Source organism: Ambystoma mexicanum, chromosome 6q, assembly GCF_040938575.1.
Source record: "Ambystoma mexicanum isolate Mex_15411 chromosome 6q, UKY_AmexF1_1, whole genome shotgun sequence".
Lineage (NCBI taxonomy): Eukaryota > Metazoa > Chordata > Amphibia > Caudata > Ambystomatidae > Ambystoma > Ambystoma mexicanum.
Genome location: NC_090937.1, coordinates 1479684124 through 1479756212, shown reverse-complemented (window position 1 = coordinate 1479756212; position 72089 = coordinate 1479684124). Strand labels below are relative to the sequence as shown.

Sequence of the window (72089 nt, the reverse complement as noted above, 5' to 3'; positions counted from 1 at the left end):
AACATGCTATTTTGAAACCTATTTTGCTGTGTCATAGTGCTTGGGGAGGTTCACACAGTAAGAGATGGTTGAAAAACTGTATTTGTTCAGGCGGTAGGTGTTAATGATGTATTCTGTATGCACGCCTTGTTCGGAATGTTTGTGTGTACAGAAAATGAGGGTTTTAATAGGGGTAGTATTTCAGTCTGTGCTGCGCATAGGCACCTTGAAACAGTTCTAAGGACATGCCTGGTGTTCGTGAACATCGAAATTGAGTACATGTTGTTATTACATAATTTTTTCCTATGGTTGAGCTATTGATTAGTACGCCGCCATGGGTGTGACATGCTGCGGTGGTTGTGGCCAGAGCCTAGAGTCTTGGATGCATGGCCGTAGGCCATAGGCCGAAAGGCCATACTTCCAAGACTGTAGGCCCTGGCCACAACCACTGCAGCATGTCACACCCATGGATACACCTGTAGTATTGGTTATCGATTACATGTTGTGGGGAGTGTGTACAGTCTTGGGAGCATGGCCGAAGGCCATGCACCCAAGAACAAAGTTATAAGCACTGGAGGTATAACCCACTGCACACCCATACATGTAATATCTATGGACATACAGGTAGAAGTCTAGCTTCTGGCCAGAACCACTGAAGCATACCACAACTATCGATACACCCCTACTACCGCACATCACTCAGGTGGTTATGGGGAGGATCTGCAGTCTTCGGTGCATGGCGAAGGCCATGCGCCCCAGAACAAACTTGTCAACTCTAAAGTTATAAGCCAACATGGATTTTACATAGTGCGGTGATTGTGGGCAGGAAGTACAGTTTTTGTTGCATGGCTGCAGGCTGTAGGCCATACACCGAAGAGTGTAGACCCTGCCCACAAGCATTGCAGGATATCACATTCATACATCACACCCATACTTTCGATTATGTATCTGGTAGGTGTGGGCAGGGCCTAGAGTCCTCGGTAAAAATTGAGTGCATGCTACAGTTATAATGTTTCATTGTATGGGTGTGTCACTCATGTATAAGCGACCATGGGTGTAATATGCTGCGGTGGTTGTGGCCAGGGCCTAGAGTCTTGGGTGCATGGCCATACTTCCAAGACTGTAGGCCCTGGCCACAAGCACCGCAGCATCTTACAGGAATGGATACACCTGTAGTATTGCTTATGGGTAAAATGGTTGTGGAGAGTGTGTAGAGACTTGGCTGCATGGCCAAAGTCCATGCACCCAGGAACAAAGTAATAAGCACTGGAGCTATAAGCCACTTCACACCCATATTTTGAAATATGTATGGACATACATCTAAGACTTTAGGCCCAGGCCACAATCACTGCAGCATATCACAGCTATAGATACACCTGTACTATTGCACATTACTCAGGTGGGGAGGCTCTGCAGTCATGGGTGCACATTTATATGTAGTGTTGTTACAAGCCACAATGGGTGTGATATGGTGTGGTAGTTGTGGTCAGGACGTACAGTCTTTGGTGCATTGCCTTTGGCCAAGCACCCAACAGCAAACTTATAAGCACTGCAGTTGTAAGCCACTATGGAATTTATATACTGCATACCCATACATTGAGACATGTACGGCCTTACACCCAAGTCTGTAGCCTGTGGCCACAACTACTGCAGCATATCACAGGTATAGGTGCACTCGTACTATGAAACATCATTCAGGCGGTTGTGGGGAGGCCAACTTTATAAGTAGTGAAATTAGAAGCCACAATGGTTGGATATGCTTTGCTGGTTTGGGCCAGGACCCAGAGTCTTGGTTGCATGGCCAAAGGCCATGCGCCCAAGACTGAAGTCGTAAGCAGTGAGGTTATAAGTAAACATGGGCGTGGTGTGGTGCCATGGTTGTGTGCACGTTCCAGTATCATGCCTGCATGGCTGCAGACCATGCACCCAAAACTAAACTTAGAAGTAGTCAAATTAGAAGCACCATGGTTTTGAAATGTAGCGATGGTTGTGGGTAGGACCTATAGTCTGGGTTGCTTGGCCGTAGGGTGTAGATGGTAGGTTATACATCAAAGATGCTAGGCCCAGCCTACAGCCACTGCACCATATTACTGCCATAGATTGGCCCTGTAGATTCACATATGTATGAAATGACTGTAATTATATTTACTGTTTCATTTGTTCAGAATCCATATATGTTTTACATGACTGTAGTACTTGGCGGAACTAGCCTTTTTCAATTTCTCTGATACAAGAAAAAAGTATGTTAGTGTTTGCATTTTATGAAGACTTATTACATTGTATAATAGACAGTTTAGCTTTTTTCTACCCTCATATTTCGTTTACAAACCAGTGTACTTAGCATTTTGCTCAGTTTCTGTGTTTGTTTTTCAAATCCTTGGGTCTGGGGGAAAAAAAGCCTTGTCGTATTAAAAAAAAAACTTTATTTGCTATGATACAAAGTATTTCTTTGCTTTCTTTGAGTGTTTCCTTGTTCTTTCTGATAAATTTTATGTTTCTTGCCTTGTTGCCAATTTTTTACAGCAGTTAGATACCTGTTGGCGTATTCTAACTGTGCATTTGTTGTTATGGTTCTGTGGTATTCGTTTATCTGTGTCGTTGTTATACACTCTTGAGAAGTTAGATACCTGTTGGCGTATTCTAACTGTAGACTTTCACTTCATTATTTGGTAATGTTGAAGTACACATTAGTCATTAGATTTTGGCTTTAAGAAGATACACATTTGTATGATTAGCTGGCAATCTCTGCTTTAGAGAAATGGTGCTATCATTACATTCCATCCATCCACATTTCTTTTTAATGTATGCAGTGTAGTGACCTGCATTGGTTGTAGCTCCTGCATGGTAGATTATACCTACTGTTGTTAAGGTTTTCTTTCCAAGTGACACTTGACCGTGTGTGAATCCAGTCAGCTTGCAGTTGTTTTTCGTACCATCTGCATTGTAACGTAGCAGCATAAGTATTATGTACTTACTATGAATTTGTATCAGTAAGATGGAGCGATTGTCTGAATTGCATATAGTACATAATCTGCATTGGTTTGCATTTTGTACAAGTTGCTGAAATGGAATGGATTCAAAATTAGGTATGGATACATACACAAATCGCTCATTTGGGATTTCTTCCTGTATCACATTGCTACAGAGAGTGTATGTATGTTTCCACATGTTTGAAATCTGGAAGATTTCATTTATAGGTATGCTTTTGTTTTCTTGTACTTGTAGTAAGTACATTAGACATTCTTGTAGATCTTCTTGTGAGTTTATAGTGAATCTCACCATTCCTGCACAGTTTTTTTCCTGCAATTTTTGTCTTATTCCGTAAACACTGTACGTGTTGTCAGGATTGTTTGTTGCATTTCTATGAAGGACTAACATTTACAAACACAATTGGTCTGTACTGTGTAAGTAAATATTGTTCACATTGGTGGCAATTGAAATAGAATATTCATTGCTACATTTGCATAGCAACTTACACCAGTTTCATTGGAAAATTCAAATGGACCAGCTAGTTCCGTATCTGAGTGCCTTTTTCAGAGTTTCTCTTCCTTCTTTGGAGAAGTACCTGGTTTACTTTCCCTAATAGGTTCTTTTTTGCTTGTGGTAATTGATGAACCTTTACCATCTTATGTTTTCTTTGAAGGATTTGCTGTCAGGTTCTGTTGCATTTTTGTTTGAATTAGTTTTCTTTTACCACGTTTTACTTTTTCTGGAACAGGATATTGTTTAAGATGGGGGTGTACAGTGAACGCAGTCTATTGTATTCCAAAATGCAAGGAATATCAGCATTCACTTTACTTGCATCAAAGTTGATTAGAAATAGACCGTCAAGGGTACGTAAGCGTGATAGTGCTACGTAGCTCATGCCTTCTTTAAAGATTGTGTTTCCTATATCTATCAATGCTTTGTCTAGGGTAAGACCTTGGGATTTATGAAAGGTGACTGCATATGCAAGAGTTAGAGAAAATTGTTCTCAACGTACATACATGCCTTTGAACAGAAGGAATCGAGCAGTTGAGCGCCCTATCATTTTCACTTCTGAAAGTTTGTCAAATCGAATATTGACAAACTGAATGTTGCTGTCACGTGGGTATGATTGAAAGCCAACAACTGTACTCAGTGCCCCATTAACTAGGACTTGCTCCACATCAAGGTTACGTTAAGCATTACTCTACAATTTGAGGATAATTTTAATATTTTTTCCAACCCAGCTTTGTTGGAGATTGAATTTTCTAAGCTACTAAGACTTGTGGCTTGCTCACACATGGGTAGTGTAATACCATGTATGTCTAGTTTGTCTGTGGGGCAAATTTCCATTATTGGTTGCATTTCTCTATTTAACATTGTTTCATTAAATGTGACGCCAGCTTGCAAGAGTTGGCATTAAGGCCATACAATTGACATTTTTGTGAGCTAATTGTTCCATAACATCAGTAGCAGATGCATTATCGCCATAAAGTGCACGAATGTGCCAGTTTTTCAATATTGCTTGTTCTTCTTGAGATAGTACACCAACTCTGATACTTTTTAGGATGTTGGCATAAGTGAGATCTGCAGATTGCTGCATGTTTTCTGTTAAATCTCTATGCTGGAAATGTTGCCAAAGGTTGACATTTCCTATGCTGCCAACAATTTTACGGCAGAGTTTGAGTCCTACGGTTTTAAAAATAGGTTCACCTTTCACTGGTGTCAATTGTAGAAAATCTCCAATAACGATAATGTTTTTCCCTGCAAAGAGTTCTTCGTAGTTTGTTTTAAGTACTTCTTGCAATCTGAGGTGAATCAAAGCCAACATTAGGTTGGAGACCATGCTCACTTCATCTATTAGTAGCATTTTCATTTGCTTTAATACTCTGCGTAGTTCCATTGCAGCTTCTGCAGAAAGTTTGTAATAGTCTAGTTTGTTTCGGTGTTCTACTGGAAGAAGTAGTAATCGGTGTAAAGTGACACCACTTATGTTGTAGGCAGCTAAACCTGTGGGGGCAGTTACAACAGCTGACAGTTTGTTGTTTGTAAATTGCTGAAGGAACTTGCTGATGATTTGGATTAAGAATGTTTTTCCTGACCCAGCTTCACCACTGACGTACAGCAGTATTGGTTTGTAATTTTGGCAGGTACCATCTTTATTTTCGTGTTGTATACCATGTGCTATTTGTTTTGTTACGTCTGCAAAAATGGTGTGCTGATCATTGTTAAGTTTTGCTTGTTGTACAGTTAAGTCTTCTATATTTTCTTGATAGTGGCACATGGTATTTTCCACTTCTGTCATAGCTAATTCTGCGTCATTTGCTATTAGTGGCTGTCCTAGTGGTTCTTGACTTCCTGTTACAGAAGGTTGACTATAGTCGGAAGAGTCCTTATCTAGTTGGGCCTGAAGTTCTTCTTCGTGTTGCTGTTCATTGTACAACATTGTTTTGTACTGCATAAAGTTTACATCAGTGATATCGCTTTCATTTGCTTTGAAAGCATCTTCATAGCAGTCATAATTATTTAGTATCTCTTCCTCGTTTTTCAATGGTTTAAAAAATTGTAGCAGAGACATGTAATATAGTTCTTTCTGTTGAGGAGTTTTTAATGACAATTTAACATGATTAATTAAGCTTCGTTTGGTAAGTTTCACTAAACTGCCTTCACAATCTGTGACTTTATATCTGCATTTGCTTTCATCGGGTTTTATATTATTTTTGTATGAAAAGTTTTGAGCTATGTGGTATAGACACATGCTTTCCAAAGAGCTACTCCTGTTCGGATAGTATGTGTCCAGTAAATTGTTTTTTAAAATGTCTTGGCTGTTGGGATAATTTCTGGCAATTGTTTCTATGTCCTCATATGATTTCAGAACTCTTTTTCTAGATTTAGCAGGACCAAGACTTAGCCATACTATGTTTTCTGATTTTCCGTACAAAGCACTACCGGTTAAACGATCTGCCGCTTCATAGGCGCCACATTCTCTATGAGAGAGCATTTTTATGCCTAGGCTGCCTGAGATAGTGTTTTGTCTGATGATAAGTCATCCCAGAGGTCTTGAAGCTCTGTTTTTTCTGCAACAGCAGTGGAATTGTCTGCAATGTACTGCACATCTATGTTTGCATTTCATAAGAGGGCAATGATTGCATAATCATTAATATATTTAGATTCTTGGGTTCTGTTTATGTAATATGTGTTCTTAGGTGATTTACCATTCACACTATGTCGAACTGAAGACATGAAGTTGTTCACTTCACCTGTTTCTGTAACTCGCCTAGGGAAACCAAACCGGCATTTGGTGTAGTATTTCCCTTTGTTTTTTATTTGCGCCGACAATATTTGCCGCTTTTGTGTCTTTGAAATAGTAAAATATGCCCGTGTGCAGGTCACTATGTGTCAGTTGTGAAGGGATTTCACAAGTGACATATTTTTGAATGAACTGCAAAACAGTGGCATCAGTGTCGTGACCAAATTTAGGTGCACTTTTGATCCATAAAAGCATGTGAATATGTGGTGCTCCTCTCGCTTGGCATTCTTTTCTCCAAAAGAAGTGTTGCACTTCTCCGAGGGGAGGAACAGTTTTATTGCAAATAAAGTGTAGCATAGCAATGAAATGATGATGTAAATATCTTGACACATTAACTGGATCTAGAGAGCAAAGTTCTCCAGGTGTTAATATACCTATGTTGGTTTTGGTGTTGTTTGATATGCGTAGGAACTCATGTAAATCTTCCCATGCATATTCTCCACAACTTGATTGTAAAACCTCATCTTTTTCTTGTACTTTTTGTATTAATTGCGTAGCTGACATATTTTGAAAGTGAGTTACAGATTTCAAAATGTGTGAAACTCCATAACATAGGGTTGCTAGTTCACTTTCAAAGAGTAGGTGGAATATGTATTCCATATTTTGTCTAAACCTGGGATCTTGCGAATACATTTGTAATGAGCGGAATTCTGATGCTGTAATCTGAGTGGGACTATCATCGTATGTTCCACCTTTGCCAGTAGGAAATAGCAGTGGAAAAGCACATGCTTCTATATTTTTTTCCCATATGCTCATTGGTGAACCTTTGGTTTGTTGCATTTGGTAAGTTTCTAGTGCATCATCTATGCTTTCATTGGAATGCAATGGATGAATTGTGTACTGGTCCAATAGAGTGGATACTGCACCAGGATCTAGAAGTTCGAATTGTCCAGTTTCTGATCACTCTTCAATTATTTCACTTGTTTCCCTTAAGCTTTCTTCAGTATGTATTTCCTTGTAGTATTCATTATTGTCTTTTAGATATTGCAAGGCTTGTCTAACTTTATGTAAATCCACCAGTTGTTGCCAAAGGTTTTTGTCTTTTGTTGGTTCACCATTTACCAAGACAATTAAAGAATGCTGTAATGAACGTTGCACTCCTAGAGTGTGTACATTTTCCGTTAGATCTAATGGCAAATAAACTACTTTGCCACAAATGCCTTTCACCAATTCAGAAGGAGGTAATTTTGCTGTTTTTGGGTGAAGGCGTATAATTGCTTGAAATGGGTGAACTGTTTGAATTATGATGCTTTCATACAAATTCAGTTGTTGCCGGGTTTTTGGTAGTGGGAACAATTCCAAATTATTTGTGATAGCATGTGAAGGAGTTTGGTTGTTGTCTAATTTTGTAGTGCAGTAACTACAACATATTAGGGGTTCAATTATTTGATATTTGTTTTCGGCCTAAAGGTAGAGAGCTAATTCAAACCATTTGGATCTTCATTGTCTTCTATTTTGTATGCTATGTCTACATTTTTTGTGTTCCTTTTGTAAAACGTTCTGCAGCAACACACACACACATGGTTTGGTATTTCAGCCGATGCACTTTTAAATTGTAGTATTTATTTTTTGTATGTGTGTAATAGAAGGTTGCAGAAATGTTGCTAGTCTGTTCTAAAACTATTGCATTTCACTTCCAAAATATTTTCTCTGGATACGGTCATTTTCTTCTTGTAGATATTTGGTTGTACCATGCAGAAGAGTGTTATTTAAGTTGGCTAATTCTGAAGCTGGACGTTTAGCATAGTATATTTTATACACTAGGGGCCTGATTCATGGAATTGTTTGCGTGGAAAATGCAGATTTGCACACCTTTCTGCCCGGAAATCCATGTTTTAAGTATGGGGATTTTTGGGCAGAGAGGCGTGCAAATCTGCGTTTTCCACACAAATAATTCCATGAATCAGGCAGTAGATTTCTTACATTTGAATGATGTATTGATATCCTTTTGATATCGTGGAAGGTGCTTTTGCAAATAGGTCCACAAATGCAGGCTAATGAATGTCCTTGTAGTCATGTGTATTTGCGCACTGGACAGATATCCATATTTTGCAGCACTTTCATTTTAATTTTGTCTTTACCTTTCACATACTAATTGAGGAACTTACGTAAAGATTTGAAAGATTTGTTAGGAATGGCACACATTGACGTGCATTGCCATTTTTATACTGGACGGTCTGGTTCAGTCGAATCAAGAGGTAATTCTGAGTTTTCAGGGGATCCAGCTATGGATGGCAATTGTATTTGTTTGATTTTGTTTGTATGCGTCTTCATTAAAATATGGTTCCGTGGTTGTTGTGTGACTCCATTCACCTCCACAAATATGTAAGAAGTTATTTTTGTTCACATTCCGTTTATTGATAAATTTCTTTTGTAGTTTGGTACTTACTTTTGTAATTGATTCCAACTGCCATGGGTTTTCTCCCCCAGTGCCAAGGCCTTTTTTGGTGATTTCAGTATTTCACCATGCAAAGCCTTCTAACATTTTATCCTTCATTAACCCCTTAAGTGCCAAGGACGAGCTCTCTCGTCCTTGGCACTGGGGAGGTAATCCCAAGGACGATATACCTCGTCCTTGGCACTTAAAGGGTTAACACTAATATAAACAACTTCCTTTTTAGAATGATTGCACTGTCCACGAGAGCTTGTAGGATTAATTTTCTACGGTAGGTTTTAAGGGTTGGGGATGATTTCTGTCCTCTTCTTATTAGATTCTGAAGGACTCTGTGGCGAAACATTTTTGCTAAAATACTTTTTTTACTATAGGTTCTTGTTACTATATCAGGATTAATAGGAGCATTGTTGGCAGTACTAGTAGCCAATTTTTTGTGAAGATTTTTTGTTTCGTGCCACATTTTGTTGGAGGAGGTAAAGTTTCGGTAGTTGAAGCTTCCTTTATTTTGCTAAACAACTGTATTAGCTGTATTGTTCCAGGGTTCTCTACAAACTGTGCTACAGATGGATGCTTAGGTTGGACACTTGTGTGTTTATTTGCTCTACTTCTGCGTTCCTTTCTATGGACTTGCTTTTTGGTAGGCATTCTTTGGGGTCTGTTGAAAAAAAGAAGGCATGGTTTGGTCTGTTGTACAATTTATGTGTGCTGCATGCATGCGTGCATGAGTTTAATGGGGAAGCTCTTTGTGGTGGTGTGTGAATGTGCTTTGGCCTCTTACAATGATTTGGGAAGGGTATTTCTCTGTTTGTATACTACTACAATATGCTTCAGATGAGAGTACAAAGTGGGCTAGTGGTGAGGAGAAGCATTAATACTGAACGTAATGGCATAACATTGAAACAGCTATTTGTTTTTTTAGTAGTAACATGTATGTTATTTGAGTTCGAAATATATGGGGATTTATGAGTCACTCTGCCTGTTATTCTTTGTTTAATAAATGGGGATGTGTGGGTAGAATGGTTCAGAAATTACTCTTTGCTTTGGTGTGCAAATTAAATACATAACCCACACAGTCTGTTTGAGGAATATTTTGAATATAAAGGTCGTACTGTACTTACTTTTTTTGCCGAATGACCAGGTTTCTTTGGATATGTTGTTTGCAGTGTAGATGCTGTTGATTTTCAGGAGAGTAGTCTTCATTGCGATTGTAAAGAGAAGATTTCAACACAGTGCATGTGTGCATTTCATACTTGCAGTATGTCAGTTGCACGTGCTTCAGAAATGAGTAACATTTTTAGGTTATGAAAATGCCTTGTTTCTTTTAAGCTGTGTTATCTATAGCAGAGAGGTTTGTAAGCGATAGGTAATTAAAGTAAATGGAAAAATGTCTGTACTTTCATATTATAAGTACGTTTTTGAAAAATCGGGAGACCCTCAGAGGGAGATGTCACCACAGCAATCGGGAGCGTTTACTTTTTCTCATACGATCGCGTTGGAAGTAGCATTTATGTAGGGGTACACAGTAAAATATGGTGCCATTTTGTAATGGAAAATCGAGTTTCGTACTAAATAGGGAGGGTTGTAATGTATGTATAGATTATGCGGGAGACAGTAAGAAGTAGTGCAGTTTGTCAATGAAAAATCAGACATCTTGCGCTTAAAGGGGGAACGTTGGTATGTATTGGCTATGCAGATTTAGTGGCATTAATTTGTTTAAATGACATCATAAGGGTTGCACATGTTCTCTGCTTAAAATATGCATACCTGTACTTTGTACAAATGCATGTGTGCATGCATGGAGCTGTACGTAGAAATCCGCGACACGTGCACAGTAGTTTTTAAAGTAGGTGCCTTGCAATGATATGCGACTTGCATTCAGAGTGATCAATAGTACATTTGAAGTGCAAACTTTTGATGACAGAGTTAGATGTAGGGATGTTTAATGTGATTGGTGGATGGTTGTGTGACTGCTTAGCTGTGTCCAATGAGGAAATGGATTTGCGAGTGACATGGAAAGGGTAGAAGGATTGGAAAAGAGTTACGTGCTGCACATAGACAACGCTTGTCCGCGGGTAGGGCATGTCACATACGGGTTTCTACAGCAAATCCAGCATGGAAAGGGGACTGTGGGCATCAGCCAATCAGATGTTCACATTGTTCTTTTCGGTTGAAGGACGGTCCGTATACTTAAGATGGCAGAGGTGCAGAGGGTCAGGGTTTTGGTCCTTGGAGATATTTTGTCCATGGTTTACAGCACTATGCTGTAAAGTAGGCATGTGGCACATCATTTTGATGTGAGAGGAGTGGAGGTGGTGTGGAGTGCTGAGAGTGATCGCAATGTTGCGGCAATTCTCCAAGTTTGCACCGAGAAGCGCACGATGACCACTCCTCATGTGGTACTTTTGTACTACGGTGCTTGCCATTTGGGCTACGTGAGTTCACGTACTTTGTTGAAAGATTTGGAACAGTTGGTTCAAGCAGTCATGAACATCTTTCCAACTGTGAAATTAATTTTTTCTGGGTTACTCCCTAGAGGAAAATGGGACAACAGTTCTGTTTTCTGTCCTGATCAAAGTATTGGGAGGTGTAACATCATTCGTGGCATGCGTGCTTTTATGTTACGCGCTGGTATGTTTTTCTGCAGCCACGAGAACATTGTTCCCAGTAATGCAGCTTATTTTGAAGCAGATGGTGTTGCGTTATCTTCTTTGGGAAATACCATGTTCTTTTGGAATGTGAGGCTTGCTTTGGAGAAGGTTCTGTAATGGTTGTAGGAGTAAAGTAAGAACAACAAATATTTAAAAAAACAAAATAACTGGTGTCTGTAAGGCATCTGCCCAAAAAGAAACGTCTCTTTTCAGAGCCCACCTTAAAAAGGAAAAGGGGAATAATATTTAAATGTACATTCGTCACGCTCTGATCCTGTACATGGCAGTATTTTGCAGGCGGCGCATATTACCAGCGGGGATTCTAGGTCAGAGACGCATGCAAATGAGAGTGTGCAAAGGTAGGGATTGGTCAGTAAAGGTCAGTGGGTGTGTTCTCTACAGAGAAAGTTAGTGAGAACGTCTTTTCCCTGACAGGAGATCAGACAGCCATGGCTCTGTGTGATCGAAAACAGATTATCTGGATTTTGGGAGACTCATGGATACATTGGTTGAAGGTGCATGCGGAAAGTTGCGGTCTATCTGCAGATCTTGTATTTCCTCATGTGGAAGTGCACTGGCATGGCGTGCGTGGAATGAGGTGGCTGGACTTGGTACCTCTCTGTGCTACTTTACAGATGGAGCGTCATCCTGATATACTTATCATTCATTGCGGAGGAAACAGTTTAGGCTATGTGTCGGAATTCCTTTGCAATTTGCAATGAAGGAAGGACTTGCGAAGGTCATGGACATGTTTCCAAATTGCCAATTAGTTTTTTCCCGTATTGCACAAAGACAAAACTGGCTGCGTTCTTCTGCATTTGGTCCACAAATGGAGAATGTGAGGTGCAATGTGAATAAGGCTGTTTGTGCCTTTCTGAGAGATGTTGGCATGTCCTCATTCCACAATGAAAACATTTTGTTTCGCAACTCTTTCATTTTTCGCAGAGATGTAGTCCATCTCAAATATGCTGGCAATCAGATTTTTCTTCGCAATGTACAACATGCATTGCAACTTTTTTTGGAATCATAGTCACCTATTTGGCTATCCATTTTTTCAAACCTACAATTTTTGAAGCACACACAACACCACTGAAAGGCTCTTTTCAAAGCCACAACTTACTCCCAGCGAAAATTCTATTGGTTTTGCTTTGCTTGCACCCTCCATTTTTGTGTCATACGACTGTCCGCAAACTTTTCAAAAATGCCATGGGCCTATGACGTTTACTTGAAAGTTCTATTGTTAAACTGAGAAAGGCGGCTCTGAAAAGAGCCTTTTTTGTAATTTTTTTTATTTTCCAGTTTACTGCTTTTAAGGACACGACACACTAGGAGAGGAGGGCAAAGGAGGGCAAGGAAGGGACACCAACGATGGGGATAAGAAGGGCCAGATGGAGAGAGAAAGATATAAGGTGGCCTTTACTTAGATAGGGAGCAGTTCTTCTGATGCTCAGTGACCGTAGCCTCAAAAGCACTTCAAAGACTCTCACCCCTGAAGAGTACTGCGTCACAGTACACACACAATATTGTGACTGTAGAAAGGTATGGGTCAACAGCATCGCAAATGGCTTGTGAGGCAGCTGGAGGGATGCGTTCCCCCACAGGAGTGTCTCTTGTGGTGAGAGGATCGGACACGGAGGATGCTGTGGAGGAACTCAATCTACTACGTTCTTCGCATGGCACCAACTTGCGAATGTCCACACTGTGGAACGAAGTTAGGTGTCGCTTCATGGTTGTTGTACCAAAGTTGTACGCACCAGGTCTCCCACGACTCAGCACCAACTGGCACTGGTTACACTTGACCAGGTTTGCACGTGCTTTTGGTACGTTCTCGAAAACGGAAAACAACCGCCACACCCACGACGCCCGACAAGTGTTTGTAGTGCAGAGTTCCTCCACCTCATTCTCGTCTTCCTCTTCTTCCTGATCTCTACATCCTCACCCGTATACCCCTCTGCAGGCCCTTGGGGAGGTGGTGGTGGTGGAGGGTTTGGGGGTGGTGCTGAGGCTAACGAAGCAACAGTAGCCATGGATGCCATAAGGATTAGTTGCCTAATGGTCGTTACAGCAGTAAAGAAAGCACCACTTTAACTGCTATAGCCAGTAGCACAATGAAGATGAGCTCGGAGGTGTGGCCATTTATAGGGGTCGAGGGGTGTGGCTCGTGACCATATTGATCATTCAAAAGCGCTGAAAAAATTATAAACGACACGTTCACAAGTAGAGATATTGTATGGGACATGTCAAATGGTGATTTTATGCTGAAAAATAATTTCTCATGTATGTATAAGTTATTGTGCAATGTTGCGGAAGCAGACAAGTGAACAAATTAGTCCACACGCTCAGCGTGGGTGCGGTCACATGATGACGTCCTGAACACATCCACCAGGGAAATGCGTGTCCGCTGGACAGCAAATGCAGACTAACCAACGTGCGCATGCGCGCCTGTGTTCTACGGACAGTGTTTGGGTCCTGCAAATAATTAAAAGTGCGACACAAGTGAGACGGACAGTTAGGGACAGGTGCAATGTTCACAGTACTTATGGGTGCACTGCGCATGTGTATTCCTGATGTGATGACTGTGCAGACAGGTCCAGTGTCCTTAGGACACCTCCATTTTGTTTAACTACGAACATGCCGACCACTGCGCCTGTTCTACGAATGGTTCCATCTTGGCTGCGGACGACACGGACAGGTACAGTGTCCTTAGGACACTCCCATTTTGCTCATTTACAGACATCCCAGACACCTGGTGTGTTCTAGGAACATGTTTCTTCTCGTTTGTGAGCGGTACGGAGAGGTATAATGTTCTTAGCACGCCTCCTTCTGTTCATTTATGCACACCTTCCACAGATGGTGCATTCTAAGATCAGTTCCATCTTCATTGGCATTGGTACGGATGCGTGTATTGCCGTTAGAACATCCATATTCTATTGCTTACGGCTAGCTCGAACAGGCGTGCTGTATGTGAACATTTTAAGTCTTTTTAAAAAATATATTTTCCCTCAAACCCTTCATCTACAACAAATGTACAAAAACGTTCTAAAAACACACACACACTTCAATCAACAGAAATACAGGGGGATGCAGATACTGACACAAATATAGGGGATTGTGAGGAGATGATTTGTATGGGAAAGAAGGGATGGATGTTTCATTAAAACGTCTATTTTCTTCTTGAAGGTTTGGGGATGGTTCAATAGGAAATGGAAATGGAGAAGGTGGCAGGTACAGGTGGGACAGTGATAACGTATTTTCGCTCTAACAAATTGCTCCACAAATTCCCTTAAACTGTTAAAATTGTCATTTAGTGTGTCCATTTTCAGTTCTATCCTTTTCAGCCTGTCTTCCTCTGTGTCGTTTGTTGGCCTTTCCTCTTTTTTTCCTGGTCTGTTAAAAATAAAAATATATATATATATATGTTAAATGCCCATAAAATACTGATCATTATTTTGCTTATGCAGAGCACTGTGTACCATTACTATCGCTATCTTCGGACATTTCCCCATGCAGAAAATTCTCCTTCAGCCACTCCAAAGTACTGCACATTTCTGTGTCAAAACAACAGAAAGAAATTATTTTTTCTGCCCCTCATACCAAAAAAAGTACTCACACATAAGAAAAATGAAGTTCACTTACTATTTTGTTGTAATTTGTCTTTGTTGTAGTGTGTGTGTCTACTGTTGGTCCTGGCTGCAGAGTTTCTGTGAGGTAATTACTTTGGAGTCATACTTTCTTTTTTTATGGTATAATGCATTTAATTCTACATGGTCATTAAATGCACGGTTTTTGTTTCAGATGTTTAGGTTTCCCTATTTATTTACTTGTACTTAAAATGTCTTTATGTGTCCTTTTTCAAAGTTGAGCATTTTTTGTGTAACAAAATAGTACAAATTCAGATACCCCCTGACTGTTTGGGTAGTGTTGATCTCGTCCGCGCCCGTACACACACAGGAGCTCAGTCCATGCCTTTCAAATATCAATAGCGAGGGGGTTCTGTATTGTCTATGTTACATGTATATAAAGTAAGCAAAATATACTACATATCTCCCAGGATCACATGATGATAGTGCATATTCAGCAAAAAAACTTTATTAACGCGATGTTATGATTAGGTTCGCCTTCAGAAAGCCTGTGAAATTCAGTAAAAAAAAAACTTTGTTAAAGGGACGTTATGGTTAAGTTGCCCTACTAAAAACCCGTAAAATTCAGTAAAAAAAAACTTTGTTAAGGGGATGTTACGGTTAAGTTGCCCTACCAAAAACCTGTGCACTTCACTAAAAAATCTTTTCAAATGTGCCATTGTGGTTCAAAGTAAAACTGAAAAACCCCTGAAATTCGCCAGTTATGGTAGTCTAAGCGACCATAACTGCCCGCACCACTGTCCTCTGGTAACACTAACACCCAGGACATGAAAGATGGCATTCAGAAATGTCATTAAGGGTCAAAATAAAACATGAACACTGTATGTGTTTGTTAGGGATAATTCTCTGTTTAGGCTGAAATTCCTAACCTAGTGAGTCCCCCAGCAGCTTTGCTGGATTTCTGGAGTTTGTTGTTTTTTTCCATCCTGCCAAGAGTGAGACTCTTTTCCTCCCACTCTTGGACATGAATGTGTGTAATTCCTTTTAATGTCAATGTGTTCTATGGGCTATGGGGTCTTTTACTCCATAGGGTCTCATGTTTTTCTATGTGTGTTACACCGCACCCTACGTGCCGTAACACTGGGGCGTCCTAGCGGACCTCCATCATAGACTCCATACCCAGGGACTGACTACTGTCTCCCCGGGCATATAAAGTCACCATTGGCTTTACTAGACCTAAATTTACTAACAGAACTAGTACAAACCATCCTATTGTGGATGTACTAGTAGGGGTAATTCGATTACGCCTGGATCTGTTATTCGAGGGGGCACTGTCCCGTCCCCCCTCGTCGAGTTTTGGCTGGTGGCAGTGGAAAATACGTGTTATGTTCGACCCCGAACATAACCCTATGGGATTCTTCCCATTGTTGGAGATTGATACTTTTCCTCGTTAATCTCTGGCATACCACCGGTCTACTTATCTTAAATAAGTTTATCGGATGGTATTTTCTGCCAGAACTCGGTTTTTAAAATGGCATCTGTGTTCGTCTCTGTGACTCCTAAACCAAAGGTTGAGCCCTTTGTTCCACTTTTGGCGGGCCTCTGTACAGAAACCCTCCAAAGTGGTGCCATTCTGTCTGGGTTACCACAGGGGTGTGGGAGGGGGTTTAGGCACCCTGGACCGAGTTGCCTTGCCAACTCCGGTCGCACTCTGGTGTGATTGGCCCAAGTGGTGAGCCCCCCCGTTCACCACTTAGCGTGTGTTGATTGACAGCTAGGCTGAATGAATGGGGGTTTTCTGCATAAAAGCAGGGCTTTCGGGACTGGATCTTCAGAAGTCGCCACAGGACCTAAGAATCCAACGAGGGTAACGCTGAGCCGGCCTGCACGACGACACTCCCGGTGGAGCCCTGCGGAACCGACTCACCACTTCCCGACGACAGAGGAGATCTCCCTGCCGGAGAGTCTCTTCCCCTGACTGGTGGGAACAACCAGTCCCCTTTGCTTTTTCTTCGCCTCAGGACGCAGTGGTCGAATTGCCCGTGCAGAGCACCCCGGCAACCGGATAGCCACTACCCCTGTACCGCGACCAAAAGGTGGTGCCTTTTGACGGAGCACTCCACGGCTGGTCTCTTCCCTGGTGGTGCACCGGACCTCACTTTTCTTCGACGACGAGAGCATCTCTACTCTTGGCAAAGACTCGACGTGCATCCACCACCAGAAACAACTGCTCCCGCCGGAGCTGTCTCTCCACAAACAAGGTACCGTGTCCGCCTGGCTTCCCTTTCGATCGGTTCGAGTGAGGTGTCTTAATCCTCTCCTTTCCGTTGGGTCGCCTACAAGCCTTTCTCACGTATTGTTCTGAACTGGTTCAATCTGCCGATAACAATTTGCTACAAAGACTCAAACGCATTTCCACTAAGAGACTTTTTGGGACATATCGCCTTGCCTCTCTCCGTGTGGGCCTGGCCTCTGAACTTTATGAGCTATTGTGGTTCTTGCCTTCTTGCCTTGCATTTTTCCCGTGAAGTATTGAACTGTGTTGATTTCGTAACCTGCTTATTTTTCTCTCCCGACCTAACTAATATTAGAGTGCCATCTAGGTTGAGGCATACACCTTTGTCTGTAAATAAGTGATGCTGGTAGAACCTAGACTTGTCGAAATATTGTTAGGGGGATTGATCATTTCTTCTTCGTAGAGTAATTGTGATTGAAGTGTTTGCCGTGATAGTGCCATAGTGTTTTCCATAGATGTTCCGTTATAAATAAATACCTTAATATCTTTACACTGAGCCTCGTTGCGTGTTTGCTTGTCTTACTGTGAGAAAATTGCCCTATATTGTATACTCCACATACTGCTTAACTCTTCTTGAGGGAAGTCTGGTTGCTCAGCCACAGCTACCAAGTGAATCTGTGTGGTACAGACTGCTGCCAAGTGGGTTTACTGCCAAACACCTGTAGTCCTAAATCTTTTGCAGTGGTCCCAGAGGGAACTGCACAGGTTTCCTCCTAACACTGGTGTACAGCGGTGGGATTTGTATCGAGTATACAGTTTAGAGTGCTTTTCGACACTTTAGGATAACTAACCACAAAGCTTAGCACTAAAAAGCAACTTTCAAAAACATGTCTACGATGGAAACTTACAGTCAAGAATCCTTGTCAGGTGGAAACACTGAGAGTTTGCGAGCTCTCTGGAGGCAAGAGAATCTTTCTGTAAGAGGCAAGAAGTTAGAACTAATAGAGAAATTGCTGGCGAACCAAAGTCTGGGTACTGGTTCAGAGGAACCAAGTTCTCCAGCAACTGTAGATAACAGTGATGGTGTTGATCTAAATCGTAATTCTGATGATAGCGATGAAGAGGCTGACGAGGACGGAGAGGCTAACGAAACTGTCTCCCCTGCTCCTTTACCTGCCTTACCAGCTGTGCCTACGGGGCCCATACCAGGTCCCACAAGTAACCCTGCTTATTTTGAACTTGAAAAAATGAAGCTCGAATTAGAATACAAACGGTTCTTGGCTCAATCTGAACGAAACCAAGAGCTCGAGTTCAGACGGATGAATGCCCAGGCTGAGCAGAAGCAAGCTGAGTTAAGACTCAGAGAAATAGAACTTAATCACGAGTCAGAGATGAAAAAGTTGTCTATAGAAAATGCTTCTCTCTTCTCTGGTTCCTCTAGGAGCTCCAGTCCCAAAAGACCCCGGATGCCGAAGGAATTAGTGGGTATGTATGAACCGAGATTGGATGTGTTGGATTGGTTAAAACTGTTTGAGTACAATCATGGGCTCCAGGACATCACCGGGAATTATTTGCTTCCCTGGTTGTTCTCTAGGCTCCCTCCTGTTGCGACTGATGTGGTAATGGAATTGGGGGAGGCGGATAAGACGGATTACGAAAGTGTTAAACTAGCTTTGATAGCTAGATTTGGGATGACCCCTTCCCAGTATTTTAAGAGGTTTAGAACCCTCAAAAAGCATGATGGTACCCCTTGGGCTACCTGGGTGAGTGAAGGGTTGAAAAACATAGAGGGATGGATTAAGGGTTCCAAGTAAACACTTATGAGGGTGTGAAGAATCTTTTTATGTTGCAGTCTATTTATGATGCCTGTTCTCCTGAGCTAAGACAGCACTTGGCTGATTGGAAGGAATTGGATTCCCGGAAGCTAGCTAAGGCTGCTGACTTGTGGGTTGCCAGCAGGGCTACTCACAAGGATTCTGGGGCAACTCAGAAAAAGGATGAGGGAAAACAACCTAAAAAAGACTCAAAAGAGAATTTGAATAGCTCAAATTCCAAAGAGGGCCCCAAACAAAACCAGAAGGGTAAGCCACCGGGAAAACCACAGCAGCATAGTGTGTCTTCTGGTGCCAAACCGGAAGGAGGTCAGAACAAGCCACCATTCCAAAAAGCATTCGGTAAATGCTTTGTTTGGGGCTCGACTGACCACGTGAAAGGAGATCCCAGATGTAAGGGTAAACCTTCAGGGGTCCAGCTTGTCTCCTTAGCCTTTGCTCCAGAGGAGGAAGTCCAAATGGCAAGTGGAAACTTTCTACTGCTAGCTGATGAACCCATTGGAGTCTCAGCCAGCGTTTCTTTAGTATCTCTGCGGTTGTGGGAACAACAGAATTTAGATGTCTATAATTCTATCCCCGATAATACTAAAGAGTATTATAAGGACAGTGTCCAGGTGAATGGTCAGGAGACTCCTGCCATTAGGGACAGTGGAGCCAGCATAACTGTGGTGGATAAATAGTTTTTTCAGGCTGAGGATGTTGCTAAGGCACCCAAACGCCTCACCAAGTTAGCTGGAGGGCCTGTGCAGATGCTTCCCCAATTACCAGTTCTCATCCAGTGTAACGACATGACTGTGAAGATACTTGTCAGCATACAGAGTGAGGTACCATGACGCGTACTGTTGGGTAACGATTTGAAAACTCTCGGAGTTGTATCGCATACTCCCAGACCGCCTAGTAAACGGTTACAGGAGCTAACCAGACCCGCAAGAGAGAGGACCATGCGCGGTACTCTCCAGGAGATGATGAAGAAAGAGATTACTCCGGCTCCACTGGAATTGTCGGCAGCTGTCTCCAAGAAATCAGAAGCGAAAGGGAAACCTAAGACTTCTATCCCGAAACCAGCAGCCAACATTTCAGTGCAGCCAACACGGACTTCCCCGCGGTTGTCCAAAGTTACACCGGTAACTCCACCTCCAGCTGAGGCTGAGAGGGAAGTACAACCCTGTGTGGTAGAATTAGACTTTGAGGAAGAGCTAATGGAAGGCCAGGAACTCATTGGAGATCTGGATCCTGTTGACCATCCTGAGCTGCAGTCTTTACTGGCAGAAGGTGGACCCAGCAGGGCAGACTTCAGTAAGGGACAGAGAGAATGTCCAACTCTGGAAGGTCTTCGCCACCAGGCAGAAGCTCAGGCTGAAGGGCAAGAGCCTGGAAAATACAGGTTGCACTGGGAAGATAGCCTCTTCTACAGTGAACCGACCGAGTCTGCACCTGGAGACTACAAACAACTTGTAGTACCCCAAGAGAACAGACCACAGTTCTTGCAGTTAGCCCACAAGATTCCTTTGGCTGGTCACTTGAGTTTCAAGAAGACTAAGGAAAGGCTCTCTCTCTATTTCTATTGGCCGAAGATGGGGGCCGAAGATGGGGGCCGAAGTAGAAAAACACTGCAGGAGCTGCCACACCTGCCAGACCTCTGGTAAGGTTGGCTCCAAGAATGTGGCACCTTTAGTGCCTCTCCCAGTTGTGGGAGTCCCGTTTGAGAGAGTAGGGATTGACATTGTTGGTCCCCTTGATCCTCCCACCTCCTCAGGCAACAGGTTTATACTTGTTGTAGTAGACCATGCTACTAGGTATCCTGAGGCAATTCCTATGAGGACTGTTACAGCTCCGGCTGTGGCTAAGGTACTCCTTGGTATTTTTACTAGGGTCAGGTTTCCTAAGGAAGTAATCTCTGACAGGGGGTCAAACTTTATGTTCCACTACATGAAAGCCATGTGAAAAACCTGTGTAGTTACTTACAAGTTCTCAACAGCTTACCACCCACAAACCAATGGGTTGGTAGAACGGTTCAACCGAACCATGAAGAGCATGATAGGTGCTTTAGAAGAACCCCTTAAGCGTAAGTGGGACCTTCTACTGCCATGCCTTCTCTTTGCTTATAGAGAAGTCCCTCAGGAGGGAGTAGGTTACTCTCCCTTCGAACTACTCTGTGGTCATCCCGTCAGAGGTCCATTGGCCCTGATTAAGGAGGGGTTGGAGAGTGCTCCTTCCCCCAAGCCAGTCAGAGTGACTGAGTATGTGATAGGTCTCCGGAGGAGAATGTCACACATGATGACGGAAGCAAGCGATAACTTGAAAGCTGGACAAGCATTGGTCAAGCACTGGCACGATCAAAAGGCTAACATGGTTGAGTTCGCTCAAGACCAGCTCGTTCTCGTTATGATCCCAACAAGGCAGAGGGCCTTGCAAGATAAGTGGATGGGACCCTTCAGAGTTGTGGGTAAACTCGGAGAGGTCAACTATCTGGTGGACTTGGGCAATCCCAAGGAGGCTCCGACAGTCTTTCACACCAACCGACTCAAAGCGTATGTCTCAAGACCCGATGTAGGAGCGTTGCTTCTAGCATCATCTGAGGAAGAAGAAGAGAGTGAAGCTCTTCCGGATCTCCTCAGAGGCTTACCTTTAGACAAAAAAATTGAAGGAGTAAATCTCTCCTCCAATCTGACACCCGAGCAACAAGAAGAGTGCAAATCCATGTTGAATCAGTTTGCCTCTCTGTTCTCGCTTTTGCCAGGCTTGACCCCTTGGGGCCAGTATGACATACTCACTGGTGACTGTCTGCCAGTCAAAAGCAGAGGATACAGAATGTCAGAAAACGTACGAACCCACATCAAAGGTGAGGTCAGCAAGATGCTTGATCTCGGGGTAATAGAGCCCTCTACTAGTCCATGGTCTAGCCCAGTTGTGTTAGTACCAAAGCCCGGATCTTAAGAGCTTAGATTCTGCGTGGATTATAGAGCTCTTAACGCAGTCACCAAGACTGATGCCCTCCCTTTGCCAAGAAGAGATGAGTTAATGGATAAACTTGGCGCCGCCAAGTTCCTCAGCACATTTGACTTGACGTCAGGCTATTGGCAAATAGCCCTGACAAACCATGCCAAGGAGAAAACTGAATTTTCTACCCCCGTTGCCTTATACCAGTTTAAGGTAATGCCTTTCGGATTGAAGAATGCACCTGCTACGTTTCAACGGATGGTAAACCAGGTTCTGAATGGGATGGAGGACTTCTGCATGGCATACTTGGATGACATCGCAGTGTTCAGCAATTCCTGGGGCGAACATGTAACCCACCTGAGAGATGTTTTGCAGGCTCTTGGACGAGCCAATCTGACCATAAAGGTGAGTAAATGCCAATTTGGACAGAGTAAGGTAGTCTATCTTGGACATGAGGTAGGAGGTGGAGAAATAAGGCCTTTGCTCAGTAAGATTGAAGCTGTGCAAAATTGGACAACACCTACTACTCAAACCCAAGTGAGAGCCTTCCTAGGCCTCACTGGGTATTACAGGAATTTCATAGAGAACTATGGGACCATAGCTTCTCCACTGAATGTCATCTCCTCGCCCAAATTTCCTAAAAAGGTTAAATGGAACGAGGAGTGCAATCAGGCTTTTGAAAACCTGAAAAAGGCTCTTTGCCAAGCCCCAGTACTCAGAGCTCCTGATTACCGCCAACACTTCATTGTGCAGACAGATGCTTCAAATGTAGGAATAGGTGCCGTACTCAGTCAACTGGATGGGAAAGGTAGGGAGCACCCTGTTTGCTTCATCAGCCGCAAGCTGAAGGATCCTGAAACAAGGTGGGCAACAATCGAAAGAGAGTGCTTTGCTATCGTGTGGTCTCTGAAGAAGTTTAGGCCGTACTTGTATGGTTCTACTTTTGTCATTCAGACTGACCACCAACCCTTGAGATGGTTAATGCAAATGAAAGGGGAAAACCCAAAACTATTGAGATGGTCGATCTGCCTGCAAGGGTTTGATTTCACCATTGAGCACAGGTCAGGATGTCACCACCAAAATGCTGATGGTCTCTCTAGGATGTATGTCATCGACTAGAGGTATGAGATTCATCCAGGAGTGGATTAAATCCTCCTGTCCCTTAGTCTGGGGGGGGGCGAGTGTTAGGGAGAATTCTCTGTTTAGGCTGAATTTCCTAACCTAGTGAGTCCCCCAGCAGCTTTGCTGAATTTCTGGAGTTTGTTTTTTTCCATCCTGCTAAGAGTGAGACTCTTTTCCTCCCACTCTTGGACATGAATGTGTGTAATTCCTTTGAATGTCAATGTGTTCTATGGGCTATGGGGTCTTTTACTCCATAGGGTCTCATATGTTTTTCTATGTGTGTTACAAAGCACCCTACGTGCCGTAACACTGGGGCGTCCTAGCGGACCTCCATCATAGACTCCATACCCAGGGACTGACTACTGTCTCCCCGGGCATGTTAAGTCATCATTGGCTTTACTAGACCTAAATTTACTAACAGAACTAGTACAAACCATCCTATTGTGGACATACTAGTAGGGGTAATTCAATTACGCCTGGATCTGTTATTCGAGGGGGCACTGTCCCGTCCCCCCTCGTCGAGTTTTGGCTGGTGGCAGTGGAAACTACTTGTTATGTTCGACCCCGAACATAACCCTATGGGATTCTTCCCATTGTTGGAGATTGATACTTTTCCTCGTTAATCTCTAATATACCACCGGTCTACTTATCTTAAATAAGTTTATCGGATGGTATTTTCTGCCAGAACTCGGTTTTTAAAATGGCGTCTGTGTCCGTCTCTGTGACTCCTAAACCAAAGGTTGAGCCCTTTGTTCCACTTTTGGCGGGCCTCTGTACAGAGACCCTCCAAAGTGGTGCCATTCTGTCTGGGTTACCACAGGGGTGTGGGAGGGGGTTTAGGCACCCTGGACAGAGTTGCCTTGCCAACTCCGGTCGCACTCTGGTGTGATTGCCCCAAGTGGTGAGCCTCCCCGCTCACCATTTAGCGTGTGTTCATTGACAGCTAGGCTGAATGAATGGGGGTTTTCTGCATAAAAGCAGGGCTTTTGGGACTGGATCTTCAGAAGTCGCCACAGGACCTAAGAATCCGACGAGGGTAACGCTGAGCCGGCCTGCACGATGACACTCCCGGTTGAGCCCTGCGGAACCGACTCACCACTTCCCGACGACAGAGGAGATCTCCCTGCCGGAGTGTCTCTTCCCCTGACTGGTGGGAACAACCAGTCCCCTTTGCTTTTTCTTCGCCTCAGGACGCAGTGGTCGAATTGCCCGTGCAGAGCACCCCGGCAACCGGATAGCCACTACCCCTGTACCGCGACCAAAAGATGGTGCCTTGTGACGGAGCACACCGCGGCTGGTCTCTTCCCTGGTGGTGCACCGGACCTCACTTTTCTTCGGCGACGAGAGCATCTCTTCTCTTGGCAAAGACCCGACGTGCATCCACCACCAGGAACAACTGCCCCCGCCGGAGCTGTCTCTCCACAAACAAGGTACCGTGTCCGCCTGGCTTCCCTTTCGATCGGTTCGAGTGAGGTGTCTTAATCCTCTCCTTTCCGTTGGGTCGCCTACAAGCCTTTCTCATGTATTGTTCTGAACTGGTTCAATCTGCCGATAACAATTTGCTACAAAGACTCAAACGCATTTCCACTAAGAGACTTTTTGGGACATATCGCCTTGCCTCTCTCCGAGTGGGCCTGGCCTCTGAACTTTATGATCTATTGTGGTTCTTGCCTTCTTGCCTTGCATTTTTCCCGTGAAGTATTGAACTGTGTTGATTTCATAACCTGCTTATTTTTCTCTCCCGTCCTAACTAATATTAGTGTGCCATCTAGGTTGAGGCATACACCTCTGGCTGTAAATAAGTGATGCTGGTAGAACCTAGACTTGTCGAAATATTGTTAGGGGGATTGATCGTTTCTTCTTCGTAGAGTAATTGTGATTGAAGTGTTTGCCGTGATAGTGCCATAGTGTTTTCCATAGATGTTCTGTTATAAATAAATACCTTAATATCTTTACACTGAGCCTCGTTGCGTGTTTGCTTGTTTTACTGTGAAGAATTGCCCTATATTATACTACACATACTGCTTAACTCTTCTTGAGGGAAGTCTGGCTGCTCAGCCACAGCTACCAAGTGAATCTGTGTGGTACAGACTGCTACCAAGTGGGTTTACTGCCAAACACCGGTAGTCCTAAATCTTTTGCAGTGGTCCCAGAGGGAACTGCACAGGTGTCCGCCTAACAGTGTTGTCAGGATTGTTGCCTGCATATCTATGAAGGACTAACACTTGCAAACACAATTGGTCTGCATTGTATAGGTAAATGTTGTCAACAATTGGTGGCAATTGGAATAGAATATTTATTACTACATTTGCATAGCAATTTACACCAGTTATATTGGAACATTTGGACAATTTCTGTGTCCAAGCCATTTCTTTGGAGTGTGTATTGCTTCTATGAAGAAGTACCTGAGTTACTTTGAGTAGTAGATTCTTCTTTGGTTGTAGTAATTGATGAAGTATTACCTTATTTTACTCTCTTTTGAGGATTTGCAGTGAGATTCTGTTGCATTTCTGTTTGAAGTAGTTTTCTTTTACAACATTTTCCTTTCTGTGGAACAGGATATGTTTTTAGATGAGGGTGTACAGTGAACGTAGTCTATTGTATTCTAGAATGCAAGGAATATCAGCGTTTACTTTACTTGCCTCAAAGTTGATTAGAAATAGACAGTCAAGTGTACGTATGCGTGATAGTGCTACGTAGCTCATGTCTTCTTTAAAGACTGTCAGGGTAATTAATAGAAAAGTGGCGCATGCGGCTGGCGCATAGTGTCCCCGTGCGATACACTGCGCCAGCTGCGTGCGAAAAAATCCTTTTCATCGCACAGCGTATTCATGGATTTTAGCCTCCGAAACCAGCCGTGGCGCAGAGTGGCGCAGCGACCCTGCAGCTGCGCCAGTTACGCCCCCAAGAACGCCCTCACGCAAGGAAAAGCCTTCAAAATCCCCAAATCATCGCAAAGGGCTGCGCTAACCCTGGACCAGTTCACAGGGCTGCCAAACAGCAAACGCCAAGCGGGGAACGTGTATTTCAGTGGTTCGCGGGAAGTTTCACACGCGATTGTCCTGGGTACGTGTACATCAGGGGTGCGTGGGAAGTAACACACGCAATTCCATCAGGGCATGTGTATTCCAGGGGTGTGCGGGAAGTATCACACGCAAAAACTGCAGGGTACGTGTATTCCAGGGGTGCGCGGGAAGCATCACACGCAAAAGGAGCAGGGTACGTGTATTTCAGGGGTGCACGGGAAGTATCACACGCGATTCCATCAGGGTACATATATTCCAGGGGTACGCGGGAAGTATCACACGCAAAAGCAGCAGGGTACGTGTATTTCAGGGGTGCGCAGGAAGTATCACACGCAATTCCATCAGGGTACGTGTATTCCAGGGGTGCGCAGGGAGCCCCCTACGTGAATTGCACGTGTGGTTCCTCCCAGGTGTTCCCTCTACACCCTCCACGGCCCCTGCAGGTGGCCCACACCACAGGGGCCTACCCTGCACATGTCCCGCAGGCACCCCATCCACCATGGCCATGCGCCCCAGCCAACCCACATGTCACTTTGCACTACTGCCCACCAACGCATGTCCCCCTGCACCCCCAGCCACCAGGGGCACCCTCCACCAGGCACCCACTCATGTCTACCACCACCCCCACCCCCCAGCATCCAGGGGCCCCCTCCACCAGGCCCCCACTCATGTCTCCCATCACCCCCACCCCCCAGCAGTGCAGGGGCAGCCCCCACTCATGTCTCCCATCACCCACACCCCCCAGCAGTGCAGAGGCAGCCTCCACCAGGCCCCCACTCATGTCTCCCACCACCCCACCCCCCAGCATCCAGGGGCAGCCTCCACCAGGCCCCCACTCATGTCTACCACCACCCCCACGCCCCAGCATTCCAGGGGCACCCTCCACCAGGCCCCCACTCATGTCCCCCTGCACCCCCACCCCCCAGCATCCAGGGGCACTCTCCACCAGGCCCCCACTCATGTCTCCCATCACCTCCACCCCCCAGCAGTGCAGGGGCAGCCTCCACCAGGCCCCCACTCATGTCTCCCATCACCCCCACCCCCCAGCAGTGCAGGGGCAGCCTCCACCAGGACCCCACTCATGTCCCCCTACACCCCCACCCCCCAGTATCCAGGGGCACCCTCCACCAGGCCCCCACTCATGTCTCCCATCACCCCAACCCCCCAGCAGTGCAGGGGCAGCCTCCACCAGGACCCCACTCATGTCCCCCTACACCCCCACCCCCCAGTATCCAGGGGCACCCTCCACCAGGCCCCCACTCATGTCTCCCATCACCCCAACCCCCCAGCAGTGCAGGGGCAGCCTCCACCAGGCCCCCACTCATGTCTCCCATCACTCACACCCCCCAGCAGTGCAGAGGCAGCCTCCACCAGGCCCCCACTCATGTCTCCCACCACCCCACCCCCCAGCATCCAGGGGCACCCTCCACCAGGCCCCCACTCATGTCCCCCTGCACCCCCACCCCCCAGCATCCAGGGGCACCCTCCACCAGGCCCCCACACATGTCCCCCGGCACCCCCACCCCACAGCATCCAGGGGCAGCCTCCACCAGGCCCCCACTCAAGTCTATGACCACCCCCTCCCCCCAGCATCCAGGTGCACCCTCCACCAGGCCCCCACACATGTCCCCCGGCACCCCCACCCCACAGCATCCAGGGGCAGCCTCCACCAGGCCCCCACTCATGTCTCCGACCACCCCCACCCCCCAGCATCCAGGTGCACCCTCCACCATGCCCCCACTCATGTCTCCCACCACCCCCACCCCCCAGCAGTGCAGGGGCAGCCTCCACCAGGCCCCCACTCATGTCCCCCTGCACCCCCACCCCCCAGCATCCAGGGGCACCCTCCACCAGGCCCCCACTCATGTCTCCCATCACCCCCACCAACCAGCAGTGCAGGGGCAGCCTCCACCAGGCCCCCACACATGTCTCCCAGAACCCCCACCCCCCAGCAGTGCAGGGGCACCCTCCACCAGGCGCCCACTCATGTCTACCACCACCCCCACCCCCCAGCATCCAGGAGCACCCTCCACCAGGCCCCCACACATGTCCCCCTGCACCCCCAACCCCCAGCAGTTCAGGGCACCCTCCACCAGGCCCCCACTCATGTCCAACTCCTGTCTCCCTGCACCCCCACCCCCCAGCATCCAGGGGCAGCCTCCACCACGCCCCCACTCATGTCTCCCTGCACCCCCACCCCCCAGCATCCAGGGGCACCCTCCACCAGGCCCCCACACATGTCCCCCGGCACCCCCACCCCACAGCATCCAGGGGCAGCCTCCACCAGGCCCCCACTCATGTCTCCGACCACCCCCACTCCCCAGCATCCAGGGGCACCCTCCACCAGGCCCCCACTCATGTCTCCCATCACCCCCACCCCCCAGCAGTGCAGGGGCAGCCTCCACCAGGCCCCCACTCATGTCCCCCTACACCCCCACCCCCCAGTATCCAGGGGCACCCTTCACCAGGCCCCCACTCATGTCTCCCATCACCCCAACCCCCCAGCAGTGCAGGGGCAGCCTCCACCAGGCCCCCACTCATGTCTCCCATCACTCCCACCCCCCAGCAGTGCAGAGGCAGCCTCCACCAGGCCCCCACTCATGTCTCCCACCACCCCACCCCCCAGCATCCAGGGGCACCCTCCACCAGGCCCCACTCATGTCCCCCTGCACCCCCACCCCCCAGCATCCAGGGGCACCCTCCACCAGGCCCCCACACATGTCCCCCGGGACCCCCACCCCACAGCATCCAGGGGCAGCCTCCACCAGGCCCCCACTCAAGTCTATGACCACCCCCTCCCCCCAGCATCCAGGTGCACCCTCCACCAGGCCTCCACACATGTCCCCCGGCACCCCCACCCCACAGCATCCAGGGGCAGCCTCCACCAGGCCCCCACTCATGTCTCCGACCACCCCCACCCCCCAGCATCCAGGTGCACCCTCCACCATGCCCCCACTCATGTCTCCCACCACCCCCACCCCCCAGCAGTGCAGGGGCAGCCTCCACCAGGCCCCCACTCATGTCCCCCTGCACCCCCACCCCCCAGCATCCAGGGGCACCCTCCACCAGGCCCCCACTCATGTCTCCCATCACCCCCACCCCCCAGCAGTGCAGGGGCAGCCTCCACCAGGCCCCCACACATGTCTCCCAGAACCCCCACCCCCCAGCAGTGCAGGGGCACCCTCCACCAGGCGCCCACTCATGTCTACCACTACCCCCACCCCCCAGCATCCAGGAGCACCCTCCACCAGGCCCCCACACATGTCCCCCTGCACCCCCAACCCCCAGCAGTTCAGGGCACCCTCCACCAGGCCCCCACTCATGTCCAACTCCTGTCTCCCTGCACCCCCACCCCCCAGCATCCAGGGGCAGCCTCCACCAGGCCCCCACTCATGTCTCCCTGCACCCCCACCCCCCAGCATCCAGGGGCACCCTCCACCAGGCCCCCACACATGTCCCCCGGCACCCCCACCCCACAGCATCCAGGGGCAGCCTCCACCAGGCCCCCACTCATGTCTCCGACCACCCCCACTTCCCAGCATCCAGGTGCACCCTCCACCATGCCCCCACTCATGTCTCCCACCACCCCCACCCCCCAGCAGTGCAGCGGCAGCCTCCACCAGGCCCCCACTCATGTCCCCCTGCACCCCCACCCCCCAGCATCCAGGGGCACCCTCCACCAGGCCCCCACTCATGTCTCCCATCACCCCCACCCCCCAGCAGTGCAGGGGCAGCCCCCACCAGGCCCCCACACATGTCTCCCAGAACCCCCACCCCCCAGCAGTGCAAGGGCACCCTCCACCAGGCACCCACTCATGTCTACCACCACCCCCACCCCCCAGCATCCAGGAGCACCCTCCACCAGGCCCCCACACATGTCCCCCTGCACCCCCAACCCCCAGCAGTGCAGGGCACCCTCCACCAGGCCCCCACTCATGTCCAACTCCTGTCTCCCTGCACCCCCACCCCCCAGCATCCAGGGGCAGCCTCCACCAGGCCCCCACTCATGTCTCCCTGCACCCCCACCCCCCGGCATCCAGGGGCACCCTCCACCAGGCCCCTACTCATGTCCCCCTGAACCCCCACCCCCCAGCATCTAGGGGCACCCACCACCAGGCCCCCACTCATGTCCCCCAGCCAACATGTCACCACAATGTAGATCCCTGGCCCTTATGGTCAGCCTCCAAATGCCAAACACCCACCCGAGTATTGCATCCACCCACTTAGAAATGGCAAAAACATGATAGAACCCCAATTGCAAGTTTGGAAATGAACACATGTCCCTCACATACACCCAATGGATGTCAGTAAATGTCAAAACCCATTTCATGATATACATGAAACCAATGAGATGATACTACACATTGAAGTTTGAAGAAAAAATATGTATTAAAAGCAACATAAATTGAATCAAAAATAAACAAGCAATAATGGAAATTAAAAAAAAAAAAACAGCAGGTCCGTGAAATAATGCAAAACCACAAATCATAATGCAAAGGAAAGGTGTCCAAAGTCACAGTCCACAAAAGTAAATCCAATGGAAAATTAAAATCGAAAACCATTGCTCCAATGGGAAATCATAAAAAAAATTGAAAATCCAAAAGTCAACTATATACAGATAAACAATCTAGGGTCCATGATCCCAACCGAAGAAATGAAACCTATCTAATAACACTACCTAAAAAAAAAAATATATACAAAAATGTGGCCCATTGTCCAAAAGGTCCAAAAAAAATTCAAAACCAAAGGAAACCTAACACTAACTACAGAACTATTTACAAGGGCAGCGGGCTAGTCTGACAGCTCACTTCGGGATTTTCCGGGCTAGGGCATCATCGAACTCCTGCTCAATGTCCCGGAGGCGGTCCTCCTCCATGGCCCCGAGGGTCCGCATGGCCATCCACATGTTTACCCCAAACTCCCTGCGGATTGCCTTGAGGCACTCGGCCCGCCTCAGGGCCCTCCGCATGGAGTTCTCCGCCCTGACCATCGTGAGCCGTGCCTCTTCCGCCCGCTGCCGCTCCGCATCTATGGCGTGGCCCAACTGCTGCCACACGGAAGACACTTCCCGTCGTGGGTCCTCCTGCCCTCCAGCCGATGCCTGCCCCTCCGATGTGGAAGGCCCCGAGCCATCATGGCTCCCACCACGTTGCTGCTGCTGCTGCGCCTCTGCCCGTGCACTGCCTCTTGCTGCCTGCACATCCTCCGCTGGCTGGGGTGCAGTCGTTAATGTGGCCACCCCTGCTGGACGTCCGACTCCCGACTGTGGCAGGGATGCCACCTACACCAGCCTGGCCGCACCGTCAGAGGCAGCTCCACAGGGCACCCAGGTGACTGATGGGTGGGAAGATGGCACAGAGGACGACTGGCGCATAAGGGGTTCAGTGGAGGAGGGGGTCTGAGCAAGCCCCATCAAACGGAGGAATCCGGCCTGGGTGACCTGTCCCAGTAGGCTGATGCGGTCAAGGAGCCATTCGAGATGACGTGCAGCCTCCTCATGAAAAGACTGCAGGTCACCTTGCATGGCCCGTTGACGCAACGCCACACCAGTCAGGACAGGCTCAGCCCGGACCCGGATAGCCACGTCCACAGGCAGAGGAAGGCCAGTTGTCGTGAGCTCATCCCCTGCCTGAAAACGGGTCTGGACGTAGGCATCCCTGCTGGTGCAAGATGATGCAGTGACAGGATCAGGAACAGGATTGCACACAGGCACCTCCGCGGCGACCTGTGCTGCCTCCTGTCCCTGGTCCTGCACTACACCACTAGCACCAGTGGAATCCCCACCTCCAGACCCCGTCTCTGTTGCTTGCACGGTCTCCTCCTCCACCAAACCCCCCACCAACCTGGATGACTCCGTGCCATCTTCCCCCGTTGGGCCCTGTGGGGTCCCAGCTGCCCCTTCTGCTGCCGAGGAGTCCAACTCCGACCTCCGCCTCTTGGACCTCCCCCCGGCAGCTGCGGCCTGGGACGCGGCACCGGACTCCTCACTCCCTGACGAGATCACAACCTGGGAGGGGAGCCGGGCCTTGCGTCTCCAGCTGGCGGTGTGATCCCCGCTGCTGTGCTCCACAGCACCTTCTCCGCCCTCTTCATCAGTTGACGCTGCAGACAGGGAGAAATAAAACACAGGCATCAGGGCACTGTACAATGGACACATACACACATGACAGTTGCACATGAGTGGCATTGGCAAACCTCAGACATGGCATCACAATCGGCAACACACATGTCATTTCAACTTGCACACATGAGCCATACCACAGCCACATCGCAACTGCCAGCATCATCCATACACATACAACAGCATGAGCAGGCAAAGGTGAGCCAGACATCACATGCAACACAGGGAGTGCACCACACATGCACGCACACCACCACACTTGCATGCATGTGTACACCTCAACCAACTGTCGCAGTGTTCCGATGGGCATCCATGTCACATCTGCCAATCAGGCTTCCACATCCCGCTGTCACATGCATCCATGTTGCATCACTGCTGCACCCTTGTCAAATACACACACATGCACATGTACACAGTGCTGATACATGCAGCTGAAAACAACATACATGCGTGACATCACGAATATGCCTATTTACCTACACATTCATCCAAACATGTGTGCCCACACAACTGCATTTGGCATGCAAGCCTACACACACAAGCACCATCCATGTCTCACACATGACAGCCCTTGCATGAGTTAGCCTCACGGCCCTGTACACCCCCACCCATACTCGGCCCCATACAAACATATGTGCAACCGGCACACTACTGGCACATCACCACACGCACAGCTTACAATCATGATGCATGTACACTTACCGCTCGTCTCCACACGGTCTGCCTCTCATGGACCTGGACGTGGAGCGCTGGGGATATGTGTTACAGGACCCTCATCTGATCTTCCGACAAGTGGCCCCGGCGCCCCTTAGCATCCGCTGCCTTCAAGAGGCACCGGGCCTTGTTCAGGGTCCTGGACCTGAAGTCCTCCCAGCGCTTCTTGACATGTTGGAAGTCGCGGACTGCCACCCCCTCCGCGTTGATGGCAGTCACGATGTCCGTCCAGATCCGAGTCCGTCCTTTCTTGTCGGCGCGCACACTTCCGTAGAGGGCATCATACTGCCCCAGGACTTGCTCCACCAGGACACCAACTTCCCTGGCACTGAAGCTGGTGCCCCTCTGCCTCTCTGGCCGGGGGTTGTCAGTGGTGCCAGATGTTGCAGTGCCCGGCATGACACCCCCAGAGTCAGGAGTGGGTGGGCAACTGGGTCCTGGGGCTGGGCTGTGGAGCGATGGAATCCCAGTCGGGAGTCTTCGGTTCCAGCAGGGGTGGTCACAGCAACAGCACCCCTGGCTGATGTGCAGGCAGCAAATGGCAGGGCACGTGGGCAGCAGGCAGTCAGGCAGCAGCAGATGGAAGGTGGGAGCGTGCTCGGGGCTCTGGGGGGCAGTAATTCGGCCTTCTGGGCAGGAGCGTGGTCTTCCATGTGCTTACGCGTGGCCAGCTTGATACGGAGTGATTTTGCACGTGAAAATCCTGCACGTCTGCGTGTAAATCGAGGAAAGGACCTTAGCGCGTATGCACGTCAGCACGCATATGCGATTTCATTGGACCAAAGGCCCTTAGCGCGTAAGCGCGTCTGTGACATGACGCGCGGGGGTGTTTCCCTCATAACACGTGATGACGTCGGAATAGCCCGCTGCCCTTTTAAATAGTTCTGTAGTTAGTGTTAGGTTTCCTTTGGTTTTGCATTTTTTTTGGACCTTTTGGACAATGGGCCACATTTTTGTATATATTTTTTTTTTTAGGTAGTGTTATTAGATAGGTTTCATTTCTTCGGTTGGTATCATGGACCCTGGATTGTTTATCTGTATATAGTTGACTTTTGGATTTTCAATTTTTTTTATGATTTCCCCATGGAGCAATGGTTTTCGATTTTAATTTTCCATTGGATTTACTTTTGTGGACTGTGACTTTGGACACCTTTCCTTTGCGTTATGATTTGTTGTTTTTGCATTATTTGACGGACCTGCTGATTTTTTTTTTAATTTCAATTATTGTTTGTTTATTTTTGATTCAATTTATGTTGCTTTTAATACATATTTTTTCTTCAAAGTTCAATGTGTAGTATCATCTCATTGGTTTCATGCATATCATGATATGGGTTTTGACATTCACTGACACCCATTGGGTGTATGTGAGGGACATGTGTTCATTTCCAAACTTGCAATTAGGGTTCTATCATGTTTTTGCCATTTCTAAGTGGGTGGATGCAATACTCGGGTGGGTGTTTGGCATTTGGAGGCTGACCATAAGGGCCAGGGATCTACATTGTGGTGACATGTTGGCTGGGGGACATGAGTGGGGGCCTGGTGGAGGGTGCCCCTGGATGCTGTGGGGTGGGGGTACAGGGGGACATGTGTGGGGGCCTGGTGGAGGGTGCCCCTGGATGCTGGGGGTGCAGGGGGACATGAGTGGGGGCCTGGTGGGGGGTACCCCGGGATGCTGGGGGGTGGGGGTGGTGGTAGACATGAGTGGGGGCCTGGTGGAGGGTGCCCCTGGATGCTGGGGGGTGGGGATGCAGGGGGACATGAGTGGGGGCCTGGTGGAGGCTGCCCCTGCACTGCTGGGGGGTGGGGGTGGTGGGAGACATGAGTGGGGGCCTGGTGGAGTCTGCCACTGCACTGCTGGGGGGTGGGGGTGCAGGGAGACATGAGTTGGACATGAGTGGGGGACTGGTGGAGGGTGCCCCTGGATGCTGGGGGGTGTAGGTGGTGGTAGACATGAGTGGGGGCCTGGTGGAGGCTGCCCCTGGATGCTGGGGGGTGGGGGTGGTGGGTGACATGAGTGTGGGCCTGGTGGAGGCTGCCCCTGCACTGCTGGGGTGTGGGGGTGCAGGGAGACATGAGTTGGACATGAGTGGGGGCCTGGTGGAGGGTGCCCCCGGATGCTGGGGGGTGGGGGTGGTGGTAGACATGAGTGGGGCCTGGTGGAGGCTGCCCCTGCACTGCTGGTGGGTGGGGGTGGTGGTAGACATGAGTGGGGGCCTGGTGGAGGCTGCCCCTGGATGCTGGGGGGTGGGGGTGGTGGGAGACATGAGTGGGGGCCTGGCATGGGCTGCCCCTGCACTGCTGGGGGCTGGGGGTGCAGGGAGACATGAGTTGGACATGAGTGGGGCCTGGTGGAGGGTGCCCCTGGATGCTGGGGGGTGGGGGTGGTGGTAGACCTGAGTGGGGGCCTGGTGGAGGCTGCCCCTGCACTGCTGGGGGGTGGGGGTGGTGGTAGACATGAGTGGGGGCCTGGTGGAGGCTGCCCCTGCACTGCCGGGGGGTGGGGGTGCAGGGAGACATGAGTGGGGGCCTGGTGGAGGGTGTCCCTGGATGCTGGGGGGTGGGGGTGGTGGTAGACATGAGTAGGGGCCTGGTGGAGGCTGCCCCTGCACTGCTGGGGGGTGGGGGTGGTGGTAGACATGAGTGGGGGCCTGGTGAAGGCTGCCCCTGCACTGCTGGGGGATGGAGGTGCAGGGAGACATGAGTTGGACATGAGTGGGGGCCTGGTGGAGGGTGCCCCTGGATGCTGGCGGGTGGGGGTGGTGGGAGACATAAGTGGGGGCCTGGTGGAGGCTGCCCCTGCACTGCTGGGGGGTGGGGGTGCAGGGAGCCATGAGTGGGGGCCTGGTGGAGGGTGCCCCTGGATGCTGGGGGGTGGGGGTGGTGGTAGACATGAGTGGGGGCCTGGTGGAGGCTTCCCCTGCACTGCTGGGGCGTGGGGGTGCAGGGAGACATGAGTTGGACATGAGCGGGGGCCTGGTGGAGGGTTCCCCTGGATGCTGGGGGGTTGGGGTGGTGGGAGACAAGAGTGGGGGCCTGGTGGAGGCTGCCCCTGCACTGCTGGGGGGTGGGGGTGGTGGGAGACATGTGTGGGGGCCTGGTGGAGGGTGCCCTGCACTGCTGGGGGGAGGGGGTGCAGGGAGACATGAGTTGGACATGAGTGTGGGCCTGGTGGAGGGTGCCCCTGGATGCTGGGGGGTGGGGGTGGTGGTAGACCTGAGTGGGGGCCTGGTGGAGGCTGCCCCTGCACTGCTGGGGGGTGGGGGTGGTGGTAGACATGAGTGGGGGCCTGGTGGAGGCTGCCCCTGCACTGCCGGGGGGTGGGGGTGCAGGGAGACATGAGTGGGGGCCTGGTGGAGGGTGTCCCTGGATGCTGGGGGGTGGGGGTGGTGGTAGACATGAGTAGGGGCCTGGTGGAGGCTGCCCCTGCACTGCTGGGGGGTGGGGGTGGTGGTAGACATGAGTGGGGGCCTGGTGAAGGCTGCCCCTGCACTGCTGGGGGATGGAGGTGCAGGGAGACATGAGTTGGACATGAGTGGGGGCCTGGTGGAGGGTGCCCCTGGATGCTGGCGGGTGGGGGTGGTGGGAGACATAAGTGGGGGCCTGGTGGAGGCTGCCCCTGCACTGCTGGGGGGTGGGGGTGCAGGGAGCCATGAGTGGGGGCCTGGTGGAGGGTGCCCCTGGATGCTGGGGGGTGGGGGTGGTGGTAGACATGAGTGGGGGCCTGGTGGAGGCTTCCCCTGCACTGCTGGGGCGTGGGGGTGCAGGGAGACATGAGTTGGACATGAGCGGGGGCCTGGTGGAGGGTTCCCCTGCATGCTGGGGGGTGGGGGTGGTGGGAGACAAGAGTGGGGGCCTGGTGGAGGCTGCCCCTGCACTGCTGGGGGGTGGGGGTGGTGGGAGACATGTGTGGGGGCCTGGTGGAGGGTGCCCTGCACTGCTGGGGGGAGGGGGTGCAGGGAGACATGAGTTGGACATGAGTGTGGGCCTGGTGGAGGGTGCCCCTGGATGCTGGGGGGTGGGGGTGGTGGTAGACATGAGTGGGGGCCTGGTGGAGGCTGCCCCTGCACTGCTGGGGGGTGGGGGTGCAGGGAGACATGAGTGGGGGCCTGGTGGAGGGTGTCCCTGGATGCTGGGGGGTGGGGGTGGTGGTAGACATGAGTGGAGGCCTGGTGGAGGCTGCCCCTGCACTGCTGGGGGGTGGGGGTGGTGGGAGACATGTGTGGGGGCCTGGTGGAGGGTGCCCTGCACTTCTGAGGGGTGGGGGTGGTGGGAGACATGTGTGGGGGCCTGGTGGAGGGTGCCCCTGGATGCTGGGGGGTGGGGGTGCTGGGAGACATGTGTTGGTGATCAGTAGTGCAAGGTGACATGTGGGTTGGCTGGGGGGCATGGCCATGGTGGATGGGTTGCCTGTGGGACATGAGCAGAGGTGCAGGGTAGTCCCCTGTGGTGTGGGCTGCCTGCAGGGGCCGTGGAGGGTGTAGAGGGAACACCTGGGAAGACCCACACGGCCAAATCACGTGTAGCATTCCCCGGCACCGCCGAAATACACGTACCCTGCTGAAATCGCATGTGAATCTTCCCGCGCACCTCGGAATACACGTACCCAGGCCAATCGCGTGTGGAACTTCCCGCGCACCTGAAGTACACGTACCCAGGCCAGTCACGTGTGGAACTTCCCACGCATCCGAAGTACACGTACCCAGGCCAATCGCGTGTGGAACTTCCCACGCACCCCGAAGTACACTTACCCAGGCCAATCGCGTGTGGAACTTCCCGCGCACCCCGAAACACACGTACCCAGGCTAATCGCGTGTGGAACTTCCTGCGCACCCCGTCGTACACGTACCCAGGCTAATCGTGTGTGGGACTTCCCACGCACCCCGAAGTACACGTACCCATGCCAATCGCGTGTGGAACTTCCCGCGCATCCCAAAGTACACGTACCCAGGCCAATCGCGTGTGGAACTTCCCGCGCACCCCGAAGTACACGTACCCAGGTCAATCGCGTGTGGAACTTCCCGCACACCCCGAAACACACTTACCCAGGCTAATCGCGTGTGGAACTTCCCACGCACCCCGTAGTACACGTACCCAGGCCAATCGCGTGTGGGACTGCCCGCGCACCCTGAAGTACACGTACCCAGGCCAATCGCGTGTGGAACTTCCCGCGTATCCCGAAGTACACGTACCCAGGTCAATCGCGTGTGGAACTTCCCGCGCACCCCGAAGTACACGTACCCAGGTCAATCGCGTGTGGAACTTCCCGCGCACCCCGAAACACACGTACCCAGGCTAATCGCGTGTGGAACTTCCCGCGCACCCCGTAGTACACGTACCCAGGCTAATCGCGTGTGGGACTTCCCGCGCACCCCGAAGTACATGTACCCAGGCCAATCACATGTGGAACTTCCCGCGCACCCAGGAACACACGCACACGCTATTTTTCACACAGCGGGTGTCTGTGTTTGTCGGTACCCCTTTGCACCTCTTTTGTCCTAGAGGGCCACTGTATGGACCATTCATCATGGCTGTATATGGGTGCTTTTTGTTATCGCACATTTTGGCGCACATTTTTTTCAGGTGCAGGGACGCTACCGCCTGCTTTCTTGTGGCGTACTTGTTTGGCCCTGTGCGCGTCTTTGACCGTGCGCTGGTTTGCCATATTCGATTCCATGAATACGGGTTGTAGGCGAGCGTGTGGCCGTTCCTCGCACTTGCCTATTGTATTTCCACCGTGACGCCCATATTTTCACGCGTTGTTCCCCATTCCGAGTGTTACGCCCTGTGTTCCGCCTACTTTTGTGATGTGCGCCGCTCTATGTGCGATTTCGCAGTGGCCGTGGCGCACGCTGTTGGATGACCTGTGCGCCGGCGTGCGCGGCCCTCATTTTCAGCGCACATCCAATGTTTTTCTCGTGCACAGACTTCCATGAATCGATGTGCGCTGGTTTCCCTGCGATTTTCGCACTTGCACTGCAAATCGCACGTTTTGGCACCTCTGCGCAGGAATTTTCGGCGCACATTAATTCCATGAATCGACCCCTGTGTTTCCAATATCTATCAATGCTTTATCTAGGGTAAGACCTGGTGATTTGTGAATGGTGACTGCGTATGCCAGAGTTAGAGAAAATTGCTCTCTGCGTACATACATGTCTTTGAAAAGAAGGAATCGAGCTGTTGAGCAGCCTATCCTTTTTGCTTCTGATAGTTTTTTAAAGAGAATATTGACAAACTGAATGTTTAAAGATAATTTAATATTTTATGCAAACTAGCTGAGTTGGAGAGTGAGTTTTCTAAAGTATTTAGTCTTGTTGTGGCTTGTTTCAATTATTGGTTGCATTTCTTTTTTCAACATTGCTTCATTGAATTTTGAACAGCTTGCAAGAGTAGGCATCAAGGACATACAAATGACATTTTTGTGTGCTAATTTTTCCATGACATCAGTAGCACATGAATTATGGGCATGCAGTGCATGGATGTGCTGGCTTTTTAATATTGATTGTGCTTCTTGAGATAGTACACCAACTCTAACACTTTTTAAAATGTTGGCGTATGTGAGGTCTGCAGACTGGCGCATGTTTTCTGTTAATTCTCTGTATTGGAAATGTTGCCAAAGGTTGACATTTCCTATGCTGCCAACAGTTTTATGACAGAGTTTGTGTCCTAAGGTTTTAAAAATAGGTTCACCTTTCACTGGTGTCAATTGAAGAAGATCTCCAAAAATAATAATGTGTTTTCCTCCAAAGAGCTGTTCGTAGTTTGTTTTGAGTACTTCTTGTAATCTGAGGTGAATCAAAGCCAACATTAGGTTGGATACCATGCTCACGTCATCTATTAGTAGCATATTCATTTGTTTTAACACTCGCTGTAGTTCCATTGCAGCTTCTGTAGAAAGTTTGTATTATTCTAATTTGTTTTGGTGTTCTACTGGAAGGAGTACTAATCGGTGTAAAGTGACATTGCCTATGTTGTTGGCAGCTAAATCTGTGGAGGCAGTTACAACAGCTGACAGTTTGGTGTTTGTCAATTGTTGAAGGAACTTACTGATGATTTTGATTAAGAATGTTTTGCCTGAACCAGCTTGACCACTGACGTATAGTTGTATAGGTTTGAAATTTTGGCAGGTACATTCTTTATTTTCATGTTGTACACCATATGCAATTACTTTTGTTACTACTCGAAAAATGCTACTCTGCTCATTGTTCAGTTTTGATTGCAGTACAGTTAAGTCTTCTGTATCTTCTTCATAGTGAGGCATGTTTTTTTCTACTTCTGTCATAGCTAATTCTGCCTCATTTGCTATTAGTGGCTGTCCCAGTGGTTCTTGGCTTCCTGTTACAGAAGGTTGACTACTGTTGGGAGTGTCCTTATCTATTTGGGCCTGGAGTTCTTCTTCATGTTGCTGTTCATTGTGCAACATTGTTTTGTACTGTATAAAGTTTACATTGGTTATAGTCCTTTCATTTGCTTTGAAAGCGTCTTCATAGGAGACACAGATATCTAGTATCTCTTCTTCTTTTCTCCATGGATTAAAAAGTTGTATCAGGGACATGTAATATAGTTCTTTATGTTGAGGAGTTTTTAATGACAATATGATATGATTAATTAAGCTTCATTTGGTAAGTTTCACTAAGCTGCTTTCACAATTTGTCACTCTGTATCTACCTTCATTTTCATCGGGTTTTATATTATTTTTGGATGTGAAGTTTCGGGCAATGTGGTATAGACATATGGTTTCCAAAGTGGTACTCCTGTTTGGGTAGTATGTGTCTAGTAAATTGTTTTTCAAAATGTCTTGACTCTTGGGATCATTTTTGGCTATTGTTTCTATGTCGTCGTATGATTTGAGAACTCTTTTTCTAGATTTAGCAGGACCAAGACTTAGCCATACTATATTTTCAGATGTTCCATACAAAGCAATACCGGTTAAACAATCTGCAGCCTCATAGCAGCCACATTCTCTATGAGAGAGCATTTTTAGGCCTAAGCTGTACAATTTCTGAGACAGTGTTTTGTACAATGATAGGTCATTCCAGAGGTCTTGAAGCTCTGTTTTTTCTGTTTTGATTAAGTAGGCTGTAACATATCATGCAACTGCAATGGAACTGTCTACAATGTACTGCACATCTATGTTTGCATTCCATAAGAGGGCAATGATTGCATTTTAATCATTGATATATTTTGCTTCTTCTGTTCTTTTTATGTAATATGTGTTCTTAGGTGATTTACCTTTAACACTATGTCTAACTGAAGACATGACGTTGTTCACTTCACCTGTTTCTGTAACTGGTCTAGGGAAACCAAAGCGGCATTTGTTTTTGTATTTGCAACAACAATATTTCCCACATTTGTGTCTTTAAAATTGTACAATTTGTGCATGAAGATCACTATTTGTTGCTTGTGGTGGAATTTCACAAGTGACATATTTCTCGATAAACTGTAAAACAGTGGCATCACTGTCTTGACCAAAGTTAGGAGCATCTTTAATCCATAAAAGCATGTGGATATGTGGTGCTCCTCTGGCTTGGTATTCTTTTCTCCAAAACAAGTGTTGCGCTTCTCTGAGGGGAGGAACAGTTTTATTACAAATAAAGTGTAATATAGCAATGAAGCGATGATGGAAATATCTTGAAACATTAATAGGATCTAGAGAGCAGTTCTCCAGGTGTTAGTATGTCTATGTTTGTTTTGTTTGATATGCGTATGAAATCATGTCAATCTTCCTATGCATATTCTGCACAACTTAATGTAACAAACCAAGTGGGTCGGCCAAGGTTTCTTATCATACAATGTACATCTCTGTGACGTCGGAACCAGTACTCTTTAGTACCATGCATGTTTGCAAACAGATTTGTAATGCTTGATTGTAAAACCTCATCTTTTTCTTGCACTTTTTGTAGTAATTGTGTAGCTGCCATATTTAAAAGTGGGTACTTGATTTCAATGTGTGTGCAAATCCGTAGCATAGAGTTGCTAGTTCCCTTTCAAAGAGTAGGTGGAATATGTATTCCACATTTTGTCTAAATCTGGAATCTTCAGAATACATTCGTAAGGAGCGGTATTCTGATGCTGTTATCTGCGTGGGTCTATCATCGTACCTTCCTCCTTTCCCAGTAGGAAACAGTAGAGGAAAAGCATGTGCTTCTATACTTTTTTCCCATATGCTAATTGGTGATCCTTTGGTTTGTCGCATTTGGTACATTTCTAGTGCATCATCTATGGTGTCTTTAGAGTGTAATGGATGAATTGTATAATGGTCTAAAATACTGGCTTCTGTAGCAGGATTTAGAAGTTCAAATTGACCAGTTTCTGGTAACATTTGACATTTTTCAGTGGTTTCCCCCAGGTTTTCTTCAATATTAATTTCTTTGTAGTATTCATTATTGTCTTTTAGATATTGCAAGACTTGTCTAACTTTATGTAAGTCTACGAGTTGTTGCCAACTGTGTTTTGTGGGTACACCATTTACTAAGACAATTAAAGATTGCTCTATTGGATGTTGCATTCCCAGAGTGTGCACATTTTCTTTCAGATCTAATGATAAATAAACTACTTTGCGACAAATGCCTTTCACTAATTCAGAGGGAGATAATTTTGCTGTTTTTGGTTGAAGGCGTATTATTGCTTGAAATATGTGCACTGTTTGAATTATGATGCTCTCATATCAATTGAGTTGTTGCAGGGGTTTTGGTAGTGGGAATAATTCCAAGTTATTTGTGATAGCACGTGAAGGAGTTTGGTTGTTGTCAGGTTTTGCAGCGCAGTAACTACCAAGTATTAAGTGGTCAGTTATTTTGTATTTGTTTTCTGCTATAAGGTAGAGATCTAATTCAAACCATTTGGAATATTCATAGCCTTCTATTTTGTATGTTACGTCTACAGTTTTTGTGTTACTTTTATAAAAAATTCTGCGGCAACACACACACACACATGGTTTGGTACTTCAGCGGGTGTACTTTTAAATTTTTGTATTTCTTTTTGTATGTGTGTAGTAGAAGGTTGCCATCTGTGCAATTGTTGCTAGTCTGTTGTAAAGCTATTGCATTTTGTAAGTGGCTTTCACTTCCAAAATATTTTCTCTGGATATTCTCTATTTCTTCTAGTAGGTCTTTGGCTGTACCATGTAGAAGATTGTTATTTAAATTGGCTAGTGCTAAAGCAGGACATAGTACAGTTTATAGACTAGATTTCTTATAGTTCAATGAGGTGTTGATATCATTTTGATATGATGGAAGGTGCTTTTGCAAATAGGTCCTGAAATGCAGGCTAATGAATATTCCTGTAGTCCTGTGTATTTGCGCACTGGACAGGTATTTTGTAGTAGTTTCATTTTGATTTTGTCTTTGCCTTTCACATACTGCTTGAGGAACTGGCGTAAAGATTTGAAAGATTTTTTGGCAATGTTACACATTGACGTGCACGGCCATTTGTATACTGGACGTTCTGGTTCAGTTGAATGGCGAGGTGATACTGAGTTTTCTGGGGATATTTTTGTAAGCAGTATTTCTTGTTCCATTATGGTATTATTAAGTTTTTCATACCCTCGTCCACTGCTTTGTATGGCAATTGTGTTTGTTTGCTTTTGTTTGTATGCTTCTTCATTGAAATATGGTTCTATGCTCGTGGTGTGACTCCATTCACCTCCACAGATATTTAAGAAGTTATTTTTGTTGACATTCCGTTTATTGAGAAGTCTTTTTTGTAATTTAGTAGTTCATTTTGTTAGTGGTTTCATTCTGTTTAAAACTAAAATAAATAACTTCCTTTTGAGAAGGATTGCACTGTCTATCAAAGCTTCTAAGATTAATTTTCTATGGTAGGTTTTAAGGGTTGTGCGTGATTTCTCTCCTGTTTTTATAAGATTCTGAAAGACTCTGTGGCAGAACATTTTTTCTAAAATACACTTTTTTGGTATGGTTACTTGCCAATACATCAAGATTTATAGGAGCAGTGTTAGCAGTAGTGGTAGCTGAATTCTTGTTAATCACTTTCTGTTTCGTTTTACATTTTGAAAGAGGAGGTACATTTTTTGTATTGGAAGCTTGTTTTGTTTCGCTTAATGACTCTATTAGATCTTTTGTTTGAACTTTTTGTACAAATTCTGCTAGAGATGGATGCTTTTTTTGGATACTTTTATTTTCATTTGCTCTACTTCTGTGTTGCTTTCTATGGACTTGCTTTTTGGAAGGCATTCTTTGGGGTCTGTTGAAAAAAAAAGAAGGTATGGGTTGGGCTATTCTGCAATGTATGTGTGCTGTGTGCATGAGTGTCTGAGTATGATGGTAAGGATGTATGTGGTGGTGTGTGATTGTGCATTGGGCAGCTACAACTAGTTGGGAAGGCTATTTTTGTATTTGTGTGTTACTATACTGGGGTTCAGATGAAAGTAGAAAGTAATCTAGTGGTGACAAAAGTTATGTCATTTGTGCACTGAAAAACGGGGATTTGAGCGCCATTCTGCCTGCTAATCCCTGTTCAACAAATGGGGATTTGTGGGCAGAATGGTGCACAAATCTCAGTTTTTCAGTGCACAAATTCCATGAATCAACCCCACAGTGTGTTTGAGTAACAGTAAGAATATTATGGTAGTAATGTACTTGCTTTTTTGTGTGGAATGAGCAGGTTTCTTCTGAGTTGTTGTTTGTACTTCAGATGCTGCTGCTTTTCAGGAGTGGTATTCAATGCAATTGCAAAAGAAATAAGTTAGTAATGTTGTGTGTTTATAGCACTGATATTAATTTAGACGTTGATTTTTATTTTTTTGTAGTAGTATTCTTGTTTGATATCTGAACATAGTATGTGCATACAGTTTCCTTTGACTATGTGCAGCCTTTATATTTTACTTACAATATGTTAGTTCAACATGCTTTGCAAATGAGTAGAATACTAAGTGTATGAAACTCACTTGGATTCTTAAGGCTGTGTTATTGAATGTTGGGAGATAGAAAAAATAATGATATACTTATTTCGCACATTTTATAAGGTAAATGGCAGAAACTGTATAGAAAAGAATGGAATGTATGCATTTGTGAAGGTGTGGGTAATAAAGCAGAAGGATGTAATTTGCAGGCAGTGGTGTTATTTCAGGTGGGAGCTTTAATTTGATAGTGTCTATCTGTGTGAGTGTAAAAAGATGCATGACCTTATACTGGCTGTGTGTAATTTTATAATACACTGCTAAGTGTTTTTCTGCAATTATACTGTTATTTCTCCCATCTTTTAATATTATAATTTTTTAGATAGCTGTGTGTGTAAAACAATTTTTATATAGCAGACAGGTTTGGAAGTGACAGTTGATTATAGCAGATGGGAAAAATGACAGTACAGTACATTTGAAGTGTTGAACTCTGATGATGGAGTTAGATGTAGAGGTCTTGGATGTGATTGGTGGATGGTTGTGTGACTGCTTAGCTGTATCCAATGAGGGAATGGCACAGAGAGTGAAGTGGAAAGCGTAGAAGGGCTGTCTAAGAGTTACGCGGTCTGCGGACATTGCGGCTGTCCGTGGCAGGGCATGCCACATCCGGGGTTTTCCAGCAAATCCAGCATGGAAGAGGGACTGTAGGGATCAGCCAATCATATGTTGAGGTTGTGGATTTGTGTTGAAAGAGACTGTGTGTAGTGAAGATGGCAGAGGTGGAGAAAGTCAGGGTGTTGGTGCTTGGAGATATGTTTGTGCATGGTTTACAGCAGTATGCTCAATGCAGGCATGTGGCAAACAATGTTGATGTTGAAGGAGTGGAGGTGGTGTGGAGCACTGTGCCTGATTGCAATGTACAGGGAATTGTACAAGTTTGTGAAGATATGGGCAGGATGAACAGTCCCCATGTGGTAGTTTTGCACTATGGTGCTTTCCATTTGGGCTATGTCAGTGCCTCTACTTTGTTGGCAGATTTGGAACACTTGGTTCAAGCATTAATGAACATCCTTCCAAATGCCAAAGTATTTTTTTTCTGGATTAGTACTTATTTGTATTTATTCTATTTATAACGCGCAACCATCAGGCCCGGAGGCATCAGGGCGCACTTAGGGCAATATGGGACAATAGTTCTGTTTTTTGTCCTCAGCAAAATATTGCTAGGTGTGCAATCAACTGAGGCATGTGTGCTTTCATGCTTAGAGCTGGTATGTTCTTCTGTAATAATAATGAGAATATTGATTCCAGTAATGCTGTTTATTTTAAAGAAGATGACATTTCCTTATCTTTTATGGGAAATGCCATTCTGTTTTGGAATGTAAGGGTTGCTTTGGAGAAGGTTATGTGAAGATTTTAGGAGTAAAGTAAGAAAATATATATATACAAAATAACAGGTGTCTGTCAAGCATCTGCAAAAAGAGCCAAACTCAAAAATTTACATTCACCACGCTCAGATTTTCGATATGTCCGCGGACATGGCGGTAGTCCGCGGACAGCGCGTTTTACATACGGGGTACATACAGGAATTTTGTGGTGGAGAGGCATGCAAATGAGAATGAGCAGAGCAATTGATTTATCAGTAAAGTTTACTGGGTATGTTGTGTAAGGAGAGAGTTTGTCAGAAAGTGTTTTTCCTGAGAGAAGAACAGATAGCTATGGTTGTGTGTTTCAGAAAACAGATTATCTGGATTCTGTGAGACTCATGGATACATTGGTTGGAGGTGCATGCAGAACGCTGTGGAGTAGCTGCAGCTCTTGGATTCCCGCATGTGGAGGTGCACTGGCATGGAGTGCGTGGAATGAAGTGGCTGGACCTGGTACCTCTCTGTGCTAGTTTGGAGACAGAGCATCATCCAGACATAATTATAATTCATTGTGAAGGGAACAGTTTAGGACATGTGTCTGGAATTTCATTGTAATTTGCAATGAAAGAAGGATTTGGGAAGGTTATGGATATGTTTCCAAATTCCCAAGTAGTTTTTTTTAGTATTGCCCAGAGACAAATGTGGCTGCGTTCTTCTTCATTTGGTCCACAAATGGAGAAAGCGAGGCACAATGTCAATAAGGCTATTTGTGCCTTTCTAAGCGATGTTGGCATGTCCTCTTTTCACAATGAAAATATTATGTTTCATAGCACATACATTTTTCGCAGAGATGGAGTCCATCTTACTTATGCTGGCAATCGGATTCTTCTGAGAAATGTACAAAATGCATTGCAACCTTTTTTAGAAATACAGCCATCCATTTTGCAGTAGGTGTTGACCATTTCAAGTTTTTCAAACACAAAAAAACCCACCAAAAGGCTCTTTTCAGAGCCACCACTTCCGTTCAGAGAAAAGTGCAATGGGTTTGCTAGTGCAGCACCCCAAAATTTTAGATGTCCACGAACTGTCCGTGTACTTCTAAAAAATACACAGGGCCCTGCACCATTTATTTGCCACTTCTATTTTTAAACTGTGAAAGGCGGCTCTGAAAAGAGCCTTTTTTTTTGGCTTTTGTTGTAATATATATTTTTTGTTTTTTTACACACGGCACACAAGGAAAAGAGGGGAAAGGAGGGCAAGGAAGGGACACTAACTCCTTGACTGCAGTCTCGAAAGCAATTTGAAGATTATCTGCCCTGCAGAGTACTGCATCGCAGTACATACACAATATTGTGACCCTCGAAAGGTAAGGGTCAACAGCATCATGAATGGCCTGTGAGGCAGCTGGAGGGATGCGCTCTCCCACAGGAGTGTCTCTTGTGGTGAGAGGAGCGGAGCGGAGGATGTGGTAGAGGAACTCAACCTACTACCTTGATCACAAGGTACAACCTTGCGAATGGCCCCACCGTATCGCTTCATGGATGTCGTACCAAAGCTGTACGAACCAGGCTTCTGATGACTCAGCACCATTTGGCACTGGTTGCAGGTGACCTTGTTCGCACATGCTTTTGGTACGTCACCATGAATGGTAAACAACCGCCACACCCAAGACTCACGGCAAGTGCTGGTAGTAGGGACTTCCACTACCTCATTCTCTTCATCCTCTTCATCCTCCTCCTCTACATCCTCACTCCTGTTCCCCTCTGCAGGCCCTTGGGGAGGTGGTGGTGGTGGGGGGTTGGGGGTGGTGCTGAGGAAGATGTAGCACCAGCTGGAGCAGCAGCAGCTATGGATGCCATCAGGGTTGATGAGATAATCTCAGCAAGGGCAGCAAAGGCAGCTAAAGTCAATCTGCAATAGCCAGAAACACAATGAAGATCAGCTCTGGGGTGTGGCCTTTTATAGGGGTGCTGGTGCACGCTCCGCGGACAGCCGCACTGTCCGCAGACAGATCGAACACTCCAAAAAGGATCAAAAAAGTTCCAAGAAGTATGTAGAAAGCCAGGGTCATTGTCAATGCAATGGTGAATTTTTACTGTAAAATACTTTGGATTGTCTAAAAAACTACTTTTAAAATGTTTGGGGACCCGGACAGTGTCCTCAAATCAGGGCACATGCTCAGCGTGGGTGCGGTTACATGATGATGTCGCGAAAACGTCCGCGAAGGGCATGGGTGTCTGCAGGACACCAAATGCACAGGAACGGTTGTGCACATGCGCGCGGGTTTTCTACGGACAGTGTTCAGGTCCTCAAACTAATTAAAAGTGTGACACACGTGAGACGGACAGTTACGGACAGGCGCGATGTTCATAGGACTTATGGGTGTGGTGCGCATGTGCGTAGCTGTTCTACAGACAGTACGGACAGGTATAGTGTCCTTAGGACACCTCCCTTTGGGTTAATTGCAGACATTCCGGACACCAAGTGTGTTCTAAGAACAGTTCCATGTTGCTTGCGGACAGTACGGACAGGTATAGTGTCCTTAGGAAACCTCCATTTTGGTTAATTGCAAACATTCCGGACACCAGGTGTGTTCTAAGTACATTTCCATCTTGCTTGCGAACAGTACAGACGGGTATAGTCTCCTTAGAACACCTCCATTTTGGTTAATTGTGGACATCCCGGACACCGAGTGTGTTCTAAGAACAATTCCATCTTGCTTGCGGACAGTACGGACAGATTAACAGGCCGATTCATGGAATAATTAGCGCGGCGCAAGTGGGCAAAAACGTGCGAATCGCAGTGGAATAGCGAAAATCGCAGTGCAAGTGTGAAAATCGCACGAAAAGCAGCGCACATCGATTCATGGAAGTCCGTGCGTGAGAAAACCAGCGGATGTGCGATAAAAAAGTGTACGGCGCACGTTGGCGCACAGGCCATCTAACAGTGTGCAGTATGTTCAAATAGGTATAAACAGTCCCTATAATAACATCCTACTCTACTGACAGGGATATCAATATGTATAATACAATAAAGAGTAAGATAACACGTCTTGTTTTACTTACATCCAACCCCCTTTACACAGGAACTCTATAAGGTTTTCCGGCATCACTAGTCCTGACAAAATGGACTGTCTGCTATAATTGATTAAAAAATGTGTATAACAAATTTTTATTCAAATAATTCGAACTGAATTTAAACATAAAACACTACCCTCACCTAACACAGTGTACTAAACACTAAAAAACAGTTACTAAAACATGAAATACAAAGTTCACTTATTTGCATGACACAAAAGATATCACATAACATAACACAAAAAAAATCTCAATGTGTCTCTAAAACAACAACCATCCCCTACCAGAAATTATGCAGTCGAGTATCCCGCATTTGGGGACATCGCAGGGGTCAGCACATCCGGTGTGCAATGGATGAGCCTCACCCTGGGAGAACCACCTTAGTGATCATGGTGTCTCCCCTGCCAGGTAAGTATACTTTGCATAATTTCTGGTAGGGGATGGTTGTTGTTTTAGAGACACATTGAGATTTTTTTTGTGTTATGTTATGTGATATCTTTTGTGTCTTAGTAACTGTTTTTTAGTGTTTAGTAGACTGTGTTAGGTGAGGGTAGTGTTTTATGTTTAAATTCAGTTCGAATTATTTGAATAAAAATTTGTTATACACATTTTTTAATCAATTATAGCAGACGGTCCATTTTGTCAGGACTAGTGATGCCGGAAAACCTTATAGAGTTCCTGTGTAAAGGGGGTTGGATGTAAGTAAAACAAGACGTGTTATCTTACTCTTTATTGTATTATACATCTAACAGCGTGCGCCAGGTCACAGCGAAAATCGCACAGGCCACAGCGAAATTCGCACATAGCGCGGCGCACGCAACAAAAGTAGGCGGAACACGGGCGTAACACTCGGAATGGGGAACAACTTGCCAAAACGTGGGCGTCACGGGGGAAGTACAGGGCACAAGTGCGCGGAACGCCCACACGCTCGCCTACAACACGTATTCATGGAATAGAATAGGGCAAAAAAGCGCACGCTCAAACCAGCGCACAGGCACAAACACGACCGCCACAAGAAAGCAGGCGGTAGCGTCTCTGCGGCTGTAAGAAATGTGCGCCAAAAGGTGCGCCAACAAATAGCACCTATATACTGCCATGATGAATGTCCTCTACTGTGGCCCTCCAGGACAAATGACGTGCAAAGGGGTACCCACAAACACGGACACCCGCTGACAAAAAATATGTGTGCGTGTATACCGGGGTGCGCGGGAAGTCTCACACGCGATTTGGCCGGGTACATGGATTTCAGGGGTGCGCGGGAAGTTCCACACGCGATTCCAGCAGGGTACGTGTATTTCAGGGGTGCGCGGGAAGTTCCACACGCGATTTCATCAGGGTACGTGTATTTCAGGGGTGCGCGGGAAGTTCCACACGCGATTGGCCCAGTGCGAGCAGGGTACCTGTATTTCAGGGGTGCGCGGGAATTTCCACACACGATTTCAGCAAGGTATGTGTATTTCAGGGGTGCGCGGGAAGTTCCACACGCGATTTCCTCAGGGTACGTGTATTGCAGGGGTGCGCGGGAAGTTTCACACGCGATTGGCCCAGTGCGAGCAGGGTACGTGTATTTCAGGGGTGCGCGGGAAGTTCCACACGCGATTTCAGCAAGGTATGTGTATTTCAGGGGTGCGCGGGAAGTTACACACGCGATTGGCCCAGTGCGAGCAAGGTATGTGTATTTCAGGGGTGCGCAGGAAGTTCCACACGCGATTTCAGCAGGGTACGTGTATTTCAGGGGTGCGCGGGAAGTTACACACGCGATTGGCCCAGTGCGAGCAAGGTATGTGTATTTCAGGGGTGCGCAGGAAGTTCCACACGCGATTTCATCAGGGTACGTGTATTGCAGGGGTGCGCGGGAATTACCACACGCGATTGGCCCAGTGCGAGCAGGGTACGTGTATTTCAGGGGTGCGCGGGAAGTTCCACACGCGATTTCAGAAAGGTATGTGTATTTCAGGGGTGCGCGGGAAGTTCCACACGCGATTTCAGCAGGGTACGTGTATTTCAGGGTTGCGCGGGAAGTTCCACACGCGATTGGCCCAGTGCGAGCAAGGTATGTGTATTTCAGGGGAGCGCGGGAAGTTCCACATGCGATTTCATCAGGGTACGTGTATTGCAGGGGTGCGCGGGAAGTTCCACACACGATTGGCCCAGTGCGAGCAGGGTACGTGTATTCCAGGGGTGCGCGGGAAGTTCCACACGCGATTTCAGCAAGGTATGTGTATTTCAGGGGTGCGCGGGAAGTTCCACACACGATTTCAGCAGGGTATGTGTATTTCAGGGGTGCGCGGGAAGTTACACACGCGATTGGCCCAGTGCGAGCAAGATATGTGTATTTCAGGGGTGCGCGGGAAGTTCCACACGCGATTTCATCAGGGTACGTGTATTGCAGGGGTGCGCGGGAATTACCACACTCGATTGGCCCAGTGCGAGCAGGGTACGTGTATTTCAGGGGTGCGCGGGAAGTTCCACACGCAATTTCATGAAGGTATGTGTATTTCAGGGGTGCGCGGGAAGTTCCACACGCGATTTCAGCAGGGTACGTGTATTTCAGGGGTGCGCGGGAAGTTCCACATGCGATTGGCCCAGTGCGAGCAAGGTATGTGTATTTCAGGGGTGCGCGGGAAGTTCCACACGCGATTTCATCAGGGTACGTGTATTGCAGGGGTGCGCGGGAAGTTCCACACGCGATTGGCCCAGTGCGAGCAGGGTACGTGTATTCCAGGGGTGCGCGGGAAGTTCCACACGCGATTTCAGCAAGGTATGTGTATTTCAGGGGTGCGCGGGAAGTTCCACACGCGATTTCAGCAGGGTATGTGTATTTCAGGGGTTCTGGGGAGTACCACACGTGAATTGGCCGTGTGGGCCCTCCCAGGTGTACGCTCCATAACCTCCACGGACCCTGCAGGCAGCCCACACCACGGGGGACTACCCTGCACCCATGCTCATGTCCCGCAGGCAGCCCATCCACCATGGGCATGCCCCCCAGCCAACCCACATGTCACCTTGCACTACTGATCAACAATGCATGTCTACCACCACCCCCACCCCCCCTGCCACCATGGGCATCCTCCACCAGGCCCCCACTCATGTCTACCACCACCCCCACCGCCCTGCCACCATGGGCAGCCTCCACCAGGCCCCCACTCATGTCTAACACCACCCCCACCCCCCAGCATCCAGGGTCACCCTCCACCAGGCCCCCACTCATGTCACCCACCACCCCCACCCCCCAGCATCCAGGGTCACCCTCCACCAGGCCCCCACTCATGTCTCCCACCACCCCCACCCCTCTGCCACCAGGGGCAGCCTCCACCAGGCCCCCACCCATGTCTCCCACCACCCCCACCCCCACCCCACAGCAGTGCAGGGGCAGCCTCCACCAGGCCCCCACCCATGTCTCCCACCACCCCCACCCCCCAGCATCCAGGGTCACCCTCCACCAGGCCCCCACTCATGTCTCCCACCACCCCCACCCCCCAGCAGTGTAGGGGCAGCCTCCACCAGGCCCCCACCCATGTCTCCCACCACCCCCAATCCCCAGCAGTGCAGGGGCAGCCTCCACCATGCCGCCACTCATGTCTCCCACCACCCCCACCCCTCAGCAGTGCAGGGGCAGCCTCCACCAGGCCCCCACTCATGTCTCCCACCACCCCCACCCCCCAGCATCCAGGGTCACCCTCCACCAGGCACCCACTCATGTCTCCCACCACCCCCACCCCCCAGCAGTGCAGGGGCAGCCTCCACCAGGCCCCACTCATGTCTCCCACCACCCCCACCCCCCAGCAGTGCAGGGGCAGCCTCCACCAGGCCCCCACTCATGTCTCCCACCACCCCCACCCCCCAGCAGTGCAGGGGCAGCCTCCACCAGGCCCCCACTCATGTCTCCCACCACCCCCACCCCCCTGCCACCATGGCCACCCTCCACCAGGCGCCCACTCATGTCTCCCACCACCCCCACCCCCCAGCAGTGCAGGGGCAGGCTCCACCAGGCCCCCACTCATGTCTCCCACCACCCCCACCCCCCAGCAGTGCAGGGGCAGCCTCCACCAGGCCCCCACTCATGTCTCCCACCACCCCCACACCCCTGCCACCAGGGGCAGCCTCCACCAGGCCCCCACCCATGTCTCCCACCACCCCCACCCCCCAGCATCCAGGGTCACCCTCAACCAGGCCCCCACTCATGTCACCCACCACCCCCACCCCCCTGCCACCATGGCCACCCTCCACCAGGCCCCCACTCATGTCCCCCTGCACCCCCACCCCCCAGCATCCAGGGTCACCCTCAACCAGGCCCCCACTCATGTCACCCACCACCCCCACCCCCCAGCCACCAGGGGCAGCCTCCACCAGGCCCCCACTCATGTCTCCCACCACCCCCACCCCCCTGCCACCAGGGGCAGCCTCCACCAGGCCGCCACCCATGTCTCCCACCACCCCCACCCCACAGCATCCAGGGTCACCCTCCACCAGGCCCCCACTCATGTCTCCCACCACCCCCACCTCCCAGCAGTGCAGGGGCAGCCTCCACCAGGCCCCCACTCATGTCTACCACCACCCCAACCCCCCAGCATCCAGGGTCACCCTCCACCAGGCCCCCACCCATGTCTCCCACCCCCACCCACCCCCCAGCAGTGCAGGGGCAGCCTCCACCAGGCCCCCACTCATGTCTCCCACCACCCCCACCCCCCTGCCACCAGGGGCAGCCTCCACCAGGCCCCCACCCATGTCTCCCACCGCCCCCACCCCCCAGCAGTGCAGGGGCAGCCTCCACCAGGCCCCCACTCATGTCTACCACCACCCCCACCCCCCTGCCACCATGGCCACCCTCCACCAGGCCCCCACTCATGTCCCCCTGCACCCCCACCCCCCAGCATCCAGGGTCACACTCCACCAGGCCCCCGCTCATGTCACCCACCACCCCCACCCCCTAGCCACCAGGGGCAGCCTCCACCAGGCCCCCACTCATGTCTCCCACCACCCCCACCCCCCTGCCACCAGGGGCAGCCTCCACCAGGCCCCCACCCATGTCTCCCACCACCCCCACCCCCCAGCAGTGCAGGGGCAGCCTCCACCAGGCCCCCACTCATGTCTCCCACCACCCCCACCCCCCTGCCACCAGGGGCAGCCTCCACCAGGCCCCCACCCATGTCTCCCACCACCCCCACCCCCCAGCATCCAGGGTCACCCTCCACCAGGCCCCCACTCATGTCTCCCACCACCCCCACCTCCCAGCAGTGCAGGGGCAGCCTCCACCAGGCCCCCACTCATGTCTACCACCACCCCCACCCCCCAGCATCCAGGGTCACCCTCCACCAGGCCCCCACCCATGTCTCCCACCCCCCCCCACCCCCCAGCAGTGCAGGGGCAGCCTCCACCAGGCCCCCACTCATGTCTCCCACCACCCCCACCCCCCTGCCACCAGGGGCAGCCTCCACCAGGCCCCCACTCATGTCTCCCACCACCCCCACCCCCCAGCAGTGCAGGGGCATCCTCCACCAGGCCCCCACTCATGTCTTCCACCGCTCCCACCCCCCTGCCACCATGGCCACCCTCCACCAGGCCCCCACTCATGTCCCCCTGCACCCCCACCCCCCAGCATCCAGGGTCACCCTCCACCAGGCCCCCACTCATGTCACCCACCACCCCCAGCCACCAGGGGCAGCCTCCACCAGGCCCCCACCCATGTCTCCCACCACCCCCATCCCCCAGCAGTGCAGGGGCAGCCTCCACCAGGCCCCCACTCATGTCTACCACCACCCCCACCCCCCTGCCACCATGGCCACCCTCCACCAGGCCCCCACTCATGTCCCCCTGCACCCCCACCCCCCAGCATCCAGGGTCACCCTCCACCAGGCCCCCACTCATGTCACCCACCACTCCCACCCCCCAGCCACCAGGGGCAGCCTCCACCAGGCCCCCACTCATGTCTCCAACCACCCCCACCCCCCTGCCACCAGGGGCAGCCTCCACCAGGCCCCCACCCATGTCTCCCACCACCCCCACCCCCCAGCAGTGCAGGGGCAGCCTCCACCAGGCCCCCACTCATGTCTACCACCACCCCCACCCCCCTGCCACCATGGCCACCCTCCACCAGGCCCCCACTCATGTCCCCCTGCACCCCCACCCCCCAGCATCCAGGGTCACCCTCCACCAGGCCCCCCCCTCATGTCACCCACCACCCCCATCCCCAGCATCCAGGGTCACCCTCCACCAGGCCCCCACTCATGTCTACCACCACCCCCACCCCCCTGCCACCAGGGGCAGCCTCCACCAGGCCCCCACCCATGTCTCCCACCACCCCCACCCCCCAGCAATGCAGGGGCAGCCTCCACCAGGCCCCCACTCATGTCTCCCACCACCCCCACCCCCCAGCATCCAGGATCACCCTCCACCAGGCCCCCACTCATGTCTCCCACCACCCCCACCCCCCTGCCACCATGGGCAGCCCCCACCAGGTCCTCACAATCCCCAATCATGTGCGTAATGGTCAGCCTCCACAGCCAAAAAGCCCTACCAAGTAACCCATTCAGCCACATGGAAATGGAAATCACATGTTACACCCCCAATGTACATGAAGCTAATGAACCCATGTCCGTCACACACAATGGTTGCAATTGAATGGGAAAACACACAACATGACATGCATGAAACCAATGAGATGATACCACACAGTGAAGTATGGAAACAAAATTGTATTGAAAAAAATAAAGAATGCTAAAGAAAGAAAACAAACTACAATGTGAATGAGAAAAAAAAAGCTGCATGTCCGTATAAAAACACAAAACTGCAAATCAGAATCCAAAAAAATTTTGTCCAAAGTCAAATGTAAAAAAATCTCCATGCAATAAAGAACTATGTACAAAACCAACAAGGGTCCATGAGCCCAACTGAACAAAGGAAACCTACTAAAAAACCTACCTAAAAATCAACTATATACAAAAAGTGGAGCAGTGTCCGTCGACTCCAAATCATAATAAGAAAGAAAGGAAACCTAAAACTAAAGAACTATATACAAAGGCGGCGGGCAAGTCCAGCGGCTCACTCCGTGGTGTCCCGGGCCAGGGCATCATCGAACTCCTGTTCGATGTCCCCGAGGCGGTCCAGTTCCATGGCCCCGAGGGTCCGCAGGGGCGACGCCGTGTCCTCCTCCAACCCCCTGTGGATTGCCTCGAGGCACTTGGCCCGCCTCAGGGCCCTCCGCATGGAGTTCTCCGCCCTGACCATTGTGAGCCGCGCCTCTTCTGCCCGCCGCTGCTCCGCACCTATGGCCTGGCCCAACCGCTGCCACACGGAAGACACTCTCTGTCCTGGGTCCCCCTGCCCTCCGGCCGATGCCTGCCCCTCCGATGTCGAAAGCCCCGAGCCTTCATGTCTCCCACCATGTTGCTGCTGCTGCTGCTCTGCCTCTGCCCGTGCACTGCCTCCTGCTGCCTGCACATCCTCCGCCGGCTGGGGTGCAGTTGTTGATGTGGCCACCCCTGCTGGACCTCCAACTCCCGACTGTGGCAGGGATGCCTCCTCCACCAGCCTGGCCGCACTGTCAGAGGCAGCTCCACAGGGCACCCAGGTGACTGATGGGTGGGAAGATGGCACAGAGGACGACTGGCGCGTAGGGGGTCCAGTTGAGGAGGGGGTTGGAGCAAGCCCCATCAGACGGAGGAATCCGGCCTGGGTGTCCTGTCCCAGCAGGCTGACGTGGTCAACGAGCCATTCGAGATGACGTGCAGTCTCTCCATGAACAGACTGCAGGTCACCTCGCATGGCCCGTTGACGCAACGCCACACCAGCCAGGACAGGCTCAACCCGGATCTGGATGGCCACGTCCGCAGGCAGAGGAAGGCCAGTTGACGTCAGCTCATCCCCTGCCTGAAAACGGGTCTGGACATAGGCATCCCTGCTGGTGCAAGATGATGCAGGGACAGGATCGGGGACAGGATTGCACACAGGCACCTCCGCGGCCGCCTGTGCTGCCTCCTGTCCCTGGTCCTGCACTGCACCACTAGCACCAGTGGGATCCCCACCTCCAGACCCCATCTCTGGTGCTTGCATGGCCTCCTCCTCCACCAAACCCCCCACCAACCTGGATGACTCCGTGCCATCTTCCCCTGTTGGGCCCTGTGGGGTCCCAGCTGCCCCTTCTGCTGCCGAGGAGTCCAACTGCAACCTCCGCCTCTTGGACCTCCCCCCGGCAGCTGCGGCCTGGGACGCGGCACCGGACTCCTCACTCCCCGACGAGATGACAACACGGGAGGGGAGCCGGGCCTTGCGTCTCCGGCTGGCGGTCGGATCCCCGCCGCTGTGCTCCACAGCACCTTCTCCGCCCTCTTCATCAGTTGACGCTGCAGACAGGGTGAAACAAAACACAGGCATCAGGGCACTGTACAATGGACACATACACGCATGACAGTTGCACATGAGTGGCATTGGCAAACCTCAGACATGTCATCACAATCCCCAACACACATGTCACTGCAACTCGCACACATGAGCCATACCACAGCCATATCGCAACTGCCACCACCATCCATACACATACAACAGCATGAGCAGCCAAAGGGGAGCCAGACATCACATGCAACACAGGAAGTGCACCACACATGTACACACACCACCACACTTGCAAGCATGTCTACACCTCTGCCAAGTGTCGCACTGTTCAGACGGGTATCCATGTCACATCTGCCAATCAGGCTTCCACATACCGCTGTCACATGCATCCATGTTGCATCACTGTTGCACCCTTGTCAAATACACACACATGCACATGTACACAGTGCTCATACATGCAGCCGAAAACAACATACATGCCTGACATGACGGACATGTCTACTTACATACACATTCATCCAAACATGTGTGCACGCACAACTGCATTTGCCATGCAAGCCCACACACACAAGCACCATCCATGTCTCACACATTACAGCCCTCGCATGTGTCAGCCCCACGGCCCTGTACACCCCCACCCATACTCGACCCCATACAAACAGATGTGCAACCGGCACAATGCCGAATAATCACCACACGCACTGCTCACAATAAGGATGCATGTACACTCACCTCTCGACTCCAGACGGGTCTGCTTCTCTAGGACCTGGACGTGGAGCGCTGGGGATATGCGTTCCAGGACCCCCATCTGTTCTTCCGACAAGTGGCCCCGGCGCCCCTTGGCATCCGCTGCCTTCAAGAGGCGCCGGGCCTTGTTCAGGGTCCTGGACCTGAAGTCCTCCCAGCGCTTCCTGACATGTTGTAAGTCCCGGACTGCCACCCCCTCCGCGTTGATGGCAGTCACGATGTCAGTCCAGATCCGAGTCCGTCCTTCCTTGTCGGCGCCGGAACTTCCGAAGAGGGCATCATACTGCCCCAGGACTTGCTCCACCAGGACACCAACTTCGGTGGCACTGAAGCTGGTGCCCCTCTGCCTCTCTGGCCGGTGGTTGTCAGTGGTCACAGATGGTGTTTGCCCCGACATGACAACCCCAGAGGCAGGAGTGGGTGGGCAACTGGGTCCTGGGGCTGGGCTGTGGAGCGATGGAATTCCAGTCGGGAGTCTTCGCTTCCAGCAGGGGTGGTCACAGCAACAGCACCCCTGGCTGATGTGCAGGCAGCAAATGGCAGTGCACATGGGCAGCAGGCAGTCAGGCAGTCAGGCAGCAGCAGATGGCAGGTGGGAGCGTGCTCGGGGCTCTGGGGGGCAGTAGTTCGGCCTTCTGGGCAGGAGCGTGGTCTTCCGTGTGCTTACGCGTGGCCAGCTTGGTACGGAGTGATTTGGCACGTGAAAATCCTGCACGTCAGCATGAAAACCGAGGAAAGGCCCTTAGCGCGTAAGCGCATCAGCACGCATACGCGATTCTATTGGACCAAAGGCCCTCAGCGCGTAAGCGCGTCTGTGACGTGACCCGCAGGGGTGTTTCCCACACAGCACGTGATGACAGAGCACACGTGGAAAGACTGCACGTCAGAGTCTCATCGCGTGTAATTGGACAGCACGTCAGAGTCTCATCGCGTGTGATTTGTGGAAATGGCCCAACACGCAGAAGTGACAAAGCGTGTAATTGGGTGAAATGGCCCTACACGCATAAGTGACAAAGCGTGTAATTGGTGGAAATGGCCCTAGCGCGTACACGCCGCGCAAGTGACGCTGGACGTGTGGGCCTGTATAAAAGGTACGCGTAGAACACCATTTCCTTGTACGTGCTTTTCGTGGAGAGCGATTGGGTGAATTCTGTACTTCTTGTCGTTTCACACGCGATTTACTTCACAGCGTTTCAAGTTCGTATTCCCTGTTACCTCTGACAGCTTTTTCTCTTTTTTCTCTTTTACTGGTTTACCTGGGCCTGTTCCCTCAAACAGTGTTCCCTTCTACTGTTGTCCTGTCTCCTCAGACAGCGTACAAATCTTCTTTTGGCGGGGGTGTTGCCAACCAAACGCACTCCTTTTTCACGCTCTTTTACCTGGCAGACGGTGAGTCACGCACGTATCTAACATCTGTGCTTGCCCCGTGTGTAGCCTACCCCTTCAGAGGTCATTCTAGGCTGCGTGTGACACGCATACGTTCATTCTTGTGTTACTGGGTGCCACAGCGTAGTGCAGGTTTTTCTTTCTGCACACGTGGTCTAGGAGGGGTTGCGTGCATGTCATCTCCCTTTTTTGGGGCTCCTGTGCGTAGCGTGACCCGTCATCTTTCCCCAGGGGTTACAATCAGCCTTGCAAGAGCACTAGGGTACAATTACCATCTGGTACCCAACCCCTTTGACCCCCAATTGCCCAGGACAATATTTTACAGCCACTCCCATACGCACATTAACATCAGTGCCATGGCTGGGAGGCGAGGATTCCGTAAGGGTGGCAAAGGTGGAAGAGCCACAAGTGGTGGCCGTGGTGGATCCGGTAGGGGACGTGGTCGTTACTTGCAGGGTGAGCCTGTCCCCCCATGTGTGGAGGACCAGTCAAGGGCACCCATAATCCCCCCACCCCCCCCTCCCGTTGAGGCTGATGTGGCTGACACCATCCATGCTCAGCCCTTGTTGGACCAGCCCATTGTGGCACCAGACCTGGCTGACTCCATGGCTGACTTCCAGGTCAGCAGGCCTATGACACGTGCGCTGGTGCACGTTGATGTCACCATGCCACGTGCATCTGGGGCAGCAAGGTCATCTGCTGCACCAAGTAGGCAGGGCGTAGAGGCTGCAGGGGCAGCTGCGGCTCCATCCACCCCAGCCCGGACAGTGTCGGTCCTAGTCCATGCTGCTGACATTCCCCCTGACACCATCACACTAGAGCCAATGCCTGCACCAACTCCCATGCTGAGTGTGCAATCCCACACTCCTGATACAGAGTCCACCAGGGCTCCTGCCCCTAGTGTCCAGAGTGGCGCAGGTCACTCAGGATCACCACCACCTTCCAAGCGGAAGAGGAAGAGTGCTCGTCCGGCACAGGCTGATGCCCCAGACACGGCTACACAGTCCGGCCCATCCAGGAAGCCCAGCTTCACGGATGACGAACTGAATGCACTTGTCGAGTATGTGTCCGCACATGACAACGAGATGGTCATTGTTGCAGGATCCAAGACCACACCTGCACAACGCCAGGCACACTGGCAGACCGTTGCGGACATCGTAAGTGCCCTTGGAATCGTGAGGCGCACAGCCAATGATTGCTATAAGCGCTGGAATGACCTAAAGCGCAGGGCAAAGAGTAAGCTGGCCTCAAGTCATGCCGCAACTCTAGTGACTGGAGGTGGGTCTCCAGTAGTAGACATGGAACTCACTCCACATGAGTCAGTCGCTGGGACCTACGTCACGGAGGAACAGATCCAAGGCGTGGGAGATTTGGCTGATTACGAGGCATTGTCCGGTGAGTGCACATGCATGTGTGTGTCATCCATGTGCATGGTGTGTGTGAGGGCTTCTGTTTGTGTGCCAGGTGAGAGTGTGTGCGCCTGAGTCGTATGGGTCAGCCATGTGCTTCATGCAATACATCCTGCGCAGCTGCATTTGGCCATAGCAGTATCCCTTCTGCCAACAGTAGACATCTAGCCCAACTGCACGCCAGTTGCCCTTGAAGTGTCACCTTGCCACAACATTGTTGCTTAATTTTTCACTGTTCATTTAGTCAGATTGTTTGCATTCCACCACTTTTACTAGACATGTCGCAGTCCTCTAGTCACATGTCTGACATGGCTATGGTAAAGTGGAGTGACTTTGTTACCTGGATATCATTTGTTCACACATGTCCCTGCGCAATTGCACCATTTCGGACTGGCAGCTCCAGGTGAAGAATCTGACCTGTTTGAATTAGAAAAGCTATTACATGTGGGAACTGGACTGAATGAATAGGTGCTGCCCTCCTCTCCATCTTCACTCAATAGCAATGGTACATGCCATCCGTGTGATGGCATGTGTGTTTCACCTGCCAATCACAGGCCAATGTGTGATGCCACTGCCAGGCAGCATGCAGAAAATGTGTTCATCTTCCATCTTGGTGTCATCAGTGTGTGCCATTTGCCTGCCCTTCATACGCAGTGAGGGTGCATGCATGGGAGGGTTTTAGTCATGTGGGACATGTGTCAAACAAGTACTGGTTTTCTTGCTTCTCAGCCCTCATTGTGTGCCATGGTGCTAATGCCTGTTTCCATTTCTTTGTTTTAATGTCTTTGCAGGGGAAGACGCACCTGATACTGCCTGGGTTGTGGAGATGGTGCAGACCCAGGAGGGGTCCGAGGGCCGACCAACCACTAGTGAGGGATGTGGTGTGGTGGTGGGTGAGAACCCACAAGTGCTGCAGGTCGTGTTCTCAAGGGGTGTCTCTGGCTGCACCTCCCCCGAGCTGTACTCAGGTGTTGATTCGGATGAGACCTACGTGCCGTCGCAGGTGAGTGTTCCAGGGAGGGATTCTGTTCTGTCTCACCCACCTGCACCAGGGTCAGAACCCTCAATGGGGATGTCAGTGTTGGCAGCTATGCCTTTGGTGGTTACGGATGCAGGGTCACACTCCGCGACATCTGATCCTGTTCCTGGGCCAGCAGATCAGAGGGGGAATGCAGTCCTGCAGCCTCAGGCAGTGCCGGCACAGCAAGGCGCAGTTCGCCTTGCCCCAGACAGGTGTGGTGCCCGCCGACGTGGTGGCCATACGCCACCTGGCAATACCGCATGGGAGCAATCCATTTACGGTATGGCAACCCATCAGGCAGCATCATCCGAGATGATGGCTCAGGCCATGGATAGGGTGGCCACTTCCATTGTCCCCCCTGAAAGGCTGATGGAGCGACTAGAGCAGGCAACCGACTCCATCTGCCAGTCACACAGGGAGGACATGTTGGGGTCCAACAGGGACAGGCGGGCGGCACTGGCGACTCTGCAGGAGGCCATCTCCATTGAGTCCCAGGGCCACAGGGAACCCCTGAGGCAGGAGCTCCTTCACCTCAGGACGACTCTTGTTGAGCTTGAGGCTTCAACACACCAAAGGACAGAACAGCAGCTGGAGCGTCTCACCCGTACGCTCTCAGCTGAGATGCAGGCAACGAGGGCGGAGGTCCGGGCATCCCGTGAGTTGTTGCATTGGGACCTCCGCACACTCATCCTCCAGAACCAGACCTACCACACCCGCATGCTTGCAGCCATCTAGGAGCAGACTAGGGCCTTGCGTGGGCTGCCTCCCATAGTGCAACCACCTCTGGATGCAGCTGCACAAGGTGATAATAGCGACAGCAGTGATACTCCCACAATAGGGTAGCCGTGTGGGGCATGAGCCCATGGAGGTGTTTTATTTTCCCAGGATCCACGCAGGTGGGTTCTGGTGTGCATCCTGTCCTCGGACCTCCTGGGTGGCCTCCCCAACCCCCCCGGGCCCTTCAATGGCCATTTTTGATTTTTTTTTATTTTTATTTTTATTTTTATTTATTTTATTCCCAATTTTTTTGGGACGATTTGTTGGCTTCCGTGGTTCCTGTGGGCATACGCTGCATTGTGGCTGGGCATATGCAGGCTTGTAATGTATTTGGTTCAGATGCTTGGGTTTGAGTCACACACACCCCTCCTGCTTCCCGTTTCCATGGGCTTGCAAAGGGTGTGCCCAAGTGACAGTGAATTACACAGTGACGTTGGACTCCCATGAGCTGTGTGGGCAGTCTGTAGTCAATACTGTGTATACATTCCTAGTGCATATTGCTGTTGTGTTGTACACTGCATGTTGCATTGATGTGTAACTCATCTTCTGTGTCTACCTCCCAATTTGCAGGTCCCTTCCTCATGTCTACACAAGGACCTCTAGTCTGGAGATGTGGTCCATGTTGGCAGCAGTGCACCTACAACTCTACATGGTGCCAACACTGCACAGTTGGTAGTGGTGGGAGTGCAGGCATTTCCAGGTGGTGAGACTACTAATATTTAACATTAGTGATGTCATGTTAATGGTAGTACGTGCTCAAGTTTGTTGTTGGTCCGGCATTACTGTGAGCATTTCAGGTGTTGCAAGTTTCTAATATGGAGACTGTACATTGTGACACTAGTGTCATGTTGTGGGGATTACTTTGTTTACCTGCAAATAGCATGACATGGCAAGTGTGTCGTGTGGCGGTGCTGGGGTTGGGTTGGCTGACATGGCACTGTCCTCTTGTTGCATTTTGCAAGTGGGTATTCATTTTAGCTGCTTGAATGTGTAACTTCACAAAACTGCATTGGTGGTGTCTGTGTGGGTAGGGATGCACACATTGTGACACTTCCAGGTGAACAATCTCAGGCTGATATGGTTTTCACGGTTCTTTCTCCAGACATTCAGGATCAGTGTCAGGTTGCGTCATCATTGATTGTCAGATGGAATGTGCCAGGGCAGTGTGCACTCCACAGGGGTGTGATTTCTATGTGAAGTAATTAGCCACTAGCTGTGTACGGGCTGCCTCCCCCGTGCCCTTTCCCCTCCCATGCGCAGCGGCTGTGCATGTGGTTGGGGATGGGGGGGCACCACCATGTCCACGGCCAGGCCCCGGCGTGTTGCAACGTTGTGCAGGACACATGCTGCCACTATGATCCTGCACACTACTGGGGGAGCGTACAACAGCTGGCCGCCCGAACGGTCAAGGGAGCGAAAGCGTGACTTCAGCACTCCGAATGTGCGCTCCACTATGCCCCGGGTTGTAATGTGGGCTGTGTTATATCTTACCTGGGGTGGCGTGGTGGGGTTCCGAATTGGCGTCATCATGTGGGGGCTGAGAGGGTAGGCACTGTCCCCTGTGGAGGTGGTGATTGGTATCATTGGTGGGGTTGTGACCTTGCTCAGTATCTGACATGCATGCATGTGCAGTGGCATTCATACTCACCAAGCAGCCATGTATCGCCATGCCGCCCAGCTTCTAGGTCCCGGATTAGGGTGGACATTCGGTAAATGAAGCTGTCGTGGGTTGACCCGGGATAGTTGGCATATACTGAGGTGATGATTCCCTTGGCATTACATACTACCTGCACGTTGATGGAATGCCAGTGCTTGCGGTTCCTATAGATGTGCTCAGATGCCCTGGGGGGACGTAGAGCCACATGGGTGCAGTCGATGGCACCTAGCACTTTGGGGAATCGTGCCACAGCGTAGAAATCCAGGGCGGCAGCATGCCTTTCTGCAGGGGTTCTGGGCAGGTATATGTGCCTGCGGACTGATGGGCGTGCAGTGATGATGTTCAAGACCTGGTGTAGGCAGCGTGACTGGGTGGCCTGTGATACACCACCCACAATGGCACTTGTCCGCTGAAATGATCCAGTGGCTAAGAAGTGCAGTACATTGAGGACCTTCTCCAGGGGGCTGAGTGCTTGGGAGCACAGGGTGGGTGATGTGAGGTCATCCTCCCACTCACTCACCAGGTCCAGTATGATGTGTGGTGGAAACCTGTACCTCCCATGCACCTGGTCATCAGGCATCCCGAAAAGGCTGGTTCTGGGTGTGAATATTCTGGCCCTGACTATCCTCCTCCTCCTCCTTTGGTAGGCCACGCCCACTGCTGCTAGGAACGGTATGTTCATCCTGGGTCTGAGCTTGTTATTTTGTTAGCGCGCAAATTAATGCGTTGCGCGTGTTGTAGGCGAGCGTGTGACCCGCGCACCCCTGAAATCCAGTACCCAGTCCAATAGCGTGTGGAAATTCCCGCGCACACCGGGATACAGGTGCGCTGACGTACTTGCGTGTGTAAGTGTCCGCGCACACCTGCCATACACGTACATAGGCCAATCGCGTGTACGCGCACTTTTGTCCAATTACACGCGATGACACCCTGACGTGCTGTCCAATTACACGCGATGAGACTCTGCCGTGCTGTCCAATTACACGCGATGAGACTCTGACGTGCTGTCCAATTACACGCGATGAGACTCTGACATGCTGTCCAATTACACGCGATGAGACTCTGACGTGCAGTCTTTCCACGTGTGCTCTGTCATCACGTGCTGTGTGGGAAACACCCGTGCGGGTCACGTCACAGACGCGCTTACGCGCTGAGGGCCTTTGGTCCAATAGAATCGCGTATGCGTGCTGACGCGCTTACGCGCTAAGGGCCTTTCCTCGGTTTTTACGCTGACGTGCAGGATTTTCACGTGCCAAATCACTCCGTACCAAGCTGGCCACGCGTAAGCACACGGAAGACCACGCTCCTGCCCAGAAGGCCGAACTACTGCCCCCCAGAGCCCCGAGCACGCTCCCACCTTCCATCTGCTGCTGCCTGACTGCCTGCTGCCCACGTGCACTGCCATTTGCTGCCTGCACATCAGCCAGGGGTGCTGTTGCTGTGACCACCCCTGCTGGAAGCGAAGACTCCCGACTGGAATTCCATCGCTCCACAGCCCAGCCCCAGGACCCAGTTGCCCACCCACTCCTGCCTCTGGGGTTGTCATGTTGGGGCAAACACCATCTGTGACCACTGACAACCCCCGGCCAGAGAGGCAGAGGGGCACCAGCTTCAGTGCCACCGAAGTTGGTGTCCTGGTGGAGCAAGTCCTGGGGCAGTATGATGCCCTCTTCGGAAGTTCCCGCGCCGACAAGGAAGGACGGACTCGGATCTGGACTGACATCATGACTGCCATCAACGCGGAGGGGGTGGCAGTCCGGGACTTACAACATGTCAGGAAGCGCTGGGAGGACTTCAGGTCCAGGACCCTGAACAAGGCCCGGCGCCTCTTGAAGGCAGCGGATGCCAAGGGGCGCCGGGGCCACTTGTCGGAAGAACAGATGGGGGTCCTGGAACGCATATCCCCAGCGCTCCACGTCCAGGTCCTAGAGAAGCAGACCCGTCTGGAGTCGAGCGGTGAGTGTACATGCATCCTGATTGTGAGCAGTGCGTGTGGTGATTATTCGGCATTGTGCCGGTTGCACATCTGTTTGTATGGGGTCTGTTCATGGAGAGACTGCACATCATCTCGAATGGCTCGTTGACCACGTCAGCCTGCTGGGACAGGTCTCCCAGGCCGGATTCCTCCGTTTGATGGGGCTTGCTCCGACCCCCTCCTCAACTGGACCCCCTACGCGTCAGTCGTCCTCTGTGCCATCTTCCCACCCATCAGTCACCTGGGTGCCCTGTGGAGCTGCCTCTGACGGTGCGGCCAGGCTGGTGGAGGAGGCATCCCTGCCACAGTCGGGAGTCGGAGGTCCAGCAGGGGGGGCCACATCAACAACTGCACCCCAGCCGGCGGAGGATGTGCAGGCAGCAGGAGGCAGTGCACGGGCAGAGGCAGAGCAGCAGCAGCAGCAACATGGTGGGAGACATGAAGGCTCGGGGCTTTCGACATCGGAGGGGCAGGCATCGGCCGGAGGGCAGGGGGACCCAGGACAGAGAGTGTCTTCCGTGTGGCAGCGGTTGGGCCAGGCCATAGGTGCGGAGCGGCGGCGGGCGGAAGAGACGCGGCTCACAATGGTCAGGGCGGAGAACTCCATGCGGAGGGCCCTGAGGCGGGCCGAGTGCCTCGAGGCAATACTCAGGGGGTTGGAGGAGGACACGGCGTCGTCCCTGCGGACCCTCGGGCCATGGAACTGGACCGCCTCCGGGACATCGAACAGGAGTTCGATGATGCCCTAGCCCGGGACACCACGGAGTGAGCCGCTGGACTTGCCCGCCGCCTTTGTATATAGTTCTTTAGTTTTAGGTTTCCTTTCTTTCTTATTATGATTTGGAGTCGACGGACACTGCTCCACTTTTTGTATATAGTTGATTTTTAGGTAGGTTTTTTAGTAGGTTTCCTTTGTTCAGTTGGGCTCATGGACCCTTGTTGGTTTTGTACATAGTTCTTTATTGCATGGAGATTTTTTTACATTTGACTTTGGACAACATTTTTTTGGATTCTGATTTGCAGTTTTGTGTTTTTATACGGACATGCAGCTTTTTTTTCTCATTCACATTGTAGTTTGTTTTCTTTCTTTAGCATTCTTTATTTTTTTCAATACAATTTTGTTTCCATACTTCACTGTGTGGTATCATCTCATTGGTTTCATGCATGTCATGTTGTGTGTTTTCCCATTCAATTGCAACCATTGTGTGTGACGGACATGGGTTCATTAGCTTCATGTACATTGGGGGTGTAACATGTGATTTCCATTTCCATGTGGCTGAATGGGTTACTTGGTAGGGCTTTTTGGCTGTGGAGGCTGACCATTACGCACATGATTGGGGATTTTGAGGACCTGGTGGGGGCTGCCCATGGTGGCAGGGGGGTGGGGGTGGTGGGAGACATGAGTGGGGGCCTGGTGGAGGGTGACCCTGGATGCTGGGGGGTGGGGGTGGTGGGAGACATGAGTGGGGGCCTGGTGGAGGCTGTCCCTGCACTGCTGGGGGGTGGGGGTGGTGGGAGACATGGGTGGGGGCCTGGTGGAGGCTGCCCCTGGTGGCAGGGGGTGGGGGTGGTGGGAGACATGAGTGGGGGCCTGGTGGAGGGTGACCCTGGATGCTGGGGGGTGGGGGTGTTGGGTGACATGAGTGGGGGCCTGGTGGAGGGTGACCCTGGATGCTGGGGGGTGGGGGTGCAGGGGGACATGAGTGGGGGCCTGGTGGAGGGTGGCCATGGTGGCAGGGGGGTGGGGGTGGTGGTAGACATGAGTGGGGGCCTGGTGGAGGCTGCCCTGCACTGCTGGGGGGTGGGGGTGGTGGGAGACATGGGTGGGGGCCTGGTGGAGGCTGCCCCTGGTGGCAGGGGGGTGGGGGTGGTGGGAGACATGAGTGGGGGCCTGGTGGAGGGTGACCCTGGATGCTGGGGGGTGGGGGTGGTGGGAGACATGGGTGGGGGCCTGGTGGAGACTGCCCCTGGTGGCAGGGGGGTGGGGGTGGTGGGAGACATGAGTGGGGGCCTGGTGGAGGCTGCCCCTGCACTGCTGGGGGGTGGGGGTGGTGGGAGACATGAGTGGGGGCCTGGTGGAGGCTGCCCCTGCACTGCTGGGGGGTGGGGGTGGTGGGAGACATGGGTGGGGGCCTGGTGGAGGCTGCCCCTGGTGGCAGGGGGTGGGGTGGTGGGAGACATGAGTGGGGGCCTGGTGGAGGGTGACCCTGGATGCTGGGGGGTGGGGGTGCAGGGGGACATGAGTGGGGGCCTGGTGGAGGGTGGCCATGGTGGCAGGGGGGTGGGGGTGGTGGTAGACATGAGTGGGGGCCTGGTGGAGGCTGCCCCTGCACGGCTGGGGGGTGGGGGTGGTGGGAGACATGGGTGGGGGCCTGGTGGAGGCTGCCCCTGGTGGCAGGGGGGTGGGGGTGGTGGGAGACATGAGTGGGGGCCTGGTGGAGGGTGACCCTGCACTGCTGGGGGGTGGGGGTGGTGGGAGACATGGGTGGGGGCCTGGTGGAGGCTGCCCCTGGTGGCTGGGGGGTGGGGGTGGTGGGAGACATGAGTGGGTGCCTGGTGGAGGGTGACCCTGGATGCTGGGGGGTGGGGGTGGTGGGAAACATGAGTGGGGGCCTGGTGGAGGCTGCCCCTGCACTGCTGGGGGGTGGGGGTGGTGGGAGACATGAGTGGGGGCCTGGTGGAGGGTGACCCTGGATGCTGGGGGGTGGGGGTGGTGGGAGACATGGGTGGGGGCCTGGTGGAGGGTGACCCTGGATGCTGGGGGGTGGGGGTGGTGGGTGACATGAGTGGGGGCCTGGTGGAGGGTGACCCTGGATGCTGGGGGGTGGGGGTGCAGGGGGATATGAGTGGGGGCCTGGTGGAGGGTGGCCATGGTGGCAGGGGGGTGGGGGTGGTGGTAGACATGAGTGGGGGCCTGGTGGAGGCTGCCCCTGCACGGCTGGGGGGTGGGGGTGGTGGGAGACATGGGTGGGGGCCTGGTGGAGGCTGCCCCTGGTGGCAGGGGGGTGGGGGTGGTGGGAGACATGAGTGGGGGCCTGGTGGAGGGTGACCCTGCACTGTTGGGGGGTGGGGGTGGTGGGAGACATGGGTGGGGGCCTGGTGGAGGCTGCCCCTGGTGGCTGGGGGGTGGGGGTGGTGGGAGACATGAGTGGGTGCCTGGTGGAGGGTGACCCTGGATGCTGGGGGGTGGGGGTGGTGGGAAACATGAGTGGGGGCCTGGTGGAGGCTGCCCCTGCACTGCTGGGGGGTGGGGGTGGTGGGAGACATGAGTGGGGGCCTGGTGGAGGGTGACCCTGGATGCTGGGGGGTGGGGGTGGTGGGAGACATGGGTGGGGGCCTGGTGGAGGGTGACCCTGGATGCTGGGGGGTGGGGGTGGTGGGTGACATGAGTGGGGGCCTGGTGGAGGGTGATCCTGGATGCTGGGGGGTGGGGGTGCAGGGGGATATGAGTGGGGGCCTGGTGGAGGGTGGCCATGGTGGCAGGGGGGTGGGGGTGGTGGTAGACATGAGTGGGGGCCTGGTGGAGGCTGCCCCTGCACTGCTGGGGGGTGGCGGTGGTGGGAGACATGCGTGGGGGCCTGGTGGAGGCTGCCCCTGGTGACAGGGGGGTGGGGGTGGTGGGAGACATGAGTGGGGGCCTGGTGGAGGGTGACCCTGCACTGCTGGGGGGTGGGGGTGGTGGGAGACATGGGTGGGGGCCTGGTGGAGGCTGCCCCTGGTGGCTGGGGGGTGGGGGTGGTGGGAGACATGAGTGGGTGCCTGGTGGAGGGTGACCCTGGATGCTGGGGGTGGGGGTGGTGGGAAACATGAGTGGGGGCCTGGTGGAGGCTGCCCCTGCACTGCTGGGGGGTGGGGGTGGTGGGAGACATGAGTGGGGGCCTGGTGGAGGGTGACCCTGGATGCTGGGGGTGGGGGTGGTGGGAAACATGAGTGGGGGCCTGGTGGAGGCTGCCCCTGCACTGCTGGGGGGTGGGGGTGGTGGGAGACATGAGTGGGGGCCTGGTGGAGGGTGACCCTGGATGCTAAGGGGGTGGGGGTGCTGGGAGACATGGGTGTGGGCCTGGTGGAGGGTGACCCTGGATGCTGGGGGGTGGGGGTGGTGGGTGACATGAGTGGGGGCCTGGTGGAGGGTGACCCTGGATGCTGGGGGGTGGGGGTGCAGGGGGACTTGAGTGGGGGCCTGGTGGAGGGTGGCCATGGTGGCAGGGGGGTGGGGGTGGTGGTAGACATGAGTGGGGGCCTGGTGGAGGCTGCCCCTGCACTGCTGGGGGGTGGGGGTGGTGGGAGACATGGGTGGGGGCCTGGTGGAGGCTGTCCCTGGTGGCAGGGGGGTGGAGGTGGTGGGAGACATGAGTGGGGGCCTGGTGGAGGGTGACCCTGCACTGCTGGGGGGTTGGGGTGGTGGGAGACATGGGTGGGGGCCTGGTGGAGGCTGCCCCTGGGGGCTGGGGGTGGTGGGAGACATGAGTGGGTGCCTGGTGGAGGGTGACCCTGGATGCTGGGGGGTGGGGGTGGTGGGAAACATGAGTGGGGGCCTGGTGGAGGCTGCCCCTGCACTGCTGGGGGGTGGGGGTGGTGGGAGACATGAGTGGGGGCCTGGTGGAGGGTGACCCTGGATGCTGGGGGGTGGGGGTGGTGGGAGACATGGGTGGGGGCCTGGTGGAGGCTGCCCCTGGTGGCAGGGGGGTGGGGGTGGTGGGAGACATGAGTGGGGGCCTGGTGGAGGCTGCCCCTGCACTGCTGGGGGGTGGGGTGGTGGGAGACATGAGTGGGGGCCTGGTGGAGGCTGCCCCTGCACTGCTTGGGGGTGGGGGTGGTGGGAGACATGGGTGGGGGCCTGGTGGAGGCTGCCCCTGGTGGCAGGGGGGTGGGGGTGGTGGGAGACATGAGTGGGGGCCTGGTGGAGGGTGACCCTGGATTCTGGGGGGTGGGGGTGATGGGTGACATGAGTGGGGGCCTGGTGGAGGGTGACCATGGATGCTGGGGGGTGGGGGTGCAGGGGGACATGAGTGGGGGCCTGGTGGAGGGTGGCCATGGTGGCAGGGGGGTGGGGGTGGTGGTAGACATGAGTGGGGGCCTGATGGAGGCTGCCCCTGCACTGCTGGGGGGTGGGGGTGGTGGGAGACATGGGTGGGGGCCTGGTGGAGGCTGCCCCTGGTGGCAGGGGGGTGGGGGTGGTGGGAGACATGAGTGGGGGCCTGGTGGAGGGTGACCCTGCACTGCTGGGGGGTGGGGGTGGTGGGAGACATGGGTGGGGGTCTGGTGGAGGCTGCCCCTGGTGGCTGGGGGGTGGGGGTGGTGGGAGACATGAGTGGGTGCCTGGTGGAGGGTGACCCTGGATGCTGGGGGGTGGGGGTGGTGGGAAACATGAGTGGGGGCCTGGTGGAGGCTGCCCCTGCACTGCAGGGGGGTGGGGGTGGTGGGAGACATGAGTGGGGGCCTGGTGGAGGGTGACCCTGGATGCTGGGGGGTTGGGGTGGTGGGAGACATGAGTGGGGACCTGGTGGAGGCTGCCCCTGCACTGCTGGGGGGTGGGGGGGTGGGAGACATGGGTGGGGGCCTGGTGGAGGCTGCCCCTGGTGGCAGGGGGGTGGGGGTGGTGGGAGACATGAGTGGGGGC

The 72089-nt window shown here is 51.3% G+C and overlaps 1 non-coding gene across 1 annotated transcript; it reads right to left on the bottom strand.

Moving 5' to 3' along the window:
* Positions 1-49418: 49418 nt before the first annotated feature.
* LOC138517224 (U1 spliceosomal RNA) lies at positions 49419-49582 on the bottom strand. Its single transcript, XR_011282436.1, has one exon. It is a non-coding gene; the product is annotated as a U1 spliceosomal RNA (small nuclear RNA).
* Positions 49583-72089: the final 22507 nt, after the last annotated feature.